The sequence below is a fragment of the Lissotriton vulgaris genome, chromosome 9 (assembly GCF_964263255.1).
Source record: "Lissotriton vulgaris chromosome 9, aLisVul1.2, whole genome shotgun sequence".
In the NCBI taxonomy this organism is placed as follows: Eukaryota; Metazoa; Chordata; class Amphibia; order Caudata; family Salamandridae; genus Lissotriton; species Lissotriton vulgaris.
Window position 1 is genome coordinate 212,372,361 of NC_141697.1, and position 72,089 is coordinate 212,444,449.

The following is a 72,089-nucleotide window of genomic DNA, read 5'->3' on the forward strand; positions in this document are numbered from 1 at the left end:
CTGGTGCTGGATTCTCTGGGAGGAGGATGACAGCGTTTGGTCAGCGCGTCAGGCGGGTACTCGATCTCCTTCCAAATTTGCCGTGGCAAACCACATCGTGCAAGTATGCAGCAGGATCATACCGTGCACCTTAGTTTGCCAATGCAAGTGAAGGTATATTTATACCTTGAAGGTGTTTTAAGAATGCCGGTATTGACGTAAAAGTCGGGCATAGGAATGTCATTAATGAACCCCTAAGGAATAGATGTTCATGCATAATAAATTAGTTCTTGAAGAAATCAACAATCCAAGCAAGGGAAAGTCCTAAAGGCTTAAGAGTCTGGTTTTCCAAGAACTCGTTGTGACGTAGTTGTGCAGATGTAGGTGACCATGCCTGTATTTGGTTCGCATGGATAATGACTAAATAAGGGTTGGATGGCTATGCCTAAATAAGGGCAACAGGAATTGTGCCTATATAAGGGCATCAGTCGGGAAACCTATATAGGGTATCTGAATCGACACACAACATATCGCTCCGTTTCATAGCAGGAATCCCAAGAAGACTTTCATAAGCCAAATCCAAGACTTTTCCTTGCACGAACACAGGAACAACCAATAAGTCACCCCTGCGTAAGATCCCGTCAACTAAGGACAATTCCTAACCAATCCTCTTAAAAGGAATTAATTCAGGAGCTAAATCCTTTGTATTGGGCCAACCCCGAGTCATGAAATCAGCCACAACCTTGATTTCACCGTCATCAGACAAAGCTTGCAACCACTTCAGCTTGCTTGATACTCAATGAAACTTCGTTGCAGGATATTCTGTGCACCAGCGCAAATATCCTATTCAGCCAAGATGCCAAGTGCAGCAGCATGCGGCATGTTGCCGTTCCCGAGTCAAGCCCGCTAATGGGCCTATAAGGGACCCATTAACTGGTGAAAATCGGGGACTGTACATGTTGTATTGCAGAGGCATGAATCCAAAGCCCAATAGAAAGGGCACCATTGACAGTAGAACACAGGTTGCACGCAGGTGAAGTAGGCAAAGCGAAAAGGCAATCCATAACTCACACTGAGAGTCACTAATGGCAAGCATCCAAAAAGTTGTTGCATCCGGTCACGGTACAGTTGCACTTGGCCTGGTCTCTGCATTACCACACGATGAACAGACATTGCGTAGTAGAAGCAGAAGGATCAGTATTCCACCTGCAAGCGCCAGTAAGTGGAGTGGTGTGGCTCACTAGTTAGAGGCGGCAGACCCGGAAACAGAGGACGGCCCGGGACCAGTGTTCGATTCCCAACGCGGCAGGGTCTTGGCCCATGGTCAGCGGACTCGATAATTCTTGCCTCGGTGCCTACTCCAACCATGGGTCCCATTCAGCAACTTGGGTAATAGCTTGCTTAACCCCTTCAGCGCTGATGACAAAGCCAGCTCGTCATGAGTGTTACCTGCCCTGCGCTTATGACGAGCTGGCTTTGTCATGAACAATGGGATATGACAAGAAGCAGCGCACAGCGGGAAAACCCCTAGCAGCCAAGGTGTTAATCTCTACTAACGGCCCCTTCAGCTCCGGGGATGCTTGTCTTCACCTTGGAGATGCCCAGGAGGGACCATCTCACAGGGAAAGCCAGGATGGGTTCCCCAGCGGTATACAGCGCCGGGATGCCCCTTTGCTGGAGCAGCTGTGCGCTTTACAAGTATACAACATTTATTTATTTTAAGTAACGAAGGAAACCCTCCGAAGACGCTAGAAAAGATAGAACGACTAAAAGCTGGTTTTACTCCAAATATTGTCTGAAAAGAAGTCACATGCCCTTTAGTGTCAGACGCATTAAATATTTGGTGTATAAGCAAAGTGAGGTGGGAGGTTAGTGTTCAGAAGTGACTGAATCTTGCTAGATGTCCTAGACACCTGAAAATCAAAGGTCTTTCGAGCTGAAGTGAGGGCCACTTCCTTTTGGAACAAAAGCACTTTTAGCCTGCTCAATTTGTTGAAATCTGTTTTCAAAGTTGGAATAGAAGGCCAAATCGAACTATCTACTTTCCCATGCAGGGGTGGAAAAAGCACATTGCTACAACAAGTAACACTCTGTAAAACTGCTACTAAATTTGGGATCCGTGCCCGTAAACCACAGCAGTCGTGGTTATTCAAAAGGAGATAACTGCCATTTGTAAGCAATGTTAAAGCGGGAATTATTGATAGGACGGGAGTTCCTTTTAAAAAAAAAAGCAAGATTAGGAGTCGACACATTACAAGAGCTGTGCAACTTAACGTGCTTACAAACTAGGGAATTACCTACTGTAGAATCACAGTCCTTCCCTGTTAGGAAGACTTCCTTATTGTCCCCCTGACATCTGTAAGTGAAAGGAAGGGACCATAATTCATGGAGAAATGAACTACCCGGGGCTCAAAGCAACCTATCAGAAAATGATGCATAGATGATTTACATTGAAACAAAGAAAATAGGAGAGATATTACCCCATGAATTAACCAAAAACCCAAGTCAGTTTCTGCCACAAAGAATGGCAAGGGCTCCAACCTTTCGATGTGTAATAGTGTTTTTGTAGCAACTTTCACGGACATAAATCACTGTTTATCAGTCAAATTAAAAGGTGAAAACAAAGCAGTAGCTTTTAAGTAATCCAAGGGACTTTTCCCATTTTGTAACGTTCATGTAAACTGCATTACCGATCCTAATTGATTTTGACCATGATACAACACAGATACACATCATTCTGAACAATATCAATAACAGATGATACAATATTATCCAAGGTGTAAATGGGTGCCGCTCACTGCTCAAACACCGTGTACATTGCAGGACGCCTTTATAGAGAACGGGTCTCTTGAACTACTGACCGTGTGGAGGACAGAACCTGTGCCTGTGTTGTTCCCGGGCTGGACACTCTGGTGATTGTATCTGCGGGACTGCGGGGACCAGCGTGCCTAACGGCCCCTCATCTGCCACAGCTAGTCCTCTTCCCGCCCCTGCCTCCTGCACCTTTAATACTTTTTACGGCCCCCGCTCCGCGGGAGCCGCTCACTGCTCGAAGACCGTGTACATTGCAGGACGCCTTTATAGAGAACGGGTCTCTTGAACTACTGACCGTGTGGAGGACAGAACCTGTGCCTGTGTTGTTCCCGGGCTGGACACTCTGGTGATTGTATCTGTGGGACTGCGAGGACCAGCGTGCCTAGCGGCCCCTCCTCTGCCGCAGCTGGTCCTCTTCGCGCCCCTGCCTCCTGCACCTTTAATACTTTTCGCGGCCCGGCTCCGCGGGTGCCGCTCGCTGCTCGAAGACCGTAAACATTGGAAGACGCCTCTATAGAGAACGGGTTTCTTGAACGGCTGACCGTGTGGAGGACAGAACCTGTGCCTGTGATGTTCCCTGGGTGGACACTCTGGTGATTGTATCTGCGGGACTGCGAGGACCAGTGTGCCTTGCAGCCCCTCATCTGCCGCAGCAGGTCCTCTTCCCGCCCCTGCTTCCTCCTCTTATTTAAAAACGCTCGTTCCCGCATTCGAGGGACGCACGCGGGACGTGCCTGGGCGAAGCCTGGGCCAAGGGTGGGCCAGTTTTAGCCTGTTATAGACCGGACAAGACCGGACCGGGCCATCCCTCTTGGCTGCTGTATTCAGATACCTACTATTTAAAAACTCGGGGTAAGAACGGACTGGTGTTTGTGTGTGGATATTGCTACAGTCTGACTGCATCATGGTGGGGAGAGAAACTAGGAGCAAAGCCGCAACCTCGGCTGCTCATACAGTTGGCACTATGGATAATTTTATTGTAAGAGCGAGCTCCCTCCTGTCGCATGAAATTACCACCTTGGAAAGGAGAATTTCACAGGGAATTGAGAACGCCAAAAGATCTTTTCTAGGGAATATAGCTAATGCCCTAATTCCTAACAGACAGGCAGTGCCTATATGTTAATGTGATATATGGTACCCCGATGAACATGGGGAGGGTTGTTGCTTCACTAAGGGACCCCATCCTGAATATTGCTGTCAGTCCTGAGGTGACTCTAATTCCGACCACAAATGCTGCTATACCAGTCGATGACAATGATAGATCACACAATAGGCAGCCCTCAGGACACAGGGAGGGTGCAATTCCTAAAGGGAAGCATGGGCCACATGCATCTGGGGGTAAAAAAGGTTCCCAAACATCGCAACCTTCCTGAGAACAACAGGGTTGAAATTGATAGACAGCTCGCACCTATAGTTAGTAGCCCTCAACCTACTACTGCGGCTCAAACTCAGCCTGCATCATTAGCCAGCTCAATGACAGCCTGTGGTACCCGGGGGGCGGGTGGTGATATTCTAGACTATAACAACTTGGGCAGTATGCTGAAGTCTATACTTCATCCCCTAGAAGCTAGGCTAGCACTAATGGAAGCTAGACTGGCAAAGTAGAACAGGCAACAGGGGCTACAGCAGACTACCTTAAGATAGTCAATCCCCAGAAGGGCAGTTGGTAAATAATCTCAAGGCTGCCACAGCACTGGGCTCAGCCAACACATTAGTCACCCCTCTTCCACCCCGAGTAGAACACCTCTAATCATTCAGCCCCCCCCCCCTGCTAACCATCCCTCAAACCCTGCCTCTGGCCTAAGTAAGAATTTGGAGAAAGAGGGACAAAAAGCTTGAGAAAGCAAAGCCCCGGGTAATAATACGCGTGAAGTACATTTACCCCCAGAAGCAGCACCATATGTCGTTGTTCTAAGTGGAGTCCCTGAGCTTGACGGTTCGTATAATGAATCATTCATATCTTTAAAAAATAAAGTTCTAATCTGGTTTAACCACTTGAGTGCTAAGGCACCTTTAAGATTTCCATTAGTTTTCCATTGAAATATATGGAAAGTTCATGATGAGTTACCCTTGTCATTAAAAAATTTAGACCTCTTCCCCCTGGGATTACGAGTGAAATTATGCTGGTTAGAAGGGTTCCCTCGGAGGGTACTACAAAGAAAAATACGATTGGTGATTGTGTTCTTATAAATGTCCGGGACCCCAGGACAGTGGCTCATATCTGTAACTGGCCACTGGTCAACCCAGACACCGCCATACAAACTTTGCCGCTATCCGCCTTCTATCCCGATACACTTGAACAGTTGGGGGGGGGATGAGGGCTGGTCCTGGGTAGCTCCCAGAGGACCACATAGAGAGGACTGGCACAGGCCTTCAATCAGAGGGTCTAGCATGGATGTCTGGAACAAGCCCTATCCCTGTGACCTGTATAACTCTTTTTTGCATTCCAACTGGTTCAACTGCCTGGACATGGTCGATTGATATCATAACAGGCAAGGGGTAGACCAGCGATCCACTGTCCCTGCCCCAGCTAGCAGAAGTGCACCTCATAAGGCGCCCACAAATGCCCTGAGTGTAGACAGGCCTAGAGGAATTAACCCCGAACCGACTAGTCAAACAGGGGTATTGGATTGTGCCTCTGTTAGTATTTGTGAGGGTACCAATCACCCAAGTGGACTAACTAGCCCAATTACAACCCAGGTGCTACCAGCTCTGGGCGTAAATGTGGTAAAGAACAACAGCCAAAGAGAAAATGGTGAATAAGGCCCTCTGTCTATTGTTTCCTGGAACTTGGCAGGGATATTAAACAAACTTGACTCGCCTGATTGGGGGGTCATTTATTGACACGCAAGATGTCTGTCTATTTCAGGAAACTTGGGCTAGGGAAGATTACTGGCGCACTGGTTTTGCCACATTCTCAATCCCGGCAAAATGGGGAAGGAAGGGACGCCCGTCGGGTGGACTACTCATTTGGGTAGGTTCACACTTAGGATGCTATGCAAGGACACTCAAGACAAACTCTGAGGATATCCAATGTGTGGTATTGGAATGGCCAAATGTGGCTAAACTAGCACTGGTCAAGGTATATTCAAGACTAATGAGCGTAACTAATGTCAACAATTGAGGATTTATTCCTCTTCCTGGGGACTTTCCCCCAAGGCATCTCGTATGTGGTAGGGGGTGACTTTGTCAATTTGAGCCGCTGCCATCCTTTCAGGAGGGTGCTTCAATGGAGGAGGACTATCAATGGGATATACCACCTGTGGGGGGCCCACCAGTGAAGTCCTGGACGCCGCTGGCTACCCAAATCATGGCCCTGACTCTCAATAACTCTATAAGGGCCTGCAATGGGCGGATCAGTGGGGATATTCCCCCGAAACCCATTTTTAATAAACCTGGGCAGGAGTCACGCTTGGATTACATTATCGTGGAGATGCGTAACTGGGCTAAGGTCAGGAGTTTCAAGGTAATCTTTCGCGATGAAAGCGACCACAATGCGCTGACCTTGACACTCTCGGTGCCCGGTATCACTTTTGACAACCAGATGGCAAACGCCTCCCCGGACCCTAGAGTGATCCTATCTAGCGATAGACGTAGAGTCAGATGGGATAAAGTTATAGGGAACCCCGAAGCTATCTCTCGGCTTTATCCTATGATAGTTCCGGTTTTACAAAGAGTTGAAGAACTTACTTTACTACCGCCATCTCTGGAGAATTACAATAAACTCGGGAACCCTCATTTGGAGTTTACTAGCGCTCTCGCGGAGGTACTGAACCCACGAGTAATGAAAAAGAAAGGTAAGGCGATGAAAGCCTCATGGTACAATATAGCCTGTAGGAAGGCCAAAGCTGATCTCCTTGAGGCCATGAAGCAAAGGGGTAACACTGCGTTGATCAGGGCTAAGAGGAACAAATACAAACACCTAATCCAAAATGCCAAGATTGAGTGGTACAACGAAAACTGGACTGAAATGGTGGGTGCCCTTAACTTCAGAGATGCCCGGAAAGTTTGGCAGATTGTTAAAACTGGTTCTGTGGATCCAATACCAGCAGTAGAAGCTAATATTGCTCCTAGTGTCTGGGAGGCCCACTTCCGCACCCTATATGCACATGCAAGTATAGATCGTGCAGAGGATATAGGTAATCTAGTGGCAGACCCTATCCCTCTAGTGGTCCAGGATGAATTCACTGTGGCGGAGGTTGGCGCCACAATTGCCAAACTGACAGCAGAGAAAGTCCCAGGATTGGACAAGCTCCCGGGAGACTTGTTCAAACATGAAGCAACTGTCTGGGCCCCATACCTACAGGTCTTATTTAATTCAATTCTAGGTAGGATGGAGGTTCCTAGTACTTGGCTGGGGGCAGAGATTGTACCCATTTTTAAGAAGGGCTCTCCTCTGCTCCCAGCCAACTACAGGCCTATTAGCCTCATTGATGTTCCACAAAAGGTCTTTGCTAGGCTGATTTAGGACCGCCTATTAGTGTGGATGCTTGATCACTCAATCCTGAGCCCTTATCAAGCAGGGTTCAGGAAAAAAGTTTCTACCATAGACCAAATCTTCCGCCTGGCCCTTATATATTGGAAAACGGTAAAGATGGAGGGTGGCAGCCTCAATACCGTTTTCGTAGATCTACGGGCGGCTTTTGATCTTGTACCCCGTAGAAGACTCTGGTCTGTCCTCTCAAATATGGGGGTACCACACAACCTTTTAAACATAGTTGTCCGATTACATACGGATAACTATGCACAGGTTAGATGTGGCCGGGATGGCGCTCTATCAAACAGATTCCCCGTTGAAAGGGGGGTAAGACAGGGCTGTGTTTTGGCACCGACCCTTTTCTGCCTCTATGTCACCGGGGTAATTGCCCATCTAAATGGGGTTGAGGATAGTGATGCACCCAGACTTGCTGGCAGAAGGGTGCCGGCAAATATGTTCGTGTACGACACCCTGCTGCTGTCCAAATCTCCTATGGGGATCCAACGTGTCCTTAATGGATTCGAGGCATTCTGTGAAGAGCATGGCCTTGAGATTAATACTCTCAAGACCAAATATATGATCTTCAACCCCCCAACAAAAACACGCCCCAACCCTTGTACTGGTGCAAATAGGCTGGAAAGGGTCTGAACCTTCGAATACTTAGGGGTTACCCTAAATGAGAACATGTCTTGGGGTCACCATCAAACAAAATCTCAACTTAAATTGGCCTAATTGGCAGGAGGAGTCATTAGCCTTATAAATAAAAACAAATCTACCATCAAGGCGATTGGTCCCCCAAAGGAGATATATAGAGTGCAGGCCAGGGGAGCAGTTATGTATGTAAGTGAGCTCTGGGGCCACATGTGTAAACGTGAGATGGTGGCAACTGAGAATAAATTTGTTAGGCAGCTCCTATCACTCCCCCATAGTACCCCCTTGTTGCCGATGAGACTTGATCTGGGACTGAGGCCACTTGATGAGAATCTGGGTGCCAGGCCCCTAACTTTTTGGCGCAGGGTCTGGACCACACCAGAGCTGGTGAATTATAGGTCCGAGCTGCAGGAAATCCTGACTTACCCGAATGTGGGGAAAATCCCCTGGTTTCCATACATAAAATATGAGCTTTTGCGCCTGGGATTAGCTACATTGTGGTCCGATCCCGCGATTGCTTGTCCTATGGTCTCTCGGAAGCAATTGCTTTCACTGTATCACAAAAGCAAGATCGCGGCACACAGACAATGCACACAGTCTGGTACACTGACTGATTCTTTTTTAAAGACTAAGGACATTTATAAGCTGGAGAGAATCCTAGATGTCATATTTCCAACCACTACTAGGAAACTGTGCCTACAGTGGAGGTACGGAAGTCTACAAATCCGAGCCTACACTAGCAAATGGACTAAGCCCTCCCTGAGTCACTGACCAGGGTGTAATTATGAGCAGGAAACAGAGCTGCATATATTGTTCTTTTGCCGAACTTATGCGCAGGCAAGAAGGCACTGGATCGTACCGGCCTGTATAAACCTGGGTTTCACACATTGTTTGCAGGCATAAAGGTTTCTCAAAACAGATCTTTCTGGTATGATCGTGTTTGCCGTAGCTAAATATTTGGGAACTTTTTGGCAGAAGAGAAGAAGCTTACTATCTAGGGCTGTAGAATAAATGTCAAATGTTTAAAAATATTAACATGCAATCAACATTTTTATAATTTTATCTTTCTTATGGACTAACTAAAACTGCACGTATGATGTTATGTACTAAGGAATCACGTTGCTGTTTTTATGACCTCTGATTAATTGCCCATGATGTAATTCATTGTTTTACTTGTACAAAGGTGTGTTTTATTTTTGATGGCACATGCTGCCGAAATAAAGAATGTTGATGATGATGGTAAATGTGTGAGCACAGTGTACTGATGCTATTGTCGACCACAGCAAGAACTTTTTCTAAATTTGCTTGATCTTTTTGACGCAGACGAAAAGCTGCTATTGCCTGTGAAAGTTCAAAATTTCATTGTTAGCTACATACAGAAATCCCTTATTTCTAGGGGCTTGGGGACCCAGGATAAAATCAGCCAAATTAATGTCGCTCGACAAGAGTGATACATGTTGTTTTACTAATGATAAAGTCTAATATTCCAACCATTGTTGACATGATTTACCCACAGAGTATGTGGCAACTGTGTCGCAATTTGGAAAAAAAGGATCTGGTCTAGTCTGCGTGAAACCAGGAATTACGTTATAAAAAAACGTGGTTGGCATTTGTTTGAAACTGGATTGGGCAATTTCAAAAATATTAATAGTAAAATTGTGAAGCAAAGCTTGTGAAATATCAATTGTATAATAAGTCAGTGCGTGCCAATTGTCATATTGCGCTAAAGAGGGGATTGATGTATGTTCAAATTTTTAGCAGTCGCCAAGTCAAAACAAATGGTCTGGTGTACTGTATGATTTAAAAATAAAATTTGAGTATTTGAGTTGGAATCAGGCATGCACGATACAGAGCTTCAAATCCCTGAACCTGCCAAGCTTTAGTGACCCAAATTAATTTTCAATCAATGGCATCTTTCCAGTGATTATAACCTTATTTTGCCAAATCAGTTCTAAAGGAAGTGGAGTAGATCAATTTAGTATGGGTCGGAATAAACTTAGGCTGCGATGTTGAATGCAATGAAACAAAAAATGACTCTGATTGGACGTGTTGTAATCAGTAAAATAAGCAAACTTATCCCTAAGTGTTTTAGAACTCCCTTGGATGGGAGTCGGACAATGTTCCCATAAAGTGTAATTAAAAACCGGTCATAATGTACTTGTTTTATGTAAGTAATGATGTCCATAATGTTGATAACAGAATAAATCAGAATAATTAACAGAATGTAAATACAAATCTTCAGCATCAAAAGCAGCATGATATTTCAGGTTAGAAAACAATGAATGTACAGCTTGCACCTCCCAGTCACATTGAATGTCCTGTGTTAGCACATTTCCTAAGGAGGCGCAAAATACGTATAGTACCTTAAGCACTTCCATTGACCGTGAACTTCAAAATCTACTTTTTCCCATGCAATGGCCTCTGCAACTGGAAAAGCCAAAATGTTAACAAGAGATAGATCACTTTGCATGATATGAGAGGATGTATGAGGTGCCAGATCTCCATCGCCCAAGTTCACAGCAGAGTGTACTGGCAAATAATAATGGCATTGATCAGGAAGAAAAATACAGTCACAAATCCAATCGACATGAAGAGGAAAATCAGGATAAGCACTAACCAAATGTAGGTCCAGGGCGGGACCAGGTTAGTGTTTTTGAACCAAGAGATAAAAATACACACTTTTGTCAGTCGAAGTTTTAAATTGGAATATGAAGAGGATGAGTCAGAAGAGAAGCTGGCGTGATCTCCAAAGCAACCGCTTGCAGTTCTGTCAATTAGAGGTGGAACTGCTGGGTCATCGTAATGTTGTCGATGACTGATCAGCACCTCACTACTCGACTCATCTGTAGGATAAGTGTACTCAATGTCTGTATTGGAAGATGGAAGCATGACAGGTGAAAGCTCACTTGCAGTGTCCATCACTCTCTCACTGACAAGGGCCTTAGTGGAGGAGAACAAAGTCAGCAGATTCAATGAAATTGTGGTGCACTAAACAGCAGGCCTGACACTATTCAGAAGTGCCAGACGGTGTAACTTGACATTGTCCTCTGAGATGTACCTGTTGTCTTTGCGACCAGGTAAAGGTAGTAAAATGACTGTAGGAGTACCCTTCAGTCCAAGCACTGCAACCGGTGCACAATAAGAGGGACCAAATCATTTTTTGTTCTCCAGCTTTTCTCGTACCGGATCTCCAATCTTTGGAAGTCAGCCAGCTACCGGAATCAGCAGTGCTGCATCAGTTGAAGAGGGTGAATGTTCAGTTGCGTAGCTGTCACAGGTCATTTGTAGGTCCTGTAACATGGTAGAATGATTATCTAGGTCAAAGGTTATGGCTGCCGCCACAACGTCTAGACCAGCGTTTCCCAAACTGTGGTCCGCGGACCCCCAGGTGTCTGTAAAACCTTCCCAAGGGATCGGCAGGACACGAGTGCCTGTCGTTATAGTGAAAAATGAAACGCCTGCGCGTCCTCACAGCACACAAGAGCTGTGAATGTTGGCGCAGGGGTGGCGAGACCACAACAATACAATCAGAAGGCGTGGCAAGAAATGGAAAGTGGACAGTCAGGGGGGCTGGGCCACAGGGGGCACAGCAGCTGGGGAAACAAGTGGAACAGAAGGCAAAAGAGGCACAAAAACAAGGAAAAAACGAGTGGTACAGAAGGCAGAAGGGCACAAAAAATGAGTGGAACAGAGGGAAGAAGGGGAGAAAAAATGAGGGAAAACCGAGTGGAACAGATGGCAGAAAGGCACAAAATACAAGGGAAAAATGAGTGGCACTGAGGGCAGAAAGGCACAAAAACGAGTGGAACAGAGGGCAGAAAGACACAAAAAACGAGGGGAAAAGTGGCATAAAGGGCAGAAAGGCACAAAAAAATAGTGGAACAAAGGGCAGAAAGGCACAAAAAACAAGTGGAACAGAGGGCAGAAAGGCACAAAAAACTAATGGAACAGATGGAAGATGGGCACAAAAAATGAAGGAAAAATGAGTGGAACAGAGGGCAGAAAAGCACAAAAAACGAGGGAAAAACAAGTGGCACAGAGGGCAGAAAGGCACAAAAAACTAGGGAAAAACGAGTTGAACAGAGGGCAGAAAGGCACAAAAAATGAAGGAAAAACGAGTGGAAGAGAGGGTAAAAGGCACGAAAACAAGTGGAACAGAGGGCAGAAAGGCACAAAAAACAAGCATAAAAACAAGTGGAACAGAAGGCAAAAGGGGCACAAAAATGAGGGAAAAACGAGTGGCACAGAGGGCAGACGGGCACAAAAAACGAGTGGCACAGAGGCAAAATCCATAATACAGAAATATAGGGGCAGCTAAGAACAGAAGGCAGAACAGGCAGAGAGGCACGGGGGCAGCAAGGGGAACAGAAGGGTAAACCGGGCAGAGACACAGGGGCAGCGAGGGGTACAGAAAGAAAGACTGGGCAGAAAGAGCATGGGGACAGCGAGGGGAACAGAGGGAAGAAAAAGGTGCACGGACCATGTAGAGGCAGCAGTGGAAGACAGATAACAGCAGTCACAGACACAACAATGAAAATACAGGCAATACAATAAAAGTAGTAAAGCATTGAAAGGCACATGTGGATAGGTTACCGTTACTTGGCAGGCAGGTAAGCAGTTGGATTTTCATTCTGCTGTCTCATTGCTCACTTTCCACAAGCCCTTGGGTGAATTATGTGAGCTGTCTAGCTTTCATATTCAGACATATCAAGCTCTTATTCAGTGTAGCCTTTGCCGTTTGTTGTTGGCAAGGGATGGGGCATCCTATTCCTAACAGGAGAGGGTCATTTCAGGTGCCACGCAAGGCCTCTCTGAAATAAGCCTTAACTGCACTGCTCACCCCTTGGTGGTAAAATGTTGTTCTGTCTGTGACTAAAGATTATGTCTAACAGGGGTTTATGGTAATTGGCATTGCATTGTTCCATCATCTCGCTGAAACATTATGCCTCCTGTGCAGATACCTTCCTGCCATCTCTTGCATGTTCCGATGCCGACCGGCCCAACACCGCAGGAGTGAAGAACGTCCCAATCCTCTACCCTCACCGTGACCCCCAACACCCGCAATCAAAATGGATGATGGAGAACACGACACCGGGAGAAGGTGGGTAACAAAACAAGGGAGCACAAGGTCTTGGGGAACACAGCTCGTCTCCTCTGGCTTCTTGGCAGCTTGAACCCAGATCTTTTGACTGGGTGTGAGTGGTTGATTGGTTCAGATGCTCCATCCATTACCACTCCCTTTTGTACCGCTTTTGGCTGCCATAATTGTGGCAGGGTATGCTAAGACGTGAGTCCCTTGCTCACTTTGCCACTGGATTCAAGCAAGCTGGGCTGAAGATGGCTGAAATGCCTGAAACCGGTCCTCGGAAGCTTGTTTCTGGTCCAGGGAAGGCATGGCTTGGCATTTCGGGCTGGATTGTTCCCATGAGGCACAGAGTCAGACTGATTTGCATATAGCCATGTCTGAACTGTGGTGGCAGAGTGGGCTAAAGAACGGTGATGGATTGAACCCAGATCTTTTGACTGGGTGTGAGTGTTTGATTGGTTCAGAAGCTCCGTCCATTACCACCCCCTTTTGTACCGTTCTTGGCAGCTGACAGCTTGACACATACGAGACCGGCCCAACACCGCAGGAGTGAAGAACGTCCCAATCCTCTACCCTCACTGTGACCCCCAAAAACGCAATCAAAACGGATGGTGGAGAACACGACACCGGGAGAAGGTGGGTAACAAAACAAGGCAACCCAAGGTCTTGGGGAACACAGCTCGTCTCCTCTGGCTTCTTGGCAGCTGACAGCTTGACACAGATGAGACCGCTAAAATGAACAAAGGGGACAAAATTAAACACACCCCTACTACTATTACCAGTGCCAAGTACACACACGAACTACCGACTTCCCAGCTTACCCCAGTTAACAAACAGGAGTGGCTTGATACGAAACAGGAATCTTCCACTGCAATCGTATTGGTTGTTTCTTGCGTAACCCCAGACCAACCACGCCCCCTCGGGAAACACCGAGAATTTCAAAGGGGGTGGAATACAGAACTCATTAAACAAAAAGGGACAGGGGAAAAAAGGCATCAAGGGAATTCGAAAGACACCCAAAAAACCCCTGGAATCTAAAAAAGAACACGAAGGTAGCGCAAAAAACGGACATTATTCAGCTCCTTCGTGAAACCACCCAAACACAACGTACAACAAGATGGTTTGGAACCAAAAAGGGATAACAACGGGAGGCCAGAACTTCATAGGAAACGCAGCCGCGAATCCCAGAACGTCACCGAAGATCAAAAACAGGCCCCCACAAAGGATTCAGTAAATCCCAATGGAAAAGGAAAACAGGGTAACAGGGAAAAAAGGGGATCAAAACCCAGCACTGGAAAAGACCGCTGGAACAGAGCTCGAAGGAAGGGGAACAAGGTAGAACCACAGGAACAGGAAACACACGCAAGGGACCAATAAAGAAACCAAGCACCTGTTTCCTGTTGGCAACCCCCTTTTAAAGCGAGCCCTAGGGAGCGTCCATAAATTCACATCTGCACTTGGCACTTTAAGAAAACCAGCTGAACGGGGAACTAGACAGAAGGCACCAGGCCCCCTTGAATCCCAACATTGCACTTCCATGACGAACTCCTTATATAGACCTTGAATTTTCTCTGTACACTGGACTCATCGCTTTGTGCACTATCTTGTTAGAATGTTCACAATATGCGTTGCTCCTTGGGGCATGTCTTTATTATGAAATGCTCCATAATTCTATATTATTTTAGACCGTCTTAAACTGTGAATAGGTAAAAATGCTAATAATTCACAATCATTCAACCTGTTGCTGTAAGGGAGGGTCACCACTCCAAGGCTCTGGAATGAGAAAGTAGAGGTGCTGCTATGGCTGAGAGCAGGAGACTTGTACCACTAAATAATACACTGCTGTATGCATTCATGTCCATGTCAATAGACCCAATTCACGCTGTCTCCCTCTTGAAATTGCCTCTGCTTCAAAAGGCATTTTTAAAAAGAATTTAAATTGTACAAATTGCTTGGGGGTCCCCGGCTTCCAGTAGTGATTCAGTGGGAGTCCTCATGAGGCAAAAGTTTGGGAACCACTGGTCTAGACCTTCAAGGTCTGGCACAAACATTTTAATGCCAAAGAGCATTTTGCATGGGGTCGGCCCACCCAGAGATCTTATATGGAGGTTATTAAGTGCATGTTGAACCCCATACAAGTGGGCCAGCCAGTTCGTGCCAGTACCTAAGACTCTAGCGGTCAAAGATTGCTTTAAGCCACGGTTCATTCTCTCCACTATGGAATTTCCCTCAGACCTATATGGAGACGAAAGCTCTACCTGCACCTCCATTGACATCATTGCGTCCTTGTACGCCTTAGAGGTGAACGCTGGACCTTGGTCAGAGTGGATGATGCCACATGCAAACATCCCGACAAAGACGAAAAATCTCTAGTGACATTTTGATCATCAGCACTGCGTTTTGGCCAAACCCAAGGGAATCTAGTGCACGAATCAACTGCAACCAAAATATATTTATATGCAGTATCAGAGGAGAGAGGACCGCAGTGATCAAGATACACACATCCAAAAGGCCGGATATACACAGCTGTGTTTGTAGTGGATGTGAGACCGTAGATGGCTTAATTTGTTGACAAATGTCACACGAAAATCCATAATTACGGGTCTGCTTACATAAACCACACCACCAGTAACGTTGCTGTAAAATGGAAACTGTCACAGACATTCCAGCATGGGCAGAAGCGATGCCTTCCTGTGCGGCAACGATCAAAGCAGGTCTGTGGTCCATGTTTGGAAGCAGCCAATCCCCTACATTCAGAATTGTAGTATAAGGAACTTGTTTGGGAGATAAAATATAAGAATACTTTGAAGGGAAGTCCTGCGGAGGAGCAGTTCCATCCTTTGTAGCAGCAATAGCTGCCAAAATATCATTATCAATCTCAGTCATGGACCTTGTAACTTCTGCAATGAAACACTTGGCTACTGCAGACTTGGCCGCTTCATCATCCAAAGAATTACCAGCAGTATGTGCTTCTACATGCTGATGGCCAAGAGTATGGATAACCTGTGTGAGTGGGAGATTCTTTTAAGTTCCGCCTCTTGAACTCAAAGCATTTTAAGGTATGGTGCTCTGCCTTTAGAGTCTCTATAGTCATTTTGTGACCAAAAGAATAAGTTGTTATTGAAAGACAGGATACGGTAGTGAGAAGCGCATACAATAGGAGTATTCACATTTTGTTCAGCAAACTCGAGAGCAAGAACAAGAGCAGGCAGCTCCGCCAATTGTGCTGTACAGTCCCCAAGTACCTGGGTATGCACCATGGAAGACTTAAACTCTCCATTGACAATCGTACCGGCGACAATACCGCAAGCCACTGAATAAGACTGTTTAGAACTGATAGCCTGTTGAGCCTATCCATTGGTATAGATGATACATTGGTATTCATCCAAAGGTAGCAGGGAAAGAGGAGGAGGATGAGTGTGTTCATACTGTAAGAACTCCTGTGTCTGAAGAAAAGGGTAAAAAATAAACGTCAAAGACGCAGCCCATTGTATCCAATTGGTGTGTAAAGCCTAAGAGTCTGGTACACTTGCCTTGTCCCTGCTTCTACAGCAGGGAGAGGGGTGACCATAAGGATCGCCACCTGCACTGCTCCCAAAACATTTTCAGTATTGGAAAATCGCATTTCAGCCGATGTGTATAAATGTGATTTCTAAGCAAGAGGTACTGTGGCTCCCTCATTGAACGTTAAGTAAGTGAAACCCACTGTCCCCGGTATTATACGTATCACCAGGTTCGTGGTTTTGTCATGTGTCAACAAGCAAATAGTAGCAAGCAAGTCTGTTTGCAAAGACTGCAGGACTGAGGTATGTTCAGGAAGCCAGCTGACCGAAGAAAATGTAGGTTGTATCAACGCATATAGCGGTTTGATACACTGGGCATAATCGGGAATGTATGTCCTCCCGAAATTCAATAATCCCAGCAGAGACTGATTTTTTTTCAGTGTAAAAGAAGGTCGCAATTGCACACATTTCTCCAGAAAGTGGGGGGCTAACCCCCTATCTTCATTGTTTAGCTCATAGCACAAAATGAGCACCGCAAAATGGGCAATTTTGCGAAATTGAATTTGTATCCATAGTCGGAAAATGACAAAATAATGCAGTCGTCTCGGACAAGATGTGGCATTAGTTCATTGTTGGTTAAATAAACGTCATCAACATACGAGAACATATCAGGGTCAATGCTATGTAGCAAAGACACAACAGGTGCATCAAAAGCCCTGGGGCTATTCTTATGCCCCATAGGCAAACATGTCATTTTTTTCTGACGGTGGTGAAGGCTGTCGAGTCACTGCCCTCAGGAGCCAAGTTGCGACTATATAAACCATTTGATATATCCAGTGTAGTTTTGTATTCTTTTGTGTGTGTTCACTATTGAAGAGCTGTGAGTATTTTGTACCCCAAATGTACAACAGTGCATATTCAAATTTTGATAATCTAAGACAATGCGATACGATCCCTCAGGTTTTGAAACAGGAAAAAGAGGAGTATTCATCGGTGATATGCAGCATTCAATCACACCCTGATACTCCAACTGGGTCAGAATATCACACACAGGAGCCTTAGCTTCTCATTTGAGTGGATATTGCAGCTGTGACTCTGGCATAGACTGTAAAGAGATCTCATGTTCCGGTGAATCTCTATCCCAACCCACCCGATTAAGGTACACTGCCGGGGTAAGGGTCAAAGCCAACTCAGCAGCGAAAGCCTTTGCATGTTCCTCAGGGACATGACGTGAAAAAGTCTGAAGTATCATGTCATTACCTTTTGGAGCGGCTAGCACAAAAGGTAGTGGCCAATCTGCCTCTGCTAACAAAATATCATTTGAAGAGGTTAGATTCTCCCAAAAAACTGCTGTGATTGTATTCTCTATATCACTTCAACTTGGAAGACTATTTCATAGAGTATCCGGGGAGCAACTTGTGTATCTGCTGTCTCTACTGTGATAAATGTGTCAGTTGCTCTCACCTCAGACAGGGTGCCTCCCACACAATGGTAACCTCTGCTGCGCTGTTGAGCAGAGTCACCGCCCAATGTGTTCTCACCTTCTGAGGCATATTTTGCTGTTAAAGCAGCAACTTTCTTCTTCTGATAAGGAGGTCTAAAATGAGGCAGATCCTCTTCTTTGACTTTAACGTCAACTGTCAAGGTAGATCTCGTCCCTTTGGTGTAGGCTGGCTTTTACAATGATGCTGGCATTCTCCACCACCGACTTGCGACTTGCGAGCCCGATGTGTCCTGTAAAGAATGAGGAGAGTGCTAATTTCCGCCCGGTCGCGCAAGTCATAAGTGCACTCAGAAAACTAGGTTGTTGGTGAACCAGCACGCAAACCGTTCTTCTGCTGTTGATACCCCTGTTTCCTATTCTTCCAGTTCTTTTTAGGAAAGAAAGGGCACCCATCTTTATCAGTTTGGGCCTTTTGTTGATTTTGAGTTTGATTTTGTGGTTGGGTAAAAGGCTTGATTTCAAGACCATTGGGCCCTATGGATTTATAAGCTTTAGCAATAATATTTGGCAGTTTGCATGGTTTTTCTGCGTCTGCCACAGCCTCCAAGCACTGCATCACTTGTAAGTATACAGCATCACCCTTAACATTTGCAAGGATCATATTGCAAACAATGTCGAACACCCTCACTAGTCTCATTCCCAACTCCAGGGCCACCTCATCCCCATGTTCTTCCTAAACACCTTTGATCACAGATGGGAGCACGGTCATTAAGGGGGTGCCGAAACATAGCAAATATACAGCTGCAAACACTTTACCCCAAGTGTTACAATCAGCTAATTTGGGTCCCAGATATTTTGGTAGATTATTGTCAAAATCCTGTGCTTTCCCACAGGTGCCGTATTTGGAAAAACAGCTTTGAGTTGCCCAAATTTCTCGGCAAGCGAATAATTAGGTTCATCATTATTTTGTGTACCCTTGCCCATTATGGAATTTACCATCAATGGACTGACGATCGTGCCACCAGGTGCAGGTGGATGCGCAGCAGCCGTAGGAGGTCCCACCACTGAAGTTGTGCAACATAAACTGAATAACTGCCCTATGCATACATATCAAGGAAGTATGTAATATAAGGAGTTCAGCAAGTGTAGCAGTCATCAGATAGCATGGGTGTGGGGTTTACCCAGCCAACACAGGCCACGTGGCCCCTTCTATCGATAAAGGGCCTAAACGGACAGGAATTATTGGGTCTGTAAGGGCGCCATCAAACCTAAGATGGTGTTCCCAAGCTGTGAGCGGAACCTCAAGAGTACTATATGGTCTACATTCCAGTGGAAGCACGGTGGTAGGATACTCGTCGACTGCTGCAAAGGTAATCCAAGAATAAAATACCTGAAAGCGGAAGGCAAGATCTGCCTCCACAAAGAAGACAAGCGCAACACTTGCATCAGTTATTCAGTATTGTTGTAAATAAGCCCTGAGTGGTGCGTGGTTAGGAGCTGGTATGGCTACCGCCATAATCAAAAGTAAAGAATAACAACCTATAAGCTGCAGTGCAACAAAGGGTTAAAAGATAGAGAACAACCTTTTAAAGTTCAAGCTTGAAAAACCGATATAAAATATCACAATATAGGAGGCTACACCATCCTAGCTATCTCCGGAAACAGAAGTGAGGGGATTGTGGACAAGCAAAATCGCTACTCAGGAGTCTCGCTAAAAGGAATCAGACCAAACATTGGCGGCACCATGTTGCGGGGATTCTGCACATACACAGAACTATGCACAGGAAAACAGGACCTCAGTGTTTAGGGGTTGTACCTTCCTACCACCTTAGTGCCCCAAATCCCCAAACCAACTAGCTATAGTGTCTCATTCGTTCTCTGACAACATCACAAAGCTACAAATGATTAGACAACACAGAACAGAACCATCCCAACGTTCCCAGAAATCTCTGTGGCAAGACATACCCTTTAGCTCACTCACTCACACTTGTCCACAATAAGGATATTCAGAGTCACTGTATAGTTATAAATTATATTTGAACTATGGTACTCTATAATGCAGTATACGAGCCACTACCAGCTGCAAAATTCATAAACCTGGAACAGTTAGCATTGTTACAATGCCATAGAATATAAAGGGGATGTCATTATATATAGACAGTGGAAAAAGGACTATCAGGCCTAACCACCCTCCCCTTGGTAAGTAGATGTTTATTATACAAAGGTAGATCTCTCGGCTTTGTCAGCAGACCCCATACCTTAGAGCCAAGATGGTAGCTTTACAACATAGGAACAGCATAGCTTTCTCCAAGGAAAGGTTTCCCTTCAAGTGTGTGTGAACAACATACAACTCCGTAATATCATAGCACGAGCTCTCTAGCACCGTAGCTGTGTGTAGCATGTTTTGTCTAGGTAATAGGGACTGACCAGAACAGAATAACAAAGGGCATGTTGTTCGATCTAGAACGTTGTGTTCAGACAAAACTCCAAGAACAGCAGAGAATGCAGAAAGCAGACCATTCTCATGTGAAAGACACAAACAGGGTCTTGCAAAATAAAGTCATGTAGTAACGTGTGCAAAAGCAGCATCATGGCAGCAGGCTCATGCTAACTTAGCAATGTTGAGAATGACCCTAAGGGCCACATAACACTATCATGTCTGGGGTGAGTAAATCTGCCAAATGTCTCTGGGTGATCTAATTCCCCATTACCTGTGGATTAGTGTTATCAAGCTGCCTGTCTTAGTGTAGAGCTGGACAGCATCCCTCACATGAGGTAAACTGCAATAAGCAGCGCTGCACTTCCAGCATGGATCAGCCTGTCAGTGCCAGTGAAATGCTTCTCTGTCTAAACAAAGGCTTAATGTAAAATATATATATAACATCCTCCATGTTACCATGCCAAAGACCCAGTCAGGCTGCTATTGTTTATTCTTTTGGTATAGCTCTGTTGCCAAGCGGCCAAAACAAATAACAGCACCTTGGGCGATGAACTTAGCACTTGCACAGATTGTTCAAGGTGTTTTGATAGAGTGGCTTCGAAGTGGCAGTGTAAGCAAAAAGAAGTTAGAAGAATATTTTCATGCATGTGGACGCTAATGAATGTGTGTCAAATGTCATTGTGTTTAAGGAGAGAAGGCAACTGAAGAGCATGAGAATGTAAAATGGTGTGGCTTAACCCTTTCCGTGCTCATGACGGCTCCATGCCATCATGAGTCTCGGGCGGCGTGTGCTCATGACGGGGTGGAGCTGTCATGCTGCTGCCCCTGCGCCCACAGGGCACTAATTCCCCGCCTGTGCAGGCGAATTAGTGTGTGGGCAGGGTCATGACGGCTCCACGCCATCATGATCACACGCTGCCTGTGACTCATGATGGTGTGGAGCCGTCATAAGTACCAGAGCGCCACGCCCACCTCCTAGTCCCGCCCACGCCACAGCGAAATTAGCGGCTCAGTGAAGGGGTTAACCAGGCCTCATGTTACCACATTGTCGTAATTTGACAATGGCCGGGTTAGCGCTTAGCTGTGCTACACGTTTTCTCTCTTAACTTGGCCGTACTTGGAAACGCCATCTTGTTTGTTACGGCGGCCATCTTAGATCATGAGCGGCCTCATGGCCAGCGTGCCCTTTAGTCCGTTGTCCGTGCCATTGACCACTCGAGTTTGCCCAGCAACAGGCTATTTTTAGTAACGGTCAAGCCTGTACATGCGCAGTTCCAACTGACCAGTCACCCCTCTGGAATGTGCCGCCAAACTGACCAGCGGGGTTGAAACCCCTCCAATGAGCTGGCAGTGTTCCAAAAATGACCATATGTATATAACGCTCTGTAACTCTGTACCGCCTATTGTTTTATCACCTGCAAATTGTATAAAAGAGCGAGTCACACCGATGTTCGGTGTGATACTTCTTGCATTACCGAAGGGTGCTGTAGGAATGTACCACCACCCCATGGGGTCTTATTAAACTTGTTCTTTGAATTTTTCAGTTTCCGTGACAACAGTTCTTTCAATGTAAGTGGGTTATCTTCGGAGCATGTAGGCCTTGGGAACACGATACTACAAATTGGCGACCACGAAGGGACTCATCGGCGACTCGGATGCCCGAAGGAGAGGTCGTGACGAAGGTTTGGACACTCGCCATGGACGCGCGCTGCGACTGAGTGACCCGAGTCTTGGCACCCACGGTGTTTCTTCCCTTCCTTCCGATCTGACCTTCCAGGTGGCGCCGGTCTCCGACTGAGTTCTTGATCGTCTGCGTTGCTGGATAAATGCCGTTTGGCTGATTCGATTAAAAAACCTTGGCAGTTGGAATCTGGACCTTTGAGACTTTGGGTAAGATTTGTGATCGGTAAGGTAGTCTGCGGACGCTTACTGAAGTTCTATGATCTTGTGATCGGTGAGGTAGTCTCTGGACGCTCGCCGAAGTTCTATGACTTGTGACTTTGATTTGGGTTAGCTAACATTTGTGAATTTGTGATCTTTGAAATATATGTGTAGTGCACTTCACATAGGCAGGCATGTAGAGATGTTTCTCTAAATTTGTTTTTTTCCTTTGAGCGGCACGTTTGTGTGACGTACTGTAAGTGCCATTTTATACGGTATCGCGCTTTCGTGATACTTTTTGAACATGCCTGTTTTAAGCACACTCCGAGGGATGTGCTGTCTCGGAAATGGTACCACAATTAGGTTAGCGGAATCACAGCCGGCTCCCCCAGAAGGAACTCTGAATCGTGAGATGCATATCAAATTTGGCCTTCCCCCTATCATGTATAGCAAATTATGGCATAAATACACAAAAACGGATCCTGAATTGCAATGGCCACTACATAGGTCGTTCGATTTACGTAAGGTTCAGTTTGTGGAGCAATGTTTGTTTCAACGAAGGTCTAGACAAAATATGTTTGATTGTGTGCGAATGTGGGAGAAAGCGGTGCGTGAGCTAATGAAACGTGAAGTTGCCTTGGCGGACAAAGAGCAGCGCAAGGCTGCTCGTGATAAGGCTTTACAGCTTGAGGAAAAGGAGGCTCAGGAAAAGAAAAAGAGGGAGGAATGGGAACGTAAATTGCAAACGACTGGTCAATTCCCTATTCGTCGACCGCTTTATCCTGTCCTTAATAACGAAATTGATGATTTTTCATTGCTAGATCGATCACCGCCTCCGTACGTTTCGCCTACGGCTCCAACTGCAGAATCGGATGACGAAGGACAGGATAAGCCGGGAAAGAAGGGTGCAACTGGTGTCAGGTTTTCTGCGGAGAGATCCGCACATTTACGGAGTTGGGCTCGTAAAGTGAATACGAATTTTGTTTCTCAGTCTGAAGTGGTTACTGAAAGGGGTAATTGGACAGAACAAGAATTACTGTATTTTTTGGCTACTTTGGCAGATGAAGTTGTTATCGCATATCGTCAACTTTCAGATACGCTAGAACCTAAGGTTGTGTCAGTTCATCGTGAGAATCTGGTTAAAGGTATATTTGATCTTACAGATGTCGATGCCCTTTACAAGCAACTGATCCAGCTGCGAGATGAGACTACCAGATTGCGGGATGAGCGGAAAAAGAATAAGGAGTCCGGGCCGGAGTCTACTGGGCAATCTAAGGAGTGTTCTCTCCGGGGTTCAGATAAGAGTTCTGCAATGCATGTTATGCCGATGCGTGAAGCCGCACCTTTGTATGTTCCACCAAAAGGGGAAGGTACAGATGATGATAAAATGTCAAAGGATGCGAAGGGATATTTTATATATAATTGGGTGTATACGCCTTGGAATAGAGCGGATGTTATGGCGTTGAAAAATTCTTTGCCTGACGTTCGTAAAAATCCGGCAGCATTTTATGAAGGGGTTAAAGGGGCTATTTCGTCTTGTGTAATGACTCTTGTCGACATAGATCTGTTTTTTGGGTTAATCCTTCCGCCTGACATGTGGAGACAAATTCGTAAAAATAATGATGAAGCAATACTTGGGGGAACATGGAAAGAAATAAATGCAGCTGATTTAGATAGGGAACCGGCATGTAAGCCATGGCAGTTGATTTTAGACCTCCCGGCAGCTATTCTGATTAAAAACGCTCGTCCCATCTAAAAAGATCGATTGGACCATGTTAGCTTCGTGCAAACAAAAGCCAGATGAAACGGTTTCAGATTTCTTTACACGCTTCGAAGAGGCGTTTCACGATTACAGTGGTCAATCTTTAACAGACGATACGGGTAGGCATTTGTTTGTAGATAAGTATGTGGCTAATCTTCTACCGGAGATTGCAAAACGATTGAAGTCGAGTGAAAGTTCCTGGGCCATGGCGACCCCTACTTCTTTGCTAACTATGGCTCAGTATTATGAGCGACAGGAATTGGAGGCTAAGGAAAGTGTTGATAAGAAAGCGAAGGAATTGAAAACGAAGGTGATGTTGGCGCAGGTTCGGGGAACGCAATCTAGAGGGAATGATAGAGGTAGACGAGGTGGAGGCAATACGTCGTACGGTCGTACGGATATAGCGGAGGATCAATGTGCTTATTGTAAAGAGTTTGGGCATGGGCTGAAGATTGTCCGGTACTTCATGAACAACGTAGCCAGCGTGGTCGAGGAGGCAGTAGGTCGCGGGGCAGTTATACGGGGGCGAGAGGTGGTGGAGGTGATCGTGGAAGGGTTGAAGAGAGGGGCCGTGGCCAGGACGAACGTAACACATTTGATAGACGGAACCAATATCAGATATCGGAGGGTGAGAATGTGGAGCATCAAGATTATGTGCATGCATAGGACTGCGTAGGATGGGGTACAGAATCAGTTGAAGTGCCAGTAGATCAGAGTGGTCCATATGTATCAGCGGGTATCTTGGGTTCTACTGATCAGTTTCTAATTGACACAGGGGCTACTCGTAGCGCTTTGTCTAAAAATTTGGTTCCGAGGGCTCCCCTGTCTGGCGATATGATTATATGTATTGGGTTTGATGGCACACCCACTCCCAGCCCATTATCAAAGCCCCTTGCACTTTGTCTCGACAATTTTTTTAGTTTTGGCCAATTTTTGTTGTCACCTTATACCCCAGATAATATTCTGGGCATTGATTTGCTTAAATATTTTCGAGCAACAATACGTTGCGCTCCGGAGGGAGTGCGAGTTATTTTGAATGATAATTACCCAGATTCAGACAGATTTTTTACTATACAAGAATGTGAAGCATTAGCCTCTCTCCCTCACACGTTGTGGGCAACCTCGGATACAGATGTTGGACAGATGCTTATTCCACCCATTCGCATTACTGTAAAGGAGGGAGTACCTTTGCCACGTGTACCGCAGTACAAGATCTCTAGGGAAGGAGAAATTGCACTGACACACATTGTTCAAGATTTAATTATTGCAGGGGTAGTGGAGGAAGTCCCCTATAATGTTTGCAATAGTCCTATTCTCCCGATCCTTAAGAAAGATACTGACGTCAAAGTCTATCGATTTATTATTGATTTGAGAGAAATTAACAAAATTGTCATTCCTCAATATCCGGTGGTGTCTGATATCACGACATTGCTCACATTGGTCCCCCCAACGGCGACAACCTTTAGTGTCATTGACCTGAAAAATGCGTTCTTTTCCATTCCCATCCATCCTGACAGCAGATACTTATTTGGCTTTACGTTAAATAATACATCTTATAGATTTTGTCGTGTTCCTCAAGGTTACACTGAGAGTCCCAGTATCTACAGCCAGGCTTTAAAAAGACAGCTTGACTCTTTTCAATTGCAATCTGGAGTTGCCCTTATTCAGTATGTCGACGATCTTTTGTTGGCTGCTGATACTTATGCTCAATGTGAGGAGAGTACGATTGCTTTGCTTTCCTTTTTGGCTCAAAATAATCATAAAGTCTCGAAGAAAAAGCTACAATACTGTAGACCCAAGGTGACCTACCTCGGTCATCTTTTGTCTAAGGATGGGCGTGCATTAACATCGGATCGAATCCAGGCAATATTAGATACACCAGTCCCCCGCACACAGAGAGATGTACGTGCCTTTATAGGATTGACGTCCTTTTGTAGACAGTGGAATATGGGGTTTTCACACATTATCAAACCATTGTTGGCGCTGCTGTCCAAAACTACACCTATGCCTCTTGAATGGACAGATGAATGTCAAAATGCCTTCGAACAATTGAGACAAGCCCTTTGTTCTGCACCCGTGTTAGGTACACCAGATTATACAAAGATTTTCACATTGTACGTACACGAGAGAGATGGGTGCGCGTTATCAGTGTTAGTGCAAGCACACGGGGACAAACAAAGGCCATGTGCATACTTCTCGGCGGTCCTTGACCCTGTAGCACGTGGGTTACCTGGGTGTTTTCGAGCAGTTGCAGCAACAGCGGTAGCTATACGACAGAGTGAGGGAATACTTTTATCGCACAAATTGTTGGTGTTAGTTCCTCATGCAGTCGATGCCCTGTTGAATCAGACGAAAACCCAGTATCTCACGAGTGCACGTTTGACAGGATATGAGCTTACACTTCTGGCGCCACATATCACACTGAAAAGATGTGCTACTCTGAACCCTGCTACTTTATTGCCCTATCCGGTTGAGGAGGGTCAGGAAGAAAAACATCATGACTGTGTTTTCCTGACTGAGGAACAGACAAAGGGTCGTGTCGACTTACAGGATATGCCACTTCCAGATGTGGATGGGGAACTGTGGGTTGATGGATCGTGTTTGAGGCTGCCAGATGGTACGACTTCCGCAGCATATGCGATCACGACTCTTAAGACAGTGGTAGAAACAGCACGAATACCACAAAAATCGGCTCAGGCAGCAGAGCTGATAGCTTTGACGAGAGCCTGCGAATTGAGTGCTGGCCTATGTGTGAACATCTACACAGACAGCCGGTACGCCTTCGGAGTAGCGCATGACTTCGGGCTACTCTGGAGAGAACGTGGATTTTTGACTTCTCATGGAGTACACATTATGCACGGAGAACTGGTGCGTGATCTCCTAAATGTGTTGCTTTGCCCGAAAAAAGTAGCGATTATTAAATGCAGTGCACATAAAAAGATCACTGATAAAGTGGGTCAAGGAAATGCCTTTGCCGACAGCATAGCAAGGCAAACAGCTATGTCCCGAACTGACTCCCCCATGTATGTAACAAAATCACAAGCTGAGCGATGGTACGATGCTAGAGCGGAGATACTAGATATCCAAAAGTCAGCGACTGAAGCAGAACTTGCGGCATGGGCAGTAGATGGGGCACTAGATGATGAGGCTGTTGGAGAAGCAAAGATATGGAGAGATGGAAATTGCCTGCAGCTTACTTGCAAGCAATGGTTCAGATGACACACGGATTAGCACATGTGGGAGCTCTTGCGATCACTCAATTGTTATCACGAGTTTGGGAGCATCCCGAGATTGCCAATACAGCCAAGAGAGTAGTGCAGACCTGCCTGATATGTTTGCAGCACAATCCTGCAAAGGGGATCCATACTCCGAAAGGAGGGTTCGTACCACCATCTGCACCATTCGAGGTACTTCAAATGGATTACATCCAGCTTGAGCGCTGCAATAACCTTAAGTATGTCTTAGTGGTGGTGTGTGCTTTTAGCAAATGGGTTCAGGCCTTCCCCACGAAAGATAATACAGCTTTGACAACAGCTAAGGTTTTGCTCAAGGAGTACTTCCCTCGATTTGGAGTTTGCAAATTTTTGTGGAGCGATAATGGGCCTCATTTTGTCGGGAAAATTGTGGAGTATGTGTTGAAAGGCTTGGGGATTCCGCAGAAGTTTCATGCTGTGTTCCACCCTCAGTCAGCAGGTCTTGTTGAGCGGTATAATGCCACGTTGAAACTAAAACTGGCTAAGATTGTGGCGTCCACGTCATTGAAATGGCCGGATGCCTTACCGCTAGCATTGCTCTCTCTCAGATCAGTGCCCCACTCTCGAACAGGCCTCACACCGTATGAAGTGGTGTTTGGAAGGCCTATGAATATTTGGGGGGTGCCTAAGCCGCGATTGATACATGATGTGCCTTGTATAATGATGAACGATTATTTGGCACGATTAACAAATGATTTGCTTTCTATTCATCAACAGGTTCGAGAAGCGCTCCCTGACAACTCTACTGGAGAGGGCCACGATCTTCACCCTGGCGACTACGTGATGATTAAGTCATTTGAGAGGGCGAGCAGCTTGGAACCAAGGTGGCGAGGCCCCGAGCAGGTCCTCCTGGCAACTCGGACAGCTGTACGAGTGACCAACAGGAAGCGGTGGATACACTCAACCCACTGCCGTCGTGTTTCTCCTGATCTGGTGAATCCTGCTGTGTTGACCGACTACAAGGAGATCCTGGAGAAAGAAAAGAGCCCAGCTGTGACATCGGCCGAAGTTGAGGGAGCCTTCCCGGACCACACTGTTTCTGGACGAGAGCGCTATAATCTGCGGCCACGATAAGAAGATTTTTTGGTTTTCGAGACTGGTTAGTTACCGCTCTGGGGTTTGTGAAACGGAAACCGGGAATCTCAAGGGGGGGGGATCAGTTCTGCCAAGAGTAGCGACACCCGTCTTGACCCCGGAGAAGAAAACAACGGCTACCTCGGAGCTCAGCACCGTATTTTTCCTTTTTAGGTGTAATACACACACATGTACATTTGAGACTTTGTGAACTTTTCGAACTATTTAAGACTGAAAAATAATTGAACTATGGCGTCTTCTGCATCACGGGACAAAAGAATACTTGGTGCCATCCTTTTTGTCTTGACGATTGTGGTAATAGCAGTGATAGCTTGGGTAGTTGAACTTGTGGTGCCTGCACATGTACATTTGCTGCCGACTACCCCGGCTCCATCTGAATTTTCACTTCACTTTGCCTTACCATGAAGAACGGCATCGACAGACTTATTTGAACAATAGCTTTATTCAGATCCTGCATCATACGCATAACATGACAAATACGTCTAATTGTTGGGTGTGTGGGATGTTGCCTGGGCACCAGAAGAAAGGGGGCACTCCACTCATTCCACTCCCGTTCTCACACAATGGTTCTTGCAATGCCTGGTATACTCTTCTCTTCACTTTGAGATGGCCAACAAAAGGGGGGGTGCTTTTCCGTTTGAATAAAATTTGCTACCATGACCGAGATGGGTATCCACGAGCTGAGGGTACTCGATTTGAATGGGAAGAGTACCGCCCCCGATAACGTGTCTGCCCCACGTGTTTACAGCAACCAACGGAACATTAATGTCTCCAGCTCACATGTTATTAATGTTATTGCCACTAAAGCTGATTTGTGTATACGCAATAAAGGTACAATCTCGGTTGGGAAAAGCGATTGCAACACTACACTCACGTTTGACAGCCCAAATGGTATATCGTTTGTAGCATCTCGTAATACGTATTTTATTTGTGGAACGAAGGGTTATCATCAGCTCCCGTTGGGATGGTTAGGCACTTGCTATGTATCTTTTGTATTGCCCCCTGTATTCATTGCCCCACCAATGTATCATAATGACTATATTCTTTATCACGACTTCGTGCTGAATCGTGTTAAACGTGCTGTTGTTCTGGACGACATCGACCAGACGGACACTGCTTTGCAACAGTATGTGGATTTTAATTTGGGACTGTTTTCCTTTGTGGGGGCTGCTTTGAATAGTCGAAAGATACGACGATTGACCCGTGTTGTTGAGGCTGTAGCTAATGATACTGCAATTGCACTAGGGAATATTACCGAAGAACTTCAGATCTCTAGGATTGTTACGCTCCAGAACCGAATGGTTCTAGATGTGGTTCTAGCTGACCGTGGGGGGGCATGTAGAATTATCGGAAGCAGCTGCTGTGTATATGTACCTGACAACTCACCATCTGTTTATGATGCCATTTCAAAAATGCATAAGATTGCTGCTGAAATACACCCGGACAATGGAACTTGGACTCTTTCAGGGTGGTTCTGGTCAATGCTTACCACTTGGGGTTGGAAACTGCTAACGATTTTATGCGTCATTGTTGGAATATTGTTTTTGGTATGTTTATGTATCCAATGTGGCCCAGCGTTATGTTCCATGTGTTTGTCAGCTTGTATACCATCAAGACGAGCTCTGGCTCACAACAAAATGATGCTTCATAAAGAAGTAGCTCAAATAATGCTAATTGATATTGAAGATGAACACCCTGATTATGTTCACTATGAGGTAGCTTCAGCTAAACGCTAAAAGGGTCGTCTGTCGTAATTTGACAATGGCCGGGTTAGCGCTTAGCTGTGCTACACGTTTTCTCTCTTAACTTGGCCGTACTTGGAAACGCCATCTTGTTTGTTACGGCGGCCATCTTAGATCATGAGCGGCCTCGTGGCCAGCGTGCCCTTTAGTCCGTTGTCCGTGCCATTGACCACTCGAGTTTGCCCAGCAACAGGCTATTTTTAGTAACGGTCAAGCCTGTACATGCGCAGTTCCAACTGACCAGTCACCCCTCTGGAATGTGCCGCCAAACTGACCAGCGGGGTTGAAACCCCTCCAATGAGCTGGCAGTGTTCCAAAAATGACCATATATGTATATAACGCTCTGTAACTCTGTACCGCCTATTGTTTTATTACCTGCAAATTGTATAAAAGAGCGAGTCACACCGATGTTCGGTGTGATACTTCTTGCATTACCGAAGGGCGCTGTAGGAATGTACCACCACCCCATGGGGTCTTAATAAACTTGTTCTTTGAATTTTTCAGTTTCCGTGCCAACAGTTCTTTCAATGTAAGTGGGTTATCTTCGGAGCATGTAGGCCTAGGGAACCCGATACTACAACATGACAGTATTATAGCCTTAGAGGAGAGTTAAATATGTTAATCAAGAATTAGCCACTTTTTACATATTTTATGAGGCTGAGTGCATACAGTGAGCACTATACAGCAGGGTTGCAGAATGCAGGGTCTACAACTAGCACTACAAATAAGCAAAAATGGGAATGACCAAGCAAAAAGGGCATTTTGTCACAATTCCCTGTAAGGAACACTAAAGACAATCATGCAGAATATTTTACATGGTCTGCTAATCATTAAACACACAGATTATATATGTTTTTGAAGACAGAGACCAGGTAACCTATTTGCATTTTCATTGCATATATTGACATAGTTCTGGTGTTAAGAAAGTATAGCAGTTGTATTCATATTTTCAAAAGTACCTTTTACTTACATAATCTGAATTTAAATATTTATGTTTTTAAAACTCCTGAATCTAAAGTTTCTACTCTTGATGGAATATTAACATGTGTGTTTCAGTAACAGCTGCAGCAGCATCTCTAAAGAAATTTCACAGAAGCCTCCAAAAGTTACGAATCTACAACAACTCTGATTTTGGAAAGGTAAACATTACATGCATGGGATATTATTATTTTTACCATACAAAGTGTAATCTGGATGAACAATATTTTAGAATGAATATGACAGGCTTTTACCAGAATATTCAAATACTACAAAAATTCAGTGATTGTCTTTTATGCAGTTTACAGAGTAGGCACAAATAAAAGGTGTCATTTTTCATTTCTTCATTTGGCCCGGAATAATGGGTATTTATCTACATGAGTAGTCAGGGACAAGGAGCAATTACACATTTCTTCATTGGTCCCCTTGCCTCCCATTATATATGCTTTCTTGTTGAGTTGCTGCTCATTTCAGTGCAGATATATGATGTTGCTGAAATGTTTATTACAGATATCTCAGAGCAGCACCTCAGACTAAGGGCTCCAACTACTCCAGGTGTTTATATATGTTATGATTACTTCCCAGACAGCAAGGTTTAATATACATTTTGATATTTGAGGCATCTCCAGCTATGAATAACAATTTGCATGGAGCTTTCATTTTAACTGTATCCTGTGTTTATAGCGCAGGCAGGAGGATAAAAGCTTGCACAGATGAACAATGGGGTTAGAAGCAGAGTAACAATTCTGAATCGTGAATAAACTCCTAAGTACATGACAGATATGCATGCTCAGTCCAATCTTTTTTGACTTTCAGCCCTAAAGAAATCCTCTTTCAGTGCACATTTTGTTCCCTCTATTGGTATTCACCTCCTTCCATGGGGCAACAACAAGGTAACATGGAACCCAGATGTTCAAGCTGGCTCCACATCTGGCAGGACCACTCCTCTTAAGGTCTGTGGGTAACCTGTTGTTGGATATCTCTCAACTGCTTTCATGCTCTAGCATGGGTAGAAGAAGATAATGATTTATACTTTTCCACTGCTCCAGGACACTGGCATAGGGATGTGAGAGGGTGCGTCCACAACCAGGTCTGGGAGATTCCTGAACCTTTATATGTATGGCACCTCTTTCTGAAAGGCTCCATAGAACAATGCAACTTTCTCCTGATGTACTTTGTGGTACTGGCCCTCTCTATGGATACAAAAAACGGTACATGTTGAGCATGACTTGGTCATTTATTGATCCCAGGCCCCTAGAGCATTAGCCTTTTCAGGAGATAAGTAAGAAACTGCTGGATGCTGGAGTAATTTCTTTTACCCAGCAGTCTGGAAAGTGTTAAGTTCCAGCCACTAGAAGGGATTTTTTAGGACCTCCTGGACTCTAAAATGTTCCATGTGTTTTATCCTTGAAGGTTCTTCCTTCTGGTGGTATATTTTACACTGATCTCCTCCATTGAGGAAGAGCTTTAGGGGTTTTACCTCCAGCCCCAACCTTCTAGTAGGTTCTTGACATGGCACCTTTTAGCCACGGAACCCCATGGCTCTCCAGTTAGCCTAAACTGCCTGCCTGCACTTCCTAGATTCCAAGACATTTCTGGCCCTTAGCACAGCACCCATGCCTCTTGCAAAAGCAGGGAATCCTCGTCAGCATAATCGATAGAAGCCCTAGGGAACCATCTCCTTCAGGTTCCCCAGAATGTCCACTCTCTACTATCCCAGAGAGGGATTAGGGAGGCTGGTGCCGATGGCTCGGGTGACAGAGTACTCAGAGTCCCAAGAAGTCCAAGGTTGGAGACCTCTTTAGGTATTGTTTTATCCTAATGACCAATCTACGCTTCTCTTCTGTAGTTCAATGTTCTACCAGTCTCTCCCTTGTCCAGGAATTTAAAAGAAAAATGGGAGTATTCTAGTGGGTAAGCACCTACACAATCCAGAAATGCCAAATTATGCCTCCCACCCACAGAATGCTGTGCTGGGGATTGGACAGCCTTTGGGGAAATTTGGCGGATGCAGTAATTATTGCTAATGATCATGATCATTGCTCAAACTTGAATGCAGCAATTAAAAAAAAGCTGATCCTAGTGAGAACATAAGTCTTTTATTTTCATGCAATAATAATACTTGCATATTTCTCCCTCATTGAATTGTTTAACTACATTTAAGACTTCAAGATCATCAACATACACCTTTCTTTGTAATATAAAAAGGGTTATAATTTCCACAATAGGTTAATATAATTTTAATGTTATCCTACTAAAGGAAGTTAATTCATGTTTGACTTAGGGCCTGATTTAGATCTCCAGTTACTCCATCACAACGATGATGGATATCCGTCCAACGGAATATTTATCCCATTATGTCCTATGAGATTTATATTTCGGCTGACTTTACATACATCACTGTTGTGGCGGAGTAAACCATCCTTCGAGATCTAAATCAGTCTCTGAATTTCATAAGACCATTGATGCAAAACAAAATGAATACCAAAAACCTTTAAGCTGACCATGCACTTGAAATAAGATACCTACAGTCCCATCTCTGGAAACATATAGCCTTTTTGACATGTTTATTCATAAGGCATCCTTGATGAATTGACATTTATGTACAACTAAGTTGGCTATATGATTTTATATTCTTCAGGTCTTTAAAATGACCATACCAGGTGTTTTTATTAATTTGCATCTGGCCATGCTTACTTTTTGCTTTTTTCAATATTAATTGGCAGTTTCAAACCTTAATATATTCCACAAATGTAGATAGCTAATTTAGTAGTCCTGCATGCATAAGATCAAATAAAATGAGGTTGTATGCACATTGTACTGTGTTGTTTTGTGAAGATGGCAATCACTTTACCATCCAGGTAAAAGTGTGCTACATATATGATAATCCTTTATCGGCATACCCAGGTTCCCCCATCTCTCCTCTCATGGAAAGCATTCATGTAAACTGTAAGCCCAGCTGGACATATGTAAGGTGGAACGTTTCGTCTACCTTCATGGAACCAGTGGCCCAATTAGCTCATCCAATTTTTCATTGAGCCTCACTTTTCATTTCAGAACACCATGGTGAAATTCCTACTTCCCGTTACGGTGCCCAGGTCATAGTCTTACTTAAATCCCCCTCACTGACTCTCCAAGTTCTGTGGGATCTCCTATGTTGCCTGGCATCCAGCCATATCAATCCCTTTCTCCTGAAGAGGTATGGTGCAGCAGTAAATGTGCAACATAACTTCTAATGTGTATGTTGTGTGTTAGCATTGCATTACTGCATAGAAGTCCTCAACCCTTTTCAGCCTACTTTTTTGGGATTGAATAGTAACATTGACTTTCCCTCGCCATGTGTACCGCACAGGTATCTCCCATTCTCTCACTGGCAGATTCTGTCTGCCTCATTGATACACTGCTGCCTTCTCTTTCCCTGTCTTCTCTTATTTTCTGACTTAGATCAGTGTTAATGTGTTACAAACCCAACCCTTCACTCCGCACATCATGATGGCTTGATTCTCTTCTTAAATATTAATGCCATAATGTATTAAATGGCTGCCCACCGATGACAGAATCAGACATAATGAAGATAGACAGTATAAGTTAGAAGGTACCTGCCCGTCGTTCAACTACATTGAACTCAAATTACTGCCTGTGGAAATCTAAAAAGTTGAGCTGAATCTAAGGGTCATGATGCCTAATCCTATTTATGATTCTAGTGGAAAGAAATCTCCAGTCATTCAAAAGATCATATAATTCAGAATAAACAATGGTTGTCCTAGACAAAGACTGAAATATGATGGTGGACCCTGTAATCTATAGGGCTGGAATGGCTGACTTCTCCTTCGTTGGTGATAGGGGCTACTTAGAGACTTTGTTTTAGACAATACACTAGTTGACCCATGGAGAGTGGCCCAAACATGAGATTTGGGAAACATACTATCCTCTTAAGATCATGGCACCAGCCTGCAATTGATTATTTCATAACTAACTTTTGGATCTCTTCTGGAAGTGAACAACGAGAAGAACAATTGGAACTAAAATTTAACATTCAAACATACCCAGAAAACAATGACACCACAGGTACCTCGGGTCTAACATTTTGGAATGCCAGGAAATCCTGTCTGAGAAAGGCCCTGATAGGAGAATACTAACGTTTCAGCAAAAAAACTAGACACGATCAACCCGACAGTGGTATTCATGAACTCACAAAGTATTACCACAAGATCATCGCCACAGACCTTTTGAAGGCTCTAGAAGAGAAAATATTTGGCGTAAACATCTATTCACCCCACAAGCAGAATATGCATTCTCTCAGCTTAAGAAGACCCCCCCTCCCGTTTCCCCCCACAATTCTTTGACTGTATTATGTATTCATATCTTATATTATGATAAATAAACTTTTCTTGAACTTAAAAAAAGGAATATGGGGCCAGCGCTTTTATAATTCATGATAGCTGCAGTAACAGCCTCTACATTATATGGATAAAACTAGAAATATGTCTCCTTATTCAGCCAACTATATCCTCTGACCTTTCGGATATATCAGGAATCAAATACAGTCACGCTTCCCCCTGCTCACCACGAAACACGTGCAGCCCCTGAGAAGGCATTGCAAGAGTTAATAAGAACATTTGGGAAGGTGCCATGTGACAATGGCATCCCAGTGAATATGATTGAGACTGACAGGCCCTCGTTTTTTTGTTGGTCTGAAAGGTTATTATGGATGCTGGGAATGCCAGCTCCCTAAAACCGTAATTCAGAAGGTCAACTCTCTGCATCGTTCCTGAGTTTGGAGAAGATCCTCTGTATCATCTACTGTCTGATATTCCTCATAAATGTGGACATCCCATCTCTGCCAGAATGCTGGCTGTTAGTCTTACATCATACATTAGTCTCAGGCTGAAATTGTTATTCGCCTCTCCTCTAGCAACAGCATGCTGACACTTGTGCAATTTTTTACGAGTGAGAGAACACTCCCGATGACTATCCTTTCTTCACTTCGAAACATCGCTTAAATACGTGAAGTGGGGCTGTTTTCCTAGTATGCTTGGGAGAACTGGACTAGGCTGTATTTTAATAGCAAGTTCAAGTGGCTACATGAAAAACTGGTCTCTTAAGATGACTGCAGCAATTTCCCATTCAAGCCTTTTCAAGCAAAATAAGATATGGAAAGAGTCTGCCTATTGTCTCGTCCTCTTGCAGCTTACCATGTTGCGGCAAGCTGTGGAAATCAGTCAATTAGATTGGTACTCCAGCAGCTGAACATAAAATGATGGATGCGCATAACATTTTGCTAATTATGTCTAAGCTAAATGTATTCATTTATAACATAATGGAACGGATAATGAATTTTTATCATTTTCAGTTATTTATTTGACCACATTTTCTACAAGTGCCCCTTTGAATTGGTACCTGTTTACGTGTGCTTCACCCAAAAAACATTTTATCTGGAATACTGGTTAACCAATGCATAAATAAATAAACAAAGATGACAATATTGGCTTTATCTCTTGCTCTGGGCTGCTGATCGAGAATAGAAGCTGTCCCAACCTGTGTATTTGGTAAAGTGATGACATATCTGCAAAAACTGCGAAATGTATAGATGCAGATACCAATTATCTGAAAAAATGAACTAAATGAATTTTTATTAATGACAGATTTAAAAATCTTTTTGTCTTTTATATTATTTAAAGGTGAGAATTATGTTTGGTACATAATAGTAGGATGTCGTCTGCTTTAATGCAATGGTTTTTATTATTCAGATCAAAAAACCTGACTGTGACTAAACAGTATATTTCCTGATTGTCTTGATAAAAATAAAAATAAGTTATAATGTAAAAATAGAAAACATACAAACGAGAAATATTATTCCCAATATTGATTATCTTTATTAATATGTTAAAATTACATTGTTGCATATCATTTTCTTTAATTAGTCAGATAACTCAAAATTGAATGGCATGCTCCTATCAGGTTGCATGTGTTTGTCAGGATCTTTTGATTAGCCTGATTACAACGTTTTACCGTTCAAATCCCCTCCGATGTCATTGCGTTAATTTCTTCAAATGCCTGGGGCCTTATTTATGAAGGCCTTGCGCCGCCGGTGCGCCACTTTTAACATGGGAAAAAATGACGCACCGGTGGCGCAAGGAGTTCATAAATAAGGCCCCTGGTGCTGAGTTAATTTTTTCTTAGTATTAATTATTTCCCACTTAATATCCTTTTTTTCTTTTCTTGGCACCACTTAACTGAAATTCCAAAATGCAGTGTGAATATAAATAATGATACAACTTACACGTTGTAAAGGGTTTTATGTTTCAATAACTTTCTTTGGGACTGAGGTTCATTAAATTGTGGTTGATGCTGTCTTTTTGTACTCTAATTTCAGGGAGCATAATTAATTGAACACTACAACTCTATTTGGAAAGAAAGACACTTCCCCTTAAACAAAGGTCAAAGTCAGAACTTTCACGTAAAACTGTACTCCACTAAGCAAAAGCATCAATTTACGGTCATTTGTAGTAAAAAAAAAAAACATCTTAGCAGTACTAGCATGGATATGTTGCCTACATTACCTTTAAAACGTAGATCTTAAAACACATTTTTGTTTTTAATTATTTTTTTCCGTACTTGCCTTTTGAATAAATATAATTTAGACTTCATAAATATCAAGGACCGAATTTAATAATGCTTATTTTGAGTGCTGTGGTGGGATTTGTCTAATTGATGCAAACCAAGATTTGTGTTGGAAAGTATTCCAAAGAAACTCGAAATTGAGGTATGCGCCTTTTTACATTGAAAGGGAGTTTAGTAGGTGGTACATTCACATTTTCCTTCTTTTCCCATGGATTTAAATGTAAATCCTTAGCTACTAACATTTGTAGACTTTACATGTGTTCTGCATTGCAGAGCACACATAGAACTTGGGAAAATAATAAAAAGGGTCATTTCTGCACTGGGTTGGTCCTCTCCTTGTTCCTAACCCATGCTTAGGTGATCTCATGCCCCCTTGCCCTATGGCAAAAGGGTGTGTGCATTGGTGGATGGCAACCAAACGTGCGACAGCTCTGAGAGAGAAAATAAAAAGGCGCTATATCTTAAAATGTATAGCACATTTCTTCTCTCTCCCTTTTACTCAAAGGAGGATCTGTCTTGTGTCACTAATGAGTATATCTGGACCCAGCTACGCACTGTAGCTAGATTGCATTCCTAGAGAGAAGCATTATTTCAGCAGCTTAGAAAAGGCAGCCGCTCATGGCTTAATTTGTTTTTTCTTCTGCATAACATCAGTGTTGGCAGTGTTCAGAGCTCTCACATTTAGAACGCGTTCATTTGTCTCAGCTCCTGAACTGGTGAAAGAAACATCGAGGGAAGGAAATGTATTTCGATTATGTTGCCTCATTATGCAAACAGAAATGGTATTAGAGCACATGCAATCAATCTACCCTTTAGTTTCGCCGTTATCCAAGGGAAGCAGAGAGTGATCCAGCCAATGAACCAGAAAGCTTGACCATTTCTTGATTTGTCTCTCACGATTGACTTTAATAAAGCATTTGTCATGATTTGAGAACACTGTTCCAAGACGGAAGTGTATTTAGGAACAAATACATGATTAATGTAAAGTCAGAAAACAAGCAGTGCCTGTGAATGTGTGCCCTTAAGTGATTGTACTTTTGGAATTCATTACTTAAAAACTCATATTCTCAGCTAGCCAAAAATAATCATAATTACCCTCCTCTTTTATTGCTGCCAGGCAATGAGTTGGTATATTTAGGAGCTAACTAATTAGATTAATCCAGATTGCTTGTTATTCTCTAAAAAATACGAGGATAATTTAGGCTGGGCGAAGCTACTTCCCTGATTCTTCCAGAGGTTCTCACTATGAAGCTGGCAATGCCCTCATTCCCTCTTCACAGAGGGGCAGAATCCCACCTTTTAAAGACATTACTCATCATGACTTCTCTGCACATAGATTCTTTCAGCGAAAATATGCCCCACTGCTGAAAGACATGCATGTATTACGTTCCTTAGGATGATTTTTGGGTTGTATGTCATGACAACGCGTTTTATTACCACGCGTGCCATTACAACACGGGGATTACAACAAAAGTCGTTACAACGACTTTCGCTGGAGGGCGCTGGATAGTGGAATAGTTAAATTTTCCATTCCAACTCAGGCCCCCTCGTTGACAGTAGGGAAGGTGTTGGATAGAAAATTAAACTATTCCCTATCCAACAGCGCCCTCCAGCGAAAGTCGTTGTAACGACTTTCGTTGTAATCCTCGCGTTGTAATGGCAGTGCGGGGTAATCCCCGCTTGTCATGGCTGTTCCCCAGATTTTTGACAGGCCTTACTGTCATGGCAGCAAGTTTCAGTCTTGCAAGAATATATCCTCATGAAACAAGCCCTTTCATCTTCAAATGGGCATGCACACACAACAAGCGTCCATAATGAGACCCTAAGCGCACTATTGCAATGAGGATTACCCTTTCTGTCGACAGACTAAATGATCTAGAGAGCTCAAAAGGTTCCTCTTATTTACAACATCAAGCGAGTTTAACCCTGCTATAGGAAGAGTCTAATCCACAAAATGACTGACTAGATGAAAAGAAAGATATCAAGATGGTATACTTCTAAAACAGATGCCTAGTGATGTTAATATTTACTTTTACACTACCAGCTTCACTTGAGAGAAATCCACCTAGGTATTCTATCAGACATTTAGATGTGAGACCGGGTACTCTGGCTAAGGCAGTACTTTAAGGCTTGGTTTCCCACAACCCTCTTTGATTCTCTGCTTGCTGGATTGGGGAGTGATTGAGAGGGAACATGTGTGATCAATCTGTAACTTAGAAAGTTCGTTTATAGCTTTCCAGTAAATATGGAGAATGGTAAAGATGTATTTCTCAGGTGGCCGGATTTCCTAATGTATGTGTAGTTTTACAGACATGTATATGGGCAACCTTTTTACTAAAGGTACTAGCCAAGAGTTTTTTGGTGCCCTTATTTATTTCCCTCTTCCTTAAACTCAGTGTGTGTTGTCCCTTTACATATCTGACCCAAGATCTCCAGATGGGGGATGCTGAAGATGCAATAGCTGAAAGTGTCTCAGGTACACCATAGCACAGATGTTGCCATGCGCATGCTAAATTAGAAGCTAGTGATTTAGAAATGAATCCAAAATTGACCTTTACACCGTCCGACAATCAACTTCCAGTTGAAGTCCTAGCTTTTGAAAAAATTATCATCATGCTAGAACTTAGTCACCTGGAAACTAAGCAGAGAGTCTTCCAGAACATGAGCAAATTAGAAAATGAGGCCATAAGAGAGCTCTCCCAGAACAAGAAACTGACCATAAAACCAGCCGACAAAGGCGGAGCAGTAGTAATTCAAACTACCACCGCCTACGACAAGGAATGTAGGAGACTCTTAGCAGACAGGAGAAATTATCAAGTACTGCCTAATGACCCCACTGAATCTTTACAAACGCAAATAGGGGCAATGACTGAGGAGGCTTTGGCCCACAATTGGCTCACCAAAAAGGAATCAGACTTTTTGACCCAAAAAAACCCTCGCACACCATACTTTTACAGCATACCGAAGGTGCATAAAAGTCTCACAAATCCACTGGGTCGTCCCATTGTGTCTGGGATTTCATCAATACTAGAACCTCTGTCCAAGTTCGCTGATGCCTTTTTAAGACCCTTGGTACAAGCGACAGATACATACTTGAGAGACACAAAAGCTGTACTACAGTTACTACAAGATCTCCCATTTGACTAGAACTCACAGATGTTGCTGAGCCTTGACGTAGAGAGCCTCTACACCAGCCTCCCCCATGACGAAACCCTCCTCATCATCGAGGAGGGTTTACATTCCAACGCATGGAAATATCAAACCCCACAAGGTGTGGTGATGGAGTGTATATCAACAGCTCTCACGAAAAACTTTTTTGAATACGAAGGCACCCTATACTTGCAACAACATGGAACCAGCATGGGGAGTACCTTCGCGACGAGTCTGGCGGGATTGTATGTGCACCACCTGGAGTCGACTAAGATTCTCCATCCCAACAATCCCTTCAGGGGTAGAATACGTACCTGGCGGCGCTACATAGATGATGTCCTGGTCATCTGGGAAGGCGATGAACAATCAATCATGGATTTCATGTTGTGGCTGAATACACAGAATGCCTTCTTAAAATTTACTCATTCCATGTCTAGGGAGTCGATGGTATTTCTGGAGCTGAATATCTACCATGAGTCAGGTTTCTTAAAGACGGAGACTCATTTTAAACCGACGGTGAGGAACTGTCTCCTACGGTTTGACAGTTTTCATCCGCGTCATCTAAGAGAGAACTTACCCTATGGACAGTTCCTCCGCCTACGCCGCAATTGTAGCGACATAGCAAAGTACAAGTCCCAGGCCCAGGATCTGAGCAAAAAAATTCGCACAGAGACTATATCCAGAAAAGGTTATAAAGAATGCCATGAAAAGGGCTCGTAATAACAATCGGGAGGCACTATTGGAAGAAAAAGTCAGAAAAGAAGAAACTTTGAACAGACCAGTATGTGTCACTACATACAGTACCATCTCCAACCAGGTAACTAAAGTGGTGAACATACACTGGCGTATACTCACTAGTGGCAAATTAACCTTGGAGAAACCTCTCTTTGCCCACAAGAGAGGAAGAAATCTCAAAGATATTCTTGTGCACACAAGACCACAAAGCACAGTAACCAAACCGCAGTTGCGAGGAGTACAGGGACACCACCCTTGCGGGAATTGCAATAGTTGCCACTTAACAAAGAAGAGTAACATGTTAACCTTCACGAATAATACCATTTGGGAACAACAAGTGTTCACGAATTGCAATAGTAAAAATGTTGTTTATCCTATTACCTGCCCTTGCAACTTGGAATATGTGGGTATGACCACTCGGGCAGTTAAGACCAGGATAAACGAACATAAGAGCAACGTGAGGTGCAAAAAATCAACCACAAAGATGGCAGCTCATTTTCTGGAGGTGCAGCATTGTGTCAATGAACTACACTGGACAGTAATTGAACAGCTCCCCACTGATGTCGGCCTATTTGAGAAGGAGCAGAGATGGGTTTTCCGGTTGGGTACCGACACCAAGGGACTGAATGACTCTATCCCTTGGGGCCAATTACGATGACTTATGGGCTCATAGGTCTCATATAGAATCATTTATACGTGATTCCAGAATTGAAAATCAAGTAACATGTTGGGGATTATGTACCCCTACATAAGAAATATGCAGAGGTGTATCTGCCAGTACCCCAACACAACATCTGATCCTAACGATGTCCCCACATAATGCAGCGACCCATTGTACATCAATAGGGGTCAGATGCCCGTTCATAAAAACTATCCCCTAAGCATTATCAATCATTTTCTGCCTATATATAAAAAAGAACATCAGTTTCCCTACATTTTCGCGCGTGTATGGTCATAGCGTGATTCACGCAGGCGCACTAACTTCCAGATCAGTGAGCAGCATCCCGCACTACTCCCTCGCGCATGCGCGTTAGTATAAACGCCCATCTTTACTAAGAATCAGGACGCTTCACCGCTGCACGCATGCGCTTTTGACGGAAACACGCCCAGCTCAACCGCGCACAACCAGCAAACTGATCCGGGGTATTCTCTTTATTTGGGCACGATCCGCTTCTAATTAAGTAATGATTGTGAGCATACCTGGCAGTATATATAGGGCTAGTCTTCAAACACACGGCAGAACGTCGGAGCCGCGTTGAAGGGTAGACAGCCTATCGAGGCTTGCAGTAACTGTGAGTTTGATACCTAGAGAATCATGCCTACATTACCTGTGAGTAATACCAACAAAACCTGAATTAAGCTTCCTATGTCCTTTAGGTAGCCGCATTGAGCCAGAAGACTACCCCCAATGCCACGCAGGGCTCATGAGGCCATCCTGTCTTATTATATAAGTAAGCATTGGACTAACCATTCTTTCTCCAGTAACACTACTATTTAGGAGAAACATATGACTTATTCATTGTGAAATATGTGTCCTTATCTCTCTGTGTGTGTCCTTTGTCTTTTTTCTTTTCAGGGTTTTAGACCTCATCTGGTCTGATACCACCCTTAAAAAACTTTTTTGTACATGTTATTTTCCTGGTGAGAATCTATGTCCTACTGTGATGATATGTTTTACTATGCCTTTTTATCCCTACAGGTCTTGTTCTACTACCGCCAATTGGGCGCAACAGACTTTGATATCATAAACATAATTAGGAACATTACACCTAATTTTTTGTAGATAGTTTTTTCTAAATAATCACTTTGACATCTACATTTACATGTGAGTAAGGTGAGGAATTGTGTGCACTCTCTCGTCCTGAAGAAGGAGTTTTTACACTCCGAAACATGTCGACGCACTCTCTGGGTTTGTTGTACCTAATAATACAGTAACAACCCTACCCTGTACCCTTTTAACAATATCAGGCGAGGGCTTAATAACTTTTTTTACCCTACGAGCCAGGTATTTTTTAACTATCTCTTTTCACCACCTCACCACTCACACTTAACCTCTCACAAACACCAACACATAGTACACTTGAAGTGCTCCTACGTAGTCGTGAGTCGTAGCACGCCGCATCCCGTAGAGGGGTGCGAAGACCCCAATGATGAAGCATGACAACAAGGGGCCTGTTGGTGTGTGAGGGGTATTTTACACAACACTGTGTGCTCCCCACCATTGTAGGGACCAGTCCCACAACCAGAGTGGATTCTATTTTGTTTATGTAAATTGCCTGGGGAGACCAAATCCACTTTCTCTCTCCCTCCCTCCTTTGTTAAAAAAAGTGTCTCAGGTACACCATAGCACAGATGTTGCCATGCTCATGCTAAATTAGAAGATAGTGATATAGAAATGAATCAGCAGAAGTGAGTTTAGTGGCATCGAGATTTACATATTGAGTGCTTTCAAGGTGATAAAAGAAGGGTACCCAAAAACAAAGTGTTAGAAATGGGGCTTCTGGATGCTAAGGGAATACACCTAAGCCAGGCAGAACCCACCACTCTACTCAGGGTAAGTGAGAAACACACCAGGATAGCCTGTGCTCCTCCTCTGGTAGCTTGGCACATATCAGGCAGGCTTCCCCCCAGAGGGAATGTGTGAAATATTTGTGAGACACACACATACATCAACCTGTGATTTCACAACAAAAAGAAGATCCACACAGGTTTAGAATATAAAAAAAATGTATGTATCAAAAGTAAAGCCAAAACCACAAAGATCCAATAAATACGTCGAGGGATAGAGATGAGACCAGTTTAAATGAGTAATCACTGTTTCAGAATTGTCCTCGCACCAACTAGAAACGTTATGGTAATTCTTAGTGGCGAGCAGCACGCTTGGATGCTGATGCCAGCATGAACAATGGAGGTGCTCCCTCTAGTGAGTAAATGGCACTATGGGCGAGTGCAGGGAGAGTGCTTGAGGCTTGGGAGTATTGGCGCAGTCTCCCTGACCAATAGATACAGAAGACTCTGATCGTGCAGTCACCTTGGGCCCCGCTGTCACGATCTAACACAGACAATAAAGCACCAGTTAAAGCAAACTTCACGTATGTCAATGCACAATGACAGTTACACCGCCTCGTCAGACTGTACGGCCCACACCAGAGAATACAGCACCTTGAATCTACGTGGTTCGGTACTGCATGATGCGCTGTGTCACAGCTCATCTCACGAGGCTGGGAAGAGGCACACAGCTACTTTTTCCACACTGCCGCAGGAAAATGTGCTCTTAGCGTGGAACTGGTTGTCAGGGCAGCGGCGAGGGGCACCAACCTCGGTATCCAGTCTGGCGGCGTTGATCAGAGGAGCTCAGTTCCCCACATGCTTCCAAGTGAAGAGCTCTTCCTCTTGGACCCTCCCTATGGGACAAAACTGACTGGCCGGCTGGCATTGGGAGAAAAGCACTCACAAAGCCAACCAAGTTCAAGGACTGTGAAGAGACATTGCGTTCCCTCCGGCAGAATGCCTGTAGTCTAAGGTATGCTACTGTCTTTCATTGTGGAGAGAGGGATAGAAGTCACAATGTTTCTCTTGAGGCCAACGCAATAGGCAGAACCAATGGCAGTCAAGCAGTGCTTTAGTTCAGAACCAAAGATATGGACCTTGTCAAGGCAAGCTCTTTGATGTTCCAGGGACCTCAAGAGACCAGGTGGGGACAGGCCAGAAAGCCCTGGGAGACACACTTTGGGTGCTCTTTGGTCATCTTTTGCAGGACAGAGGTCAGCAGGCAGCAGGGCAGTACAGCAAAGCATGGCAGCAGTTCCTGGGAACAGACACAGCATAGTGGCGATGCTCCTAGCGCAGCATCCTTTACTCCAGGATAGTTTCTTGCAGGTCAAGTAGTGTACTCAGGAGTGGGTCTGAGAACCCACATTTATATACCTTGTTGCCCAGTTTCTAGAAGGTGAGATAATTTTCTGTAAAGGTCCTTGAAGTTCTGGGGGTATCCGACCTCCCCAGACCTGGCTCCTTGCTGCCTGTCCCGACAGTGCAGGGTTGTTAAATCTATTGTGTGATAGCAGAACTCAGAATATTCAATTGTGTGAACCCCCTCTTCCCCTTTCAGCACAAGAAGGCTATCAGTATGCAGATGAAGGCAGGTGTATCTCCTGGCACTTCATGCCTTTTTCTCTGGGGTTGTCAGAGTGTATGCACAAAAGTGCAGCTGTCAATCTGGCCACACATGGATTGGAGGCAGGCTACAGGAACACAGAGCTGAGTAAAGTGCAGAGAAATATCCACTTTCTAAAAGTGGCATTTCTAAAATAGTAGTATAAAATCCAATTTTACCAAACATGAAAGGGCTAATCCTTTCTGATCAGGATTTACCACTTGAAAGAATATAAGGGAATTCCCAATGGGCCTATGGAAAGAGTAGGCCTCACAGCGGTGAATTTTTATTTTAGCTGTTTGTCACTGCCATGACATACAAAACCTAAAGGTACATGTCCTGCTATTTAGTTACATAGCACCCTGCCTTTAGGGCCACCTAGGGCATACCTTAGGGGTGACTTAGGTTTTTGTAAAGGCAAGCCCGAGACAGATTTCAAAGGCACCATGAGTGGTTGGCACAACCAGTGCTTCGGGCCCAATAGTAGCATTTAATTATTAGGCCCTGGGTATAGGTATAACACTTTCCAAGGGACTTTAATGATGCCACTCAGGTATATGACAATTTTGCCATGTTTAAGGGGGAAGGCACCAGCACTTAAACACTGGTTAGCAGTGGTAAAGTATCCAGAGTCCTTCCTAAGTCCAACAAAAAAATACAGTAAAAAACAGGGAGGAGACCACCCTAAGGATGACTGATCTATCAAAAGAATTATGATTTTCTTCTTAGCTAGATTCATCCTTGACCCCTTATAGATTGCAGTTTCAACTAGAAGGGATTCCCAATGGATTCTTCTGTGGCAAAGAGGGAGATTAAAGAAAAAAATCCAAAAAAGGCCAAGGGCGCAATCCTGTTTTTTAAACCTGTGCAAATCCATTGTCCGATCCACATTAAATTGGAAATATAGTGATTTGTGTCTAAGTCATACAATGTGATCTATATCGGTTGACCTGAGTGGTTAGCTGTCTCACTCAGAAGTGGGACAACATGCCTCTGTTAACTACAGATTATTGGTTTAGACATCACTGCCTGATGATTGCCAGATATTGTTTAACAGTATGCAGAAAAAATACAATCACAGATACTATGCAAGAAAAGTTTAGTAGTGCTGCACCTCCTCCCTGTGAAACTTTATAATAGACCCAACTCTACAAAAGGGGGTGGGTTAGTTACTGGAAATCAGCCATCCTGCACCTGCATATTGCCCATCAGATATTGCTTTTTGTGTGTGCAAATTTTTATTTTCAGTAAAGGACATATATTTTTTGTGAAACTGCATCACTGTGATGCTCAATTTTTGTACCTGAGAACCCTATGATTCATTTTCATTACTAATACTGACAGTAAAGCTCATGAAGGATTGTACTTGGTGATGTTACCAAGGCATAATAGGATGGACACTTGAACAGGAGAGTAAGCAACCCTGTATCTCACAGTTGAGGCCCCCCAGACGACCCATGTCTTGTGAACCCCCAAATCCTTTCATTTTACCGCCAAATCCCTTCATTTTACTGTATTGATAAGGCACTCAATAGTTCTAAGGTAATACCGTCATACCCAAGTTCTATCAGTAGGGTGAGTAAAATTAATATTAAGATGTCTGAAAGCATCAATAAAGGCCAACTGGTAAATGACATACCATAGCAGTTTACATATTCAGAAATATAATTCACAAAAAGTCACAGTATTCTTTAAGGTGATGCAGCAAGATCACAGTCATCTGTATCTATTGCGCTTTTCATTCTTCCTGGGTATACAAGATCCCAAGCCTTCAGTGAGTACATCAGTTCAATATATGAGGATGACCTTGAAGACAACCCTGGACCATATTAAGGGGCTCATTGGGATGGCGGACGGAAGAGCCTCCGCAGCCCCGGAGTATGCGGAACATGCCTATTCTGCGTCCGCCTGTCGCGGACACTCCGTCCGCCAGATCAGGATAGGAAAGATGGGCCAAAATCCGTCCGCGACGGAAGATCACGCTCCGCCGCCCAACTACACCCGACCACGCGGCGGACGTAACCAATCCAGAGACTCCGCCGTACGGACTGACGTCTAGGACCGTCCTCCAAATCAAGATGGCGGAAAATACACATAAAAGCACTGCGGAAAAACAACCTGCCTGAACACTGCGGATGCCCCACAGCGAAGATACTCACCACGAGCCGCTCGCCCACATGGACCCAGCACTACACGCTTACCCGATACTCTTCGCGATCCACCACATCCTAGTCTTGGCCCACCATCGAGGATGACACAGGTAGGCTACAAACCATTCGCTGACGGAGAGGAGTACCTGCAAGGGCCGTGAGGTAGGGAGGGGGGAGTGACATGTATCTGAACCCACTGATTCGTGTGGAGGGGAGCACCTGCAAGGGTCTTGACGTAGGGAGGGGGGAGTGACATGTATCTGCACCCACTGATTCGTGTGGAGGGGAGCACCTGCAAGGGTCGTGACGTAGGGAGGGGGGAGTGTCATGTATCTGAACCCACTGACTTGAAGCAAATATAAATACACACCTGCATCACACACGCAGGAATGACTCCGACAAACCACGACACATGATTGACTAGTTTATTTACACATAATCGGGTAACATCACAGTGTAGGCTTGAGCATGGGCATAGTGGACACCAGAGCAGGTCCATCAAAGCAGCACAAGAGAGGGCACAATGCAGTATCAGAACAGCAACAGGGCATTGTGGACACCAGAGCAGGTACATCAGAGGCAGCACATGAGAGGGCACAATGCAGTATCAGAACAGCAACAGGGCATTGTGGACACCAGAGCAGGTACATCAGAGGCAGCACATGAGAGGGCAGACAGCAGTATCAGAACAGCAACAGGGCATTGTGGACACCAGAGCAGGTACATCAGATGCAGCACATGAGAGGGCAGACAGCATTATCAGAACAGCAACAGGGCATTGTGGACACCAGAGCAGGTACATCAGAGGCAGCACATGAGAGGGCAGACAGCAGTATCAGAACAGCAAGAGGGCATTGTGGACACCAGAGCAGGTACATCAGAGGCAGTACATGAGAGGGGCTAAGTACACCAACAGTCCATTGCACTGAAAAGGTCCATCAGAGGCAGCACATGAGAGGGGCTGCGTGCATCAACAGTCCATGGCAAGGCACAGGTACATCAGAGGCAGCACATGAGAGGGGCTAAGTGCACCAACAGTTGATTGCACTGAAAAGGTCCATCAGAGGCAGCACATGAGAGGGGCTACGTGCATCAACAGTCCATGGCAAGGCACAGGTACATCAGAGGCAGCATATGCGAGGGCCTAAGTGCACCAACAGTCCATTGCACTGAAAAGGTCCATCAGAGGCTGCACATGAGAGGGGCTAAGTGCACCAACAGTCCATGGCAAGGCACAGGTACATCAGAGGCAGCACATGAGAGGGCAGACAGCATTATCAGAACAGCAACAGGGCATTGTGGACACCAGAGCAGGTACATCAGAGGCAGTACATGAGAGGGGCTAAGTGCATCAACAGTCCATGGCAAGGCACAGGTACATCAGAGGCAGCACATGAGAGGGCACAATGCAGTATCAGAACAGCAACAGGGCATTGTGGACACCAGAGCAGGTACATCAGAGGCAGCACATGAGAGGGCACAATGCAGTATCAGAACAGCAACAGGGCATTGTGGACAATAAGGGTGGGCGTAAAATCCGTTTCGTGGGCGAATTTGCGGATTTTCCACGATTTCGCGATCCGCGAATCTCGCGAAATCTTGGTAAAATCCGCGAATCAGCGGGGACGAATTTTCAGCCAAGCAAGGGTTACAGCAGCAGGTGCAAAAGTTGAACCTAATTTCTTTGTAACCTTTTACAAAAGGGTTACAAACAAATTAACTTCAACTTGGACACCTGCTGCTAATTGCTTCCTGGCGCCTCGTTGCCTACTTGCAACTATTCTCTGACCCTGCTCTGACCCTTGAAGCAGGGTCAGAGAATAGTTACAAGTAGGCAACGAGGCACCTGTCCAAGGAATTAAACCTCATCAGGAAGCACTTACAGATATGAAAAACAGGAAGAAGGGAGAGGATGGCAAATACACCCATTTTGAGTTGTCAGGAGGGGTTAAACTAAAAGAGACCTTACAGCACAATTTTCATATGCATTTTGCTAAAAATAAAAAGCTGTATGTTCTGTAGGGGCAACTCAGGAATCTGGCCCTTCAGAGATCCGGCCTCTCTTTCTTTCTCTCGTTCTCTCTCTCCCTCTCTCTTTCCCTCTCTTTCTCTCTCTATCTATCTATCTATCTATCTATCTATCTATCTATCTATCTATCTATCTATCTATCTATCTATCTATCTATCTATCTATCTCTCTCTCACTCTCCCATAAACGACTGCATGGGTAACTTCGTAATGCAAGCGGCTCGTGAAGACGCAAAAATCCCCGCGAACACGCAAAAAACCAAGCGAACACGCTAAAAAACAAAAATCCGCAAATTCGCATAAATTCAAAAATATTGCGGATCGCGAATTCGCAAATCCGCAAATTCGCAGATCGAGAATTCGCAAAATTCACCCATGCTTAGTGGACATCAGAGCAGGTACATCAGAGGCAGCACATGAGAGGGCACAATGCAGTATCAGAACAGCAACAGGGCATTGTGGACACCAGAGCAGGTACATCAGAGGCAGCACATGAGAGGGCAGACAGCATTATCAGAACAGCAACAGGGCATTGTGGACACCAGAGCAGGTACATCAGAAGCAGCACATGAGAGGGCAGACAGCAGTATCAGAACAGCAACAGGGCTTGTGGACACCAGAGCAGGTACATCATAGGCAGCACATGAGGGGGCACAATGCAGTATCAGAACAGCAACAGGGCATTGTGGACACCAGAGCAGGTACCTCAGAGGCAGCACATGAGAGGGCAGGCAGCATTATCAGAACAGCAACAGGGCATTGTGGACACCAGAGCAGGTACATCAGAGGCAACATATGAGAGGGCAGACAGCAGTATCAGAACAGCAACAGGGCATTATTGTGGACACCAGAGCAGGTACATCAGAGGCAGCACACGAGGGGGCACAATGCAGTATCAGAACAGCAACAGGGCATTGTGGACACCAGAGCAGGTACATCAGAGGCAGCACATGAGAGGGCACAATGCAGTATCAGAACAGCAACAGGGCATTGTGGACACCAGAGCAGGTGCATCAGAGGCAGCACATGAGAGGGCGGACAGCAGTATCAGAACAGCAACAGGGCATTGTGGACACCAGAGCAGGTACATCAGAGGCAGCACATGAGAGGGCAGACAGCATTATCAGAACAGCAACAGGGCATTGTGGACACCAGAGCAGGTACATCAGAGGCAGTACATGAGTGGGGCTAAGTGCACCAACAGTCCATTGCACTGAAAAGGTCCATCAGAGGCAGCACATGAGAGGGGCTAAGTGCACCAACAGTCCATGGCAAGGCACAGGTACATCAGAGGCAGCACATGAGAGGGGCTAAGTGCACCAACAGTCCATTGCACAGAAAAGGTCCATCAGCGGCAGCACATGAGAGGGGCTACGTGCATCAACAGTCCATGGCAAGGCACAGGTACATCAGAGGCAGCACATGAGAGGGGCTAAGTGCACCAACAGTCCATTGCACTGAAAAGGTCCATCAGAGGCAGCACATGAAAGGGGCTACGTGCATCAACAGTCCATGGCAAGGCACAGGTACATCGGAGGCAGCACATGCGAGGGGCTAAGTGCACCAACAGTCCATTGCACTGAAAAGGTCCATCAGAGGCTGCACATGAGAGGGTCTAAGTGCACCAACAGTCCATGGCAAGGCACAGGTACATCAGAGGTAGCACATGAGAGGGCAGACAGCATTATCAGAACAGCAACAGGGCATTGTGGACACCAGAGCAGGTACATCAGAGGCAGTACATGAGAGGGGCTAAGTGCATCAACAGTCCATGGCAAGGCACAGGTACATCAGAGGCAGCACATGAGAGGGCACAATGCAGTATCAAAACAGCAACAGGGCATTGTGGACACCAGAGCAGGTACATCAGAGGCAGCACATGAGAGGGCACAATGCAGTATCTGAACAGCAACAGTGCATTGTGGACACTAAGGGTGGGCATAAAATCCGTTTCGCTGGCGAATTTGCGGATTTTCCGCGATTTCGCGATCCGCGAATCTCGCAAAATCTTGGTAAAATCCGTGAATCAGCTGGGACGAATTTTCAGCCAAGCAAGGGTTACAGCAGCAGGTGCAAAAGTTGAACCTAATTTCTTTGTAACCTTTTACAAAAGGGTTACAAACAAATTAACTTCAACTTGGACACCTGCTGCTAATTGCTTCCTGGTGCCTCGTTGCCTACTTGCAACTATTCTCTGACCCTGCTCTGACCCTTGAAGCAGGGTCAGAGAATAGTTACAAGTAGGCAACGAGGCACCTGTCCAAGGAATTAAAAATTAACAGGAAGCACTTACAGATATGAAAAACAGGAAGAAGGGAGAGGATGGCAAATACACCCATTTTGAGTTGTCAGGAGGGGTTAAACTAAAAGAGACCTTTACAGCACAATTTTCATATGCATTTTGCTAAAAATAAAAAGCTGTATGTTCTGTAGGGGCAACTCAGGAATCTGGCCCTTCAGAGATCCGGCCTCTCTTTCTTTCTCTCGTTCTCTCTCTCCCTCTCTCTTTCCCTCTTTTTCTCTCTCTTTCTATCTAGCTATCTATCTATCTATCTATCTATCTATCTATCTATCTATCTATCTATCTATCTCTCTCTCACTCTCCCATAAACGACTGCATGGGTAACTTCGCTATGCAAGTGGCTCGCGAAGACGCAAAAATCCCCACGAACACGCACAAAACCCTGCGAACACGCTAAAAAACAAAAATCCGCAAATTCGCACAAATTCACGAATTTTGCGGATCGCGAATTCGCAAATCCGCAAATTCGCAGATCGAGAATTCGCAAAATTCACCCATGCTTAGTGGACATCAGAGCAGGTACATCAGAGGCAGCACATGAGAGGGCACAATGCAGTATCAGAACAGCAACAGGGCATTGTGGACACCAGAGCAGGTACATCAGAGGCAGCACATGAGAGGGCAGACACATTATCAGAACAGCAACAGGGCATTGTGGACACCAGAGCAGGTACATCAGAAGCAGCACATGAGAGGGCAGACAGCAGTATCAGAAGAGCAACAGGGCATTGTGGACACCAGAGCAGGTACATCAGAGGCAGCACATGAGGGGGCACAATGCAGTATCAGAACAGCAACAGGGCATTGTGGACACCAGAGCAGGTACATCAGAGGCAGCACATGAGAGGGCAGACAGCATTATCAGAACAGCAACAGGGCATTGTGGACACCAGAGCAGGTACATCAGAGGCAGCCCATGAGGGGGCACAATGCAGTATCAGAACAGCAACAGGGCATTGTGGACACCAGAGCGGGTACATCAGAGGCAGCACATGAGAGGGCAGACAGCATTATCAGAACAGCAACAGGGCATTGTGGACACCAGAGCAGGTACATCAGAGGCAACACATGAGAGGGCAGACAGCAGTATCAGAACAGCAACAGGGCATTATTGTGGACACCAGAGCAGGTACATCAGAGGCAGTACATGAGAGGGGCTAAGTGCACCAACAGTCCATTGCACTGAAAAGGTCCATCAGAGGCAGCACATGAGAGAGGCTAAGTGCACCAACAGTCCATTGCACTGAAAAGGTCCATCAGAGGCAGCACATGAGAGGTGCTAAGTGCACCAACAGTCCATGGCAAGGCACAGGTACATCAGAGGCAGCACAAGAGAGGGCAGACAGCAGTATCAGAACAGCAACAGGGCATTTTGGACACCAGAGCAGGTACATCAGAGGCAGTACATGAGAGGGGCTAAGTGCACCAACAGTCCATTGCACTGAAAAGGTCCATCAGAGGCAGCACATGAGAGGGGCTAAGTGCACCAACAGTCCATTGCACTGAAAAGGTCCATCAGAGGCAGCACATGAGAGGTGCTAAGTGCACCAACAGTCCATGGCAAGGCCCAGGTACATCAGAGGCAGCACATGAGAGGGCAGACAGCATTATCAGAACAGCAGCAGGGCACTGTGGACACCAGAGCAGGTACATCAGAGGCAGTACATGAGAGGGGCTAAGTACATCAACAGTCCATGGCAAGGCACAGGTACATCAGAGGCAGCACACGAGAGGGCACAATGCAGTATTAGAACAGCAACAGGGCATTGTGGACACCAGAGCAGGTACATCAGAGGCAGCACATGAGAGGGCACAATGCAGTATCAGAACAGCAACAGGGCATTGTGGACACCAGAGCAGGTACATCAGAGGCAGCACATGAGAGGGCACAGTGCAGTATCAGAACAGCAACAGGGCATTGTGGACACCAGAGCAGGTACATCAGAGGCAGCACATGAGAGGGCAGACAGCAGTATCAGAACAGCAACATGGCATTGTGGACACCAGAGCAGGTACATCAGAGGCAGCACATGAGAGGGCAGACAGCAGTATCAGAACAGCAACAGGGCATTGTGGACACCAGAGCAGGTACATCTGAGGCACCACAAGTACGAATCACAATGAACCCGTCCCAAGGACCACAGCAGTGGAAGACTGTTTACAATGGACAATGTACACACCATGTCCAATGACATGTGAGTGAAGTCAACAGCACCTCACATCACACTATCAGGTGGATTGCGTGAAGTACCTGCATCGGACAGACTGCCAGCACCAGAAACCAATGCGCCACAGACCCAGACACACTGCCAGCACCACAAACAGGAGTGTGACACACAGCCACAGATGTAGTGACTGACACATGAGCCACAGACCCAGACACACTGCCAGCACCTGATACAGGAGTGTGAGACACAGCCACAGCCCGAGTGACTGACACATGGGCCACAGACCCAGATACACTGCCAGCACCACAAACAGGAGTGTGAGACACAGCCACAGCCCGAGTGACTGACACATGGGCCACAGACCCAGATACACTGCCAGCACCACAAACAGGAGTGTGAGACACAGCCACAGCCCGAGTGACTGACACATGGGCCACAGACCTAGTTTTCCCTCTGAGGCGGAAGCCAGAGGTTTGCTCTGTTTATTTTTGCTGTTTGTGAAAAAAACGATTGATTTACTAAACTCGTTTTTTAAAATCTGTACAATATTTTAATAGGTGCTATTTTATACTCCCGCCCCCCCACCTCAAGGTGAGATTAATTCGCCGAGGCTCTGGTACCTTATCTTCCCACAGCGACGCTGTTTGAGGAGCTGGGAAGCTATCAGCATCACTTTGGGCGCCATCTTTAGTTGGGAAGGCTGGCCGGTTTGCTCTGCGCCCCTCCCGCCCTCCCAGGGTATTTAAAGGCATTGCCTTCGCTCCCCCAGTATCTGTCAATGTTTTCCCTCTGAGGCGGAAGCCGGAGGTTTGCTCTGTTTATTTTTGCTGTTTGTGAAAAAAACGATTGATTTACTAAACTCGTTTTTTAAAATCTGTACAATATTTTAATAGGTGCTATTTTATACTCCCGCCCCCCCCCCACCTCAAGGCGAGATTAATTCACCGAGGCTCTGGTACCTTATCTTCCCACAGCGACGCTGTTTGAGGCGCTGGGAAGCTATCAGCATCACTTTGGGCACCATCTTTAGTTGGGAAGGCTGGCCGGTTTGCTCTGCGCCCCTCCCGCCCTCCCAGGGTATTTAAAGGCGTTACCTTTGCTCCCCCAGTATCTGTCAATGTTTTCCCTCTGAGGCGGAAGCCGGAGGTTTGCTCTGTTTATTTTCGCTGTTTGTGAAAAAAATGATTGATTTACTAAACTCGTTTTTTAAAATCTGTACAATATTTTAATAGGTGCTATTTTATACTCCCGCCCCCCCCCACCTCAAGGCGAGATTAATTCGCCGAGGCTCTGGTACCTTATCTTCCCACAGCGACGCTGTTTGAGGCGCTGGGAAGCTATCAGCATCACTTTGGGCGCCATCTTTAGTTGGGAAGGCTGGCCGGTTTGCTCTGCGACCCTCCCGCCCTCCCAGGGTATTTAAAGGCGTTACCTTCGCTCCCCCAGTATCTGTCGATGTTTTCCCTCTGAGGCGGAAGCCGGAGGTTTGCTATGTTTATTTTTGCTGTTTGTGAAAAAAATGATTGATTTACTAAACTCGTTTTTTAAAATCTGTACAATATTTTAATAGGTGCTATTTTATACTCCCGCCCCCCCCCACCTCAGGGCGAGATTAATTCGCCGAGGCTCTGGTACCTTATCTTCCCACAGCGACGCTGTTTGAGGCGCTGGGAAGCTATCAGCATCACTTTGGGCGCCATCTTTAGTTGGGAAGGCTGGCCGGTTTGCTCTGCGCCCCTCCCACCCTCCTCCCGTCCCACCCTACTATGCATATTAACAACAGGTTCGCCCGGCCGCGCCTGGCCCGGGCCTAGGGCCACCCCCCCTGGTCTGCCCCTTCCTTCCCCACGTATCCGTTACTCGGCCGCCCAGCTACAGCTTCTTCGCCCCATGACCAGTCAATCATGTCTTATATCCCACCCTAACTCTCTGTCTACAAACCCAGCAGCAAACTGCCCAGGCTGTCACGCCATGCTACCATCCACCCGCAAATCACTCCCTGGTGGTAAGCACTATCCTACGGAATCTCACACCATAGCGCTTACGAATGTCCGCTCGCTTGGCAAACACAGCCAAGACATCCATGACCTGATCCAGGACCATAAAATAGATATCATGTTCATGAAAGAAACATGGATGGGCCAAGCGTCCGATCCGGATCTAGTCATAGCCGTTCCTGCGGGGTTTACCACCTACAGACTGGATAGGCAAACCAAGAAAAAAGGTGGCGGTATTGCCATCATTGCTCGGGACACTTATACCGCAAGGTACACGACGATTCCGCAGACTTCCTGTGAAGCCTTAGAATTTGCAATCAAATTGTCCCCTTCCTATACCTTTAAAGGGATCCTCCTTTATCGACCCCGGGGCCCAGGAGCGATATCCTGGGGGCTCAAAGGTCTTTTTTGGAAACATCCGCGCTGGACAACTCCTTCACCATCCTAGGTGATTTTAACTTTCATTTTGACGTGCCCGACAATCCCGATACGGCTACGCTCTTAGCTGACATGTCCACCTTTGGCCTACTTCCCCTGGTTCATTCCCCTACGCACGAAGGAGGTCACACGTTAGACGGCATTTTTTCTAATGCCACGGGCCTCCAACTCACTAAAATACTCCCCTTGATTTGGTCGGATCACCATCTCATCTTGGCATCGTTACAAGTGGACGACCTCCAGGTCGACAAACCCAACCCCAATCCCCGTCATCTCTACCTGGCATGGGATGACATAGATGTATGCAGGTTGAAAACCTTGCTCAATGACACCCTCCCCACGCTATCTCCCGACCCTAACAACGCCACTTCCCAATTTTACAACTGTGTGGTAAATAAATATTTACCGTCGGAATTTCTATGCGGTAAAGTTCAATAAAATAACTCAATCGGAAATAAGAGGCAGAATCCGTGGTATCTGAGTTTATAAGGGGTTTATTCCATAAAATGGAATGGTTCGAACCAGGTATCATGTTCCTTTCACCATCAAGGATCAGGAAGGGATAGACAATACTTTATTGACAGAATACAATATTTATAGTAAATGCATATAATGGTGATGGATACAGAAGGCGTAACAGCTGAGAGAGACGAGATAAGAGCACATGTGCGTAACAGAAAGGCGTGCACGAGGCGTGTGCAAGAAACGTCACATGAAAGTGTCACAAGTGGGTGGATACATAGAGGAATCTTGCAGTGTCAGCAGAAATCTGTAGCAAGGATGCGCGCGCAGCAGCATGACGTGTGACTGACGTGAGGCTGGAGGGTGCAGGGCACTTGACATTTAACACTAGAGGAAAGAGACAGAAGTCTGGCATGTCAGATCGACTCGTTCCTAAATCATATCTGATATCTTGTGTTTGGGGAACTATATTATCTAGAAGGAAAGGTCTCTTGGGCAGAGGCTACTCTATACTGACTATTAATGCGTGCATAGGTGACTACGTGTCTGCGTGTAATGAGAGGGGCCATGGGCCTACCATGGTAACGGGAGCAATGAATTACTTGCATGGAGACAGAAAGGCCGGGCCCTTTGCTCTGCAGCCGGGGAACTGTTTATCTATTCTGCTAGACTGGAATGTGTTTTCGAGGAGCTGAGCTCGGCTATACTGATAACTCGAAGGCAAAATACTGTCTTTGGCAGGCAAGCAGGCCGAGCCGGGCACCGCTCGCCACGCAGGGAGTAGGACAGAGGTCAGGGATGTATCCTACGTTGCAGCTTTCAGGAGACAGAAAGCAAGAAAGGACTCAATGGCAGAAATCAGGGCCTAGCTCTGCAGGGTTAGGAAAACGTGAAAGTGCACCATGAAAAGACGTTGGCAAGGCATACTTAGGAACTGAATTATTAATCCATTCATGGTGGATCTGAAAGAGGACATGTTAACGTTAGACGCAAATGTATTTGCGTCTTCATAGCTGGTCGAGGAGGGAAGTTACATGCACTTTAAGCTCGTACATGGAGACGGTGGGGTACACGTTAGGGGACATTTCATGACTATAAAAATCCATATTACCTCATTCCCTCCTTGTCCCCTACGGACCCTTCATGATATATCGATCTTCATTAATCCATCTATCTGTTCATATAACATCATTTGCTCATCCTTTCTCAGGCGGGATGTAGAGCGTGAACTTGAACGGGGAATGCAGGTCGTGGCACACAAGCCACATATCGCAGGCCCACATTGAATGCAGAGACAACAACTGAATACAATGGCCAATATAATCCCTAGGAAAGAAAGTAACTTCCATCCCCAGGCTGTTATCGTACTCCAGAACCAACCGGACCAAGTCCAGGTGCCTGGATCCTGATGAATCTGATCAGCTATCTTATGAAGACGGGATATGGCTCTATATACTGATGGTGCATTTTCTGGAATGAAAACACAGCAACTCGATCCGATGACTCTACAAGCCCCGCCCCTATCGGCCAGGATGACGTCAAGGACGACACGATTTTGAAGAACAACAAGTCTTATAGCAGACTGTTCCTGAGTTAAGTTACCTAGGGCGGAATTAGTTTCGTTCACTACTGCTTCAAGTGTTCTGGTCAATTTTCGTATCAATTTACTATTAGAGACAGGTCCTAAAAAGAAAAAGAATCCTCTATTGAAATCTGTATATTGTTCCCATGCTGTTTCAGTCTGATCGACAATTGGGAGTTCTCTCTTGTGTCTAGATTGTATAAGCTGAGGATTTCTATGGTAATCAGGAGGAGCTAGGAAAACAGGGGGCAGTAGGAATGCAATGTAACAGGTACCATCCCAATCTAGAGGTAAACGTATGTATGCGGTATGACCACAAACGAAATAGGAATGACGGGAAGCTTTGAATGTGGACTTGCCCTTATCACTGAATTCGATCACAGTAGTACATTCACTATGACCTAAATGTATTGAACCATTCTTTCTGACACATAATTCGCCTTTAACGGGTAACACTGACATAGAGGGCAAGTCTGGTTCGGTTTCAGACTGGACATTCAGAATCATGAGGTTAAGTGTATAATTACCTAATCCATATACTTCGTTTTCTAGATCGGTACCTGTCCTTTGTGGGAGACCCTCCTTGTCTGGGAAACATGCTCGATGCATGACTGTGTTCAGATCTCCCCATACCCAATTTCCTTGGTAAACTATGGAATCAGTGTCTATAGAATTAATTAAGCTGAACCAGGCACCACAGGAACCATTATGTGTAAACGGGTACGGGAAGAGGGGCAGAGCTCCCTTGTATTTCTGATAGGGAGGGAGTCGGCCACATATCCAACAATTTGTAGCATTGCTGGTCTGATGGGAATGGTGTAACATACTGATAAATGTATTGTTGCGCAGCGCAAGTCTGTAAGACACTTCATGTGGAGGCAGTTCACTGAACGTGTGCTCTGCAGTGTTATTAATAGGAGAGGGTGCAATAGGGAAAAACATGTGCATTAATACACTAATGCCAATAACCATAAGACTCAGAAAAAACATAATCAATAACGTAATGATAAAATAACTCCGGAGAGATTTACAATGTTTCTGTTTCTTGATCTGTTTCTGTCTATCTCTCTCTCTATTGGGGTCTAACTTGTACATGTCAGGAACCTGTCTAACCGCTTCACCTAGGGGAGGACTTAAACAATTAAACTGTCTGACTTGCTAGACCTCAACTTTAAACGGTACTCCTGCTGAGGAGTTTTCTCTATCAGTGGGAGTTTGGTATCAGTCTCTGGTACGGGGCCGGGCTGGGAGTCTGACTCTGGCGGAAGTCCATGATATTTCTTTATATGACTTGAGTGGAGCCAGCCCTTGCGGCCCTCCACTTTCACGGCTGTCCTTGTAGTTAATAAAACAAGCTTCGGCTCCTGCCAGTGGGGCTCCAGCGGACTCCTCCTGTCGAAGTTTCTCACAAAGACGAGGTCCCCCGGAACAATCTTGTGTGGCTTCACCTCGGTGTTGTCGGGAAAGGCTGCAGCCACCTGTGAACGACATGATTGTAGTGCAGACATCAAGGAAGCAAGGTAATCTGTCAGCATATTACAGTCAACATCGGTTATTTTACGAGGCAGAGGCGTCCCCCACATATTCGGTGGCCTACCAAAGACCACCTCGTATGGGGATAGCCCTGTTCTAAAGTGTGCAACCATTCTCATGTAAAACAATGCAACTGGCAAGGCGACTATCCAGTCTACCCCTTTCTCGACACAAATCTTAGCAAGACGTGTTTTTAGTGTCTGATTGTGGCGTTCCACGAGACCTGCTGCCTCGGGATGTCGGACGCAGTGGAATTTCCACTGATATCCTAGCAGGAGTGATACCTGCTTCATAAGCTTGGACGAGAATGGCTGACCATTATCTGAGTACACAACACGAGGCAAACCGTATCGTGGGAAAAATTCACGAACCAACTGTTTGGCAGTGGTCGGAGCAGTGTAATCTGGGACTGGATATGCTTCTGTCCAACGGGAAAGTGCACATACAACTACGAGGACATATTTGAATCCTCGACATCGTTCCATCTGGATATAATCCATCTGGAGGACTTCAAAAGGGTGATCGGGAGGATTGAATCCACCTTGCTCTACAGAAATGCTTTTGCCTGGGTTAAACTGACAACAGATCATGCAAGTACGCACTTTCTGTTTTGCTGCTGCTCGTAAATGCTTGTTGTACCAGAGATTCTGTAAACTGTCTAACATGGCTTTCTCTCCTAAGTGTGCTGGACTGTGTGCGGTATTAATCATAACTTGAACCATCGAGTCGGGGAGAAACCATGTGGCTTTTCCCTTTGTCATCCATCCCTGATCTGTCTGGATCCCTCCTAGTTCAGTCCATTTCGTCTGGAGTAGCATGTGTCTGTATGTCAATTACATCTAGTGCGGGATCCTTAACTGTCATGCAATGTGTTGGTGTCGGAACAATTGTCTTTGTCATATCAGCTGCGTGCGTGTGTGTCAGAGCTGTGTGTTTCGCAGCTCGATCGGCCAGGTCGTTACCCTGGGAAATAGTATCTGTAACTTTAATATGTGCTTTGCACTTCATGACAGCTATGGCTGATGGCAAATGTATTGCTTCCAATAATTCTTGAATGAGCGGACCATGTTGGATTTTGGCTCCGTGAGAGGTCAAGAAACCTCTTTCCTGCCAGAGTACACCGAAGTCGTGTACGACTCCAAATGCATAACGTGAATCTGTGTATATGTTGACATTCCTGTTCTTGGCTAGTATACAGGCTCGAGTCAGAGCAATGAGCTCTGCAGCTTGAGCAGACAGTGTATCAATACGGTGTGTTTCTTTGACTTCAGTTTCAGTGGTCACTGCATATGCGGCCACTAATTCTCCTGTGCTTGTTCTCATACATGAACCGTCCACGTAAAGTGTCAGGTCTGGGTTGGTCAGTGCAACATCTGTCAAGTCTCGTCGGGGCTTTGTTACTGCGTTAATGATCTCTATACAGTCATGTGTAGCTAGATCTGTTGTGTTCGAGGGTTTCAGTGTGGCAGGATTAAGTATATTACAGCGTCTGATTTCTATGTGTGGTTGAAACAATGTCAATTCATAACCTGTCAGTCGTGCTATAGTTAAGTGTTGAGTCTGTGTTCTGTTTAAAGAACTTCCACAGAGTGTGGAACTTGCACTGTCAGGGGATGTCCTAACACTATGGAATCGCTTCGTCTGATTGCTAGGGCTGTCGCTGCAACTGATTTTAAGCACGCAGGCAGGGCCTGGGCTACTAGATCTAATGTACTCGAAAAATAAGCACACGGCTTATGTGAACCTGCTTGGTCTTGTGTGAGGACAGATAATGCTGTGCCATCACGTTCTGTAACAAAAAGTGTAAAAGGTTTGCTGTAACATGGTGTTGCTAAAACTGGTGCTTGACATAATGCTTTCTTTAATTCATCAAAAGCCTGTGTGTGTTCCTGAGTCCAAGGGAGGACAGTCGAAGTCGCTGCCTCCTGTGTTGTCAACTGTATGAGTGGCTTGGCTAGAAATGCGTACTGGGGAATCCATTGTCTGCAGTAAGAGGTGAGGCCAATGAAGGCCCGCACTTCGTTTTGTGTCTTGGGTTGCGGTAAGTGTGCAATTAACTGAATACGGTCAGGTGTTAGCTCTCTCCCCCTCTTCGACAGCAAGTGCCCAAGGTACACCACTTGCTGAACACAGAATTGTAGCTTTGAAGGGGACACCTTGTGTCCCTTGTCAGCCAGAAAATGCAAAACCGTCAGTGATGCATGTTCACATTCAGGTTCGCTACGGGCGGTGATCAACAGATCATCGACATACTGGAGTAGGGCAGTGTTAACTGGCATGTGAATACTGTCAAGTTGTCTTTTTAATGCTTGGCTGTAGATGCTGGGGCTTTCTGTGAATCCTTGAGGTGCGCGTGCAAATTTGAAGCTACGGCCATTTAAACAGAATCCGAAAAGGTATTGGCTTTCCGGATCAATGGGGACACTGAAGAAGGCGTTCTTGAGGTCAATTACAGTAAAGAACGTCGCCTCTGAATCTATAGCAGTCAATAAGGATGAGATGTCGGGGACCACAGGATATTGTGGCACAATGCATTTATTTAATTCTCGTAAATCGATCACCAACCGATAAACTGGTGGTGCATTTGGGTCAGTACGTTTAAGAATCGGAATGATAGGGGAATTACATAGATTGGAGTCAGTTTCTACAACCACTCCCTGTGCAATGAGCTCTTCAATGATTTTCAGCAAAGCCACTACAGCATCGGGTGGTAACTTGTATTGTCGGATTCGGGGCAGTACAGCTCCTGGCTTGAGTGTAACTCGATATGGTGTAATGTGCATACAACCTACATCAGTTGGGCCTTTCGCCCACAAATGTTCTGGTACATTTTTCAATCTGACATCAAAATCTAGTAATACATAGTGACCCTTAAAGTCACGCAAAAACAGTCTAACTCCTTCCGGAGAACAACATATTACAGCTCCTAGAGCTTTCAGTGTCTTGATAGCTAACAAGTTTTCTGGACATGACTTCGTGAGCAATAAGTCTGTAGTGCGTGACAATGGACCAACTGCTAGGGGAACAGGTTTCGATACTTCATTAACAATGGGCTGTCCTGAAAATCCAAGGGAAACATTCTGTGAGCCTGAGAGGGGTGCCCCTGGTACCTCGTCGTGACTTATTGTTGTTCGACTTGCCCCTGTGTCAATCAAAAACTTTCTGTCTTTTCCTAATACTTGACTATGTACATAAGGACCCTCTTGATCTACAGGAACTTCAATGAGAGGCAAGCCAACCTCCCTCTCTAGGCTGTTTCATGAGTATCGCTGATAGTCGGGGTAATCAGATTGGGCATACTGGTACATCTGCTGTGAAACTTGCTGTGTCGCGGCAATGGGCTGTGGATGTGGTACCGCTACTGTCTGTACTGTCTGTTGTGGAGCAGGCATAGGCTGCACGTTCTGTGGAATATGTTGCTGAACCTGGTGTTGGACCTGGTCCTGTCTAGGCTGACGTGGTCTCTCTTTAGTTTTACCTGTTGCTATATTGTGTTTCAGAACTGTACATTCATTCACATAGTGACCTGGCTGTTTACAATAGTTGCATATCCCTTTAACGGGAGCCGCCGTATTATTAGACTGTGTCATACCCCTTTTCTGACCGTCAGCTGGAACTGACTGAGCAACTAACATTTTCATTTTCGTATCTTTCATACGTCTCTGTTCGTGATCTTGTTCTTCCCTAATTCGATTCTGGTGGTACTGTAACATTTGTAACATTTGGGAAGGCGTATTTGCTTGCCATGTACTTTCTACTTTTAAAACACGGTTCTTAACTTGAGGCAGGGAATTCTCGACTAATTTTGATACAAAGAGGTGTGGGTACGACTCGCTACTTGTTTTCAGGCCACTGTTAATAATAAAACATTTCTCGAATCTTGAATAAAAATCACTAGTATCTTCATTGTGTTTCTGTTTACAGGCGGAGATTGCGTCCCAGTCTTCCTTTTTAGTTGTTAATAGTCTAGGCAAAACCTGTACTAATAAACTCGGTAATGCTTTAGCTTTATCCCCAAGGCCTAAACCTGCAGTACGACCATTTTCTTCGACTTCTAATGCAGCCCAATCGATCTTTGTGTCTCCCACCTCCCATTCTTTCTCCTTTAGTTTCTCGTAAATTCCAGCAGGTAACAGTACTTTTAACATTTTCATAATATCTGTATACGTGTAATCGCCCATGAGTAACATATCTTTAATCTCTCGGTGAAAACCTGCAGGGTCTTTATCATGACTGGGCACTATTTTCTTCATTTCCAATAATTCCATTTTAGTGATGGGTGTATATACGAATACACGTTCTAGTGTGTTATCGTCTTTTCTGACCGGATGTACTTCCCGTAAGGGATTCTGTCGGTCAAAGTAAAACATTTTTCTTTCTGAGGGTGGTGGAGCTGACACAAACTGGGGTTTCAGAAAAGCGCTATATTTATGTCTGTGTTCTAGAATTTCTTTAATCAAATCAGTACCTAGGCCTCTCCATCTATTAGAGAGCAGTTCTACTAGTATATCCGGTAAGGGACCTGGATCAGAGTGTTGGCTTTTAAATAACGTAATGAGATGTTGAATCATGTATATACCAGCTAATTTTTGCTCATCAGGGGAATGGTTCAAAAACGTCTGTGCTACTGCATCATCCTTATATGTACTGGAATTGTTAGCCCATTGTACTGCGGACCGGGCTAGTTCTTGCTCATCCATGGAATTGAGTACATGGTACCCCATTCGATCTTGAAGTATTTTATCTGTTGCCTGAAACATATGTTCAGGAGAACTCGGATTTGATATGGCAGAGAGAAAAAGTATTTTGCTCTCCGGACGTATTGTTTTCTTAAGGTATTTTCCCTTACCTACATATGCTATCGTCCCTTTATCTGACTGTTGCGAAGTTTCTGCTAGATCCTCTGTTTCCTCCTCTTCTTGCGAGGAAGTTGGATCGTCTAATTCAAGATCTTCGTCAGGTGCTCGTTCGGCATGTATATCTATTATTTCTTTGCGGATCTTTTTAACCATATGATGTACTTGTTTCTCCCTATCATGTTTACCCTCCGAAATATTCTGGCTCCATTTAATCAGTCTATCCATCTCACTTTGCGGGAAGCCTGCCTGATCTTGTTCTCTTATTAAACAATTAACCAAAAATCGCATTATTAAACCTTTAGTCTCAACTTTCTGACGTGACATGGCTTCAGCAACAGACTCCAGCCCTTCTCCTGTTCTAATAAAATAATACAATTTGTCTAGATGTTCTGGCATTCCTGGTAGTAGAATCAAATAGTCTGTAACGCGTCTCAAACAGGTGGACGCTAATAACATGGGGCCTGACGTACCAGGCACTGAGTCATATCTGCAGTCTGTAAGTTCTCTTCTAAGTAGTTCGGCCGGAACGCCTTTTGGTGTCCGCGCCTTTGCTAAATCTCTCATTGTAACTCGGTGTATCTGTGAGGGTGTTTGATAACCTCCTGTAGCACCTCCTGAACCGGAGGCTTGAGCATATCCTGGCGGTACTTGCTGTAGCTGGGTTGGGTCCTGGACCACGCCAGTCCCAAAAGGATTTAATGGATGCAGTTGTTGGGTGCCAGGGGGGACAACGGGACCGGGTGCGGGTAACGGAGCTAGAAGGATCTGCTGTTGCGGACCTGGGGGCGGATGATCATGGGGTAGGAGGCCGTCAGCAGGTGCAGGTGGTACCGGTACATGGGCAGGTGCAGTAGTATATGTAGGAGCTACATCGTCTAAATAGGAAGAAATAAAAATGTCTGCTGCGGTCTTGTGACGTAATTTAGTCGGAACCAATGGAGGGGGCAGATCTTTTGGTATTTCCGGAGTGGCCTTAGGTAAACCCTCGGCCAAAAGAGGATACATACCATTCACAAGAGTGTTTAGTTGTCGGTCTACTTGCTCTGCTTTAACTCGTATCCCTTCATCAACTAGTACGTTTTCTCGGGCTTTGTCTGAATCTTCTCTATGCTTCTCTGTTTTCCTGAATTCTTTCTCTGTACGTCTATGAGATTCTTTACGCCACAATTCTATGGCGTCTTTCTGAGATTGTCTGGCCTTCTTTTTCCATAGCACTTCTTCTACTCTCATGATGCAATCTGCATCCCATGTCCCTGTAACGGGCCATCTATATTTCTCGTCTAGGTTCTTAGTATAATCGGCCCATAAATCTAGATATAAGATGGCATCTAAGCCATGCTTATGGTACATAAAATTTCCGGGAGTGTCCCTAGGTGGGACAGGAATCGCTTCCTCTAGTATCCCTTTCCTAGTTCCTAACTGTCTTAACTTGGAGAACAATGGCATCTTGATATCCTGGCACTTGATACTTACTCGAACTTTAACACAATTCTTTACACAGAAACACAGCAATGTAGATCAAACAGTCACTCATACCACGACATTAATCACATAAAAACATTTTGAACACATATTGACTATGCTTGAATTCTATAACGAAAACAAAATCGAACCGTTGAAGACACGAATACTTGATATACTGCTAAACAGTACAGATACACTGCTAAAACAGTGCAGACCGGGTCTGTGTACCCAAACCCGTCTTGACCGGATGCATAGTAATGCACCCGTCTAGATGCGTCCCCAGCAACGGTACTCAGCGGGAAGCACGGAACGGAAGGCCTCGGAAAACTCGGACTGGACCTCGGACTGGACCGGACTGGACTGGACTCGACTCGTGACGTCACAGGCACGTCGGAACTGGTGGGCCTCTAGACACCTCGGATCTTGCTCTCTTGGCTGGGCTCTGGTCGGGATCCTCCGCACCCCTCACCGCCTCGTCTGGGTGTCGATCGCAGTCTCAGTCACCTCCGTTGGCCAGAGGGAGATACAGGAAATCCTGCGGGTACGCGTAATTGTCCGTCTCGGCTGTGGCAGGGGGCTAGGCCTGCAACGCACCGCCGGCGCGTAAGGTGGGGGAGGGGTCCCTGTTCGGGCGCCAAATTAATGTGGTAAATAAATATTTACCGTCGGAATTTCTATGCGGTAAAGTTCAATAAAATAACTCAATCGGAAATAAGAGGCAGAATCCGTGGTATCTGAGTTTATAAGGGGTTTATTCCATAAAATGGAATGGTTCGAACCAGGTATCATGTTCCTTTCACCATCAAGGATCAGGAAGGGATAGACAATACTTTATTGACAGAATACAATATTTATAGTAAATGCATATAATGGTGATGGATACAGAAGGCGTAACAGCTGAGAGAGACGAGATAAGAGCACATGTGCGTAACAGAAAGGCGTGCACGAGGCGTGTGCAAGAAACGTCACATGAAAGTGTCACAAGTGGGTGGATACATAGAGGAATCTTGCAGTGTCAGCAGAAATCTGTAGCAAGGATGCGCGCGCAGCAGCATGACGTGTGACTGACATGAGGCTGGAGGGTGCAGGGGACTTGACATTTAACACTAGAGGAAAGAGACAGAAGTCTGGCATGTCAGATCGACTCGTTCCTAAATCATATCTGATATCTTGTGTTTGGGGAACTATATTATCTAGAAGGAAAGGTCTCTTGGGCAGAGGCTACTCTATACTGACTATTAATGCGTGCATAGGTGACTACGTGTCTGCGTGTAATGAGAGGGGCCATGGGCCTACCATGGTAACGGGAGCAATGAATTACTTGCATGGAGACAGAAAGGCCGGGCCCTTTGCTTTGCAGCCGGGGAACTGTTTATCTATTCTGCTAGACTGGAATGTGTTTTCGAGGAGCTGAGCTCGGCTATACTGATAACTCGAAGGCAAAATACTGTCTTTGGCAGGCAAGCAGGCCGAGCCGGGCACCGCTCGCCACGCAGGGAGTAGGACAGAGGTCAGGGATGTATCCCACGTTGCAGCTTTCAGGAGACAGAAAGCAAGAAAGGACTCGATGGCAGAAATCAGGGCCTAGCTCTGCAGGGTTAGGAAAATGTGAAAGTGCACCATGAAAAGACGTTGGCAAGGCATACTTAGGAACTGAATTATTAATCCATTCATGGTGGATCTGAAAGAGGACATGTTAACGTTAGACGCAAATGTATTTGCGTCTTCATAGCTGGTCGAGAAGGGAAGTTACATGCACTTTAAGCTCGTACATGGAGACGGTGGGGTACACGTTAGGGGACATTTCATGACTATAAAAATCCATATTACCTCAACTGGGTAAGCTCGGCAGCAAAAGAATTGGTCCCAGTTAAACAACGGTCACGCAACAGATCTACCCCTTCGGCCCCGTGGTACACGGAGGAACTGCATACACAAAAGCAACAGTGTCAAAATAGAGAGCGACACTGGCGGAAGGACTACTCTCCCGAGGCCAAATTCCTATACAAGGAGTCTGTAGCAAAATACAAACATCTTATTTTTGATGCAAAAAAAAAGTACTACTGCAACAAAATAGAAACCGCACAAGATTCGAATAAATCCCTATATGAGACCACTAAACAACTAGCAGGTCTCTCAGTTGATCTCACACCTCCCCCGTCCCAAACTCTCTGTGACGCTTTGTCAAAGTTCTTCTTCAGTAAAGTTGACGACATTTACCGGGTCTTCGCCAATAACGTAACCCTTTCCCACAGGCCATCAACTCAACTTGAAGGACCTATCCTCCCCCAGTTCAGAGAGGTGACGTGTCTGCAGGTGCTAAACATTGTATCCTCCATTAAATCCGGCTCGGCCCTTGACCCTTGTCCCCTGAAGGTCCTGGGACCAATCATGGATGCAGTCCTACCGACTATAACCAATATTTGCAATTCCATGTTTAGCACTGGTATCCCGAGACACTAAAGAAAACTCTAATAAAGCCGCTTCTCAAAAAACCTACCCTTGATAAAGAAGAACCCAAAAGTTACCGCCCTATCGCCAGTCTCCCACTATTAGCGAAAATAGTGGAAAAAATCTTGAATGCCCAACTCTCCTCCTTTATCGAGGAAAACAAATGCCTTGATGAATCGCAGTTTGGCTTCCGTCGTTTCCACGGAACTGAGACGGCCTTGGTCAAAGCGGCGGACGACATCAGATCCATCCGGGATGCGGGAGGCACCGCTGTCCTGATATTACTGGATCTATCTGCGGCCTTTGACATGGTCGACCATACCACCTTGGTCGACCGTGTCGAGAGCATAGGCATTCAAGGCTATGCTAAAAATCTTCTTGCCTCCTTCCTGGCTAACAGGACCCAGGTCGTCACTGTAGGACCTTTTGAATCCTCCCCCCTGTCACTACCATGTGGAGTCCCCCAAGGCTCATCCCTCAGTCCGACACTATTTAACATTTATGTGTCGGACCTTGCCAATGTCATCAGGGCACACAGGATGAGCCTCACGTCATACGCTGATGACACTCAACTGGTCCTTGCCGTCAAAAATGACGGGCCTCAGAAAGCCATCTTGTTCAACCAGGGCATGTCGGCAATGGGGAACTGGATGTCACACAATTGTTTGAAGTTAAACTCCGACAAATCAGAGGTTGTAATTTTTGGCAATCTCTCCCCGGAGTGGTCCCCCCTTTGGTGGCCTTCACCCATGGGCCAGCCCCCAGACCCGGTTGACAAGGTGAGGAACCTGGGAGTCATGTTCGACAACCGTCTGAACTTCCTACCACATGCCAACCAGATATCCTCCTCAGCCTTTCATAAATTAAGGCTCATCAAAAAAATCCTGCCCTTTCTACCGGAAAACACTGCTAAAACTTTGGTAAGCTCCCTGGTGCTCTCTACCCTAGACTATTGTAACGCTCTGTTTCTAGGTGCCCAGGAGAGAGTGTTATCGAAAATGCAGGCTATCCAGAACGCGGCCGCCAGGCTCCTAGGGCGAATCCCCAAATACCAACCGGTCTCACCCACCATAAGACAGCTTCACTGGCTCCCGGTGAAGAAGAGGATTAAGTTCAAGTCCCTGTGCTTGGTATACAAAGCTTTACACAATGCCGGACCAGTGTTCTTCACTCAGAACCTAACCCCCTACTGCCCGTCCAGAACACTGCGCTCCTCCAGTTCATCGGAACTGGTGATCCCCCGAACTAAATCTGTCAATTGGGGTGACAGAAGATTCCTTGTGGCCGCTCCAAAATTATGGAACACATTGCCTCACTCAATCAAGACCAGCACTTCCCTCTGGTCTTTCCGCAAAAACCTTAAAACCTGGCTTTTTAATCAGTGAACTCTCAGTGCCCTTGTTGGTTAAACATTGCAGCTATTTAGCGCCGAGATGCCCACGGGCCTTCGTTTTGCGCTTTACAAATGTTTTTATAAATAAATAAATACACTGCCAGCACCACAAACAGGAGTGTGACACACTGCCACAGCTCGAGTGACTGACACATGGGCCATAGACCCAGACACACTGCCAGCACCACAAACAGGAGAGGGCACAACTGATACAGTGCTACTACATGATGCATGACAGCAAACAACAGACACAGTGCAACTATCTGACACATGCGAGTCAACTGCAGCTGCACCACTGGGACCACTGAAATGATGAGCCACAGGGCTGTATGGGCCAGGAGGCAGGGTGGCTCTGGGAGCGGGGGATAGTTGCACTTGACCGACATCGGGGTGGGCATGTGTCAATGCTGTGTGTCTACGTTTCTTGGGGATATGTGACTGCACCCTGGACAGGACAGGACTGGCAAGTGGGTCGGACTGAAAAGAAATATCACCCACCATGGGTGGTGCATCTGCTGCTGGGGGAATGCTCTCTGGGGACGTGCTGGAGCCTGCTTGTCGTTTGCTGTGTGGCTGCCTTCTGGCCTCTGCAACATGTGTCATGGGGGATGCTACTACAGGGTCCACCTTCCTCCGCTCCTGATGGGCCCTGATGAGAGTGGAGGTAAGGGGTGACTCCACCGCGGAGACATCTGTGTTCCGTTCCCTCAACAACAGCAGCCTCAGTCCTTGATAGCGCCACTGTCCATGGGAGATGCCTTGTCCCTTGGATGTTCCATTTCCGTAGGAGAAATGTTGTCTGTGGACCTTCAATGTTCCCTGGATGGTGCCCTGTTCCTGGCAGCAGACTTGTCATCTGTGGTGTACCTATCCCCAGAACACACCTTCTCCCTGTGTGTGTCCCTGCCCTTGGGAGTGTCCTTGCTCTTCTTAGGTGCCTTTGTCTTTTGACTGTCCTTGTCCCTGCCCTTGGGAGTGGCTCCTTCCTTCCTAGTGTCCCTGCCCTTGGGAGTGGATCCTTCCTTCCTAGTGTCCCTGTCCTTGGGAGTGCCTCCTTCCTTCCCAGTGTCCCTGTCCTTGGGAGTGCCTCCTTCCTTCCTAGTGTCCCTGTCCTTGGGGGTGCCTCCTTCCTTCCTAGTGTCCCTGTCCTTGGGAGTGCCTTCTTCCTTCCTAGTGTCCCTGTCCTTGGGAGTGCATCCTTCCTTCCTAGTGTCCCTGCCCTTGGGACTGGCTCCTTCCTTCCTAGTGTCCCTGCCCTTGGAACTGGCTCCTTCCTTACTAGTGTCCCTGTCCCTGGGAGTGTCCCTGCTCTCATGAGGTGCCTTCGTCTTCTGACTGTCCTTGTCCAAGGTAGTGTCCATGGAACTGGGAGTAACCCTTGCCTTGGGAGTACCTTTTGTGTGGGATGCCTGTGTAGCATGTGAAGGCATTTCACCCAACCCCTCTTGTGGATCCCGTGTCTGTACTCCAGTGTCTCTGACGTTGTCTTTG